Here is a 72089-nt window from a genome sequence, read left to right on the forward strand (position 1 = left end):
AGCAGGTTATTGGTGACAAAAGAGTGAATTTGCGTCCAGAATATTCTTATTTGGGGACACAGCCAAAGTCAGTGGAGTAAATCTGCGTTGGGCGAGGAGCATTTGGGACAAGAATGATCTGTGGTGTTGCCTATCATAAAGCCTCTATGTGGGGAGATGTAAACTCTGTGAGTTATTTTATATGCCTTTTCCCAATACATTGCTGATCGTAGGTATTTATTTGCCGTTTGTAATGCAACTAAAATATCGTCCACCGTAATGTCAGTTATTAGAGTGGTCCAACGGATCATTCCCGCTTTGCATTCAGAGTAATCCCATTTATGGGAAAGTAGTTGGTAGTATGTCGTTATTAGTTTAGGGGAATGCTGTCTGGCTGGTGTCAGTGCCAAAAAGGGATCATCCCAATCGCTATCCATCATGTGATGTAGCATCTTAGTGATGTAGCAGTGGGCTTGTAAATAGTAAAACGGGTGCGGACCCACTACATCATGTTTCAATCTTAATTTGTTAAAGATATATACAGTGAAGGAAATAAGTATTTGATCCCTTGATGGTTTTGTAAGTTTGCCCACTGTCAAAGACATGAACAGTCTAGAATTTTTAGGCTAGGTTAATTTTACCAGTGAGAGATAGATTATATATATAAAAAAAAAAATAATAATCACATTGTCAAAATTATATATATTTATTTGCATTGTGCACAGAGAAATAAGTATTTGATCCCTTTGGCAAACAAGACTTAATACTTGGTGGCAAAACCCTTGTTGGCAAGCACAGCAGTCAGACATTTTTAGTAGTTGATGATGAGGTTTGCACACATGTTAGATGGAATTTTGGCCCACTCCTCTTTGCAGATCATCTGTAAATCATTAAGATTTCGAGGCTGTCGCTTGGCAACTCGGATCTTCAGCTCCCTCCATAAGTTTTCGATGGGATTAAGGTCTGGAGACTGGCTAGGCCACTCCATGACCTTAATGTGCTTCTTTTTGAGCCACTCCTTTGTTGCCTTGGCTGTATGTTTCGGGTAATTGTCGTGCTGGAAGACCCAGCCACGAGCCATTTTTAATGTCCTGGTGGAGGGAAGGAGGTTGTCTCTCAGGATTTGACGGTACATGTCTCCATCCATTCTTTCATTGATGCGGTGAAGTAGTCCTGTGCCCTTAGCAGAGAAACACCCCCAAAACATAATGTTTCCACCTCCATGCTTGACAGTGGGGACGGTGTTCTTTGGATCATAGGCAGCATTTCTCTTCCTCCAAAAACGGCGAGTTGAGTTAATGCCAAAGAGCTCAATTTTAGTCTCATCTGACCACAGCACCTTCTCCCAATCACTCTCAGAATCATCCAGATGTTCATTTGCAAACTTCAGACGGGCCTGTACATGTGCCTTCTTGAGCAGGGGGACCTTGCGGGCACTGCAGGATTTGAATCCATTACGGCGTAATGTGTTACCAATGGTTTTCTTGGTGACTGTGGTCCCAGCTGCCTTGAGATCATTAACAAGTTCCCCCCGTGTAGTTTTCGGCTGAGCTCTCACCTTCCTCAGGATCAAGGATACCCCACAAGGTGAGATTTTGCATGGAGCCCCAGATCGATGTCAATTGACAGTCATTTTGTATGTCTTCCATTTTCTTACTATTGCACCAACAGTTGTCTCCTTCTCACCCAGCATCTTACTTATGGTTTTGTAGCCCATTCCAGCCTTGTGCAGGTCTATGATCTTGTCCCTGACATCCTTAGAAAGCTCTTTGGTCTTGCCCATGTTGTAGAGGTTAGAATCAGACTGATTAATTGAGTCTGGGGACAGGAGTCTTTTATACAGATGACCATGTAAGACAGCTGTCTTTAATGCAGGCTCCAAGTTGATTTGGAGCGTGTAACTGGTCTGGAGGAGGCTGAACTCTTAATGGTTGGTAGGGGATCAAATACTTATTTCTCTGTGCACAATGCAAATAAATATATATAATTTTGACAATGTGATTTTCAGTTTTTTTTTAAAATATAATCTATCTCTCACTGGTAAAATTAACCTAGCCTAAAAATTGTAGACTGTTCATGACTTTGACAGTGGGTAAACTTACAAAATCAGCAAGGGATCAAATACTTATTTCCTCCACTGTATCTGTTTCCTGGACTTATCCACTAGTTTCCCAATGCTACTCAGGCCTCCAGAGTGCCAGAGTTTGAAAATTGGGGGAGGTTGACCATGGTGAAAAGTAGGATTTTTCAGGTATTGCAGGGATAGGGAGTATCTCCGATTAAGTAACAGTAACTGTCTACTCTTGGTCAAAGATTTCCATGTTGTGAACAATAAAGGGTTTTTAGTAATGTTCTCAGGAAGTTATGAGTATGGGGTATGTAGGAGGTTAGTCAAGCATATATGAGGGAAAAATTGACCCTCTAATATAATTTCTGTGTATACTGAGGTTTGCTGTAACCAGTCTCCCACAATGCGTAGTTGGGCGGCTATGTTATAACTGTCACGATGCGTGGTGTGGACCCACTGGGCCATACCACGTAGCTTGATGGCAGCAGGCCAAACAGGTAAGTACATAGTTCAATTATTTCAGTGATAGTACCTGAGGCAATCGTAGGCAGTAGCGAGGCAGGCAAGTCCAGGAACAGGCAGCAGGAAGTCGTCAGGTGAGGCGTAGCAAGTCAAGCATAGACTCTAGCAAAACACGGCAATAGCACAGCACGGCACTCGAACTAGGTAGTACGGAAACAGGATACGGGATACAGGAGCAAGGTACACTGGGAAACTGGAAGACACTGGGGGACCATAAGCACGACAAAACATGGATAACAAACAATGCTCTGGCAAAGAGCAAGAGGACAGAGCCCTTTTTATAGCCCGGGGCATCCTGGGCTAGATTGCAGAGATCCTGCAAAAATGCGCGCACTGACCCTTTAAGGCCGTGCACGCGCGGGCGCCCGCCAGAGACACTAGTAGTCCGTAGGTGAGTGCCGGAGCTTCACAGGAGGACGACGCTGCAATGAGGTAAGATGTCCACGGCCACGGACGTCGAGGTTAACGACCGAACGACGGACCGTGGCGATAAACATTACAGTATCCCCTCCTCTTACGCCCCCTCTTCTTGGGACCAGAGCGGGAGAGAAACTTCCTCACGAGGACAGGAGCATTGATGTTCTCCTCTGGCTCCAAAGACCTCTCCTCTGGGCCGTACCCCCTCCAATCCACTAAATAAAATGTCCTTCCTCCCACCTTCTTGGTAGCCAGAATCTCCTTTACTTCGAAAGGCCCCCCCTGAGCCGCCAGGGGCCACTGTGGAGCTAGGAGTCCTGGAGTAGCGGTTCAGGACCACGGGTTTCAGCAGGGAGACGTGAAAGGAGTTAGGAATCCTGAGGGTAGGGGGGAGCCGCAGCTTGTTGATCTGTAGCAGGATTTCGAAGGGGCCGAGGAACCTAGGGGCAAATTTGCATGACGGCACCTTCAGCCAGATATTCCTAGAAGACAGCCAGACTTTAGTCCCTGGAAGGAACTGCGGGGGCACCCACCTTCTTGTATCTGCCTTTCTCTTCATGCAGTCCACCGTCAACAGGACAGAAGATCGGGTCTGTTTCCATATCTGTAGAAAGTCCCTGAAGGTTGAATCGGCTGCAGGCACCTGGGACATAGTAGAAACAGGAAGAAGTATCCGAGGATGTTGGCCGTAGACGATGAAGAATGGACTGGAAGTGGTCGACTCACTGGTGTGGTTGTTATAAGAGAACTCTGCCCACAGGAGCAACTGCACCCAATCATCATGGCGCCTGGAAACAAAGTGATGTAGATAGTTCTCCATAATCTGGTTAACTCTCTCAACTTGCCCATTGGACTGGGGATGATAGGCCGAAGAGAAGTCCAATTTTACAACGAGGAAGCCGCAGAGTGCTCTCCAAAACTTCAAGGTGAACTGGACCCCTCGGTCCGAAACAATATGCAGGGGCAAGCCATGCAGACGGAAGATGTGTTGTATGAAGAGGTCAGCCAATCGCGTAGCAGACGGCAGGGCGGTCAAGGGAATCTGTAACAACTCGCAGAAGAAGGGAGATCTGTGACAAAGTCCATAGCGACATGTTGCCACGGGTCAACGGGCACAGGCAGTGGTTGGAGCAGGCCAGCAGGTCTGGAGTGAGCAGACCACCAGAACTGACGGGTGATTAGATCTCGGGTCTTACGAGCACCTGCGTGACCTGCCAGCTTAGAACTGTGACCCCAGCGAAGAATTCTTCCTCGGTCAGCCATAGGTACAAAAGCCCTACCCGGAGGAATGTCTCTAACTTGCAGGGGATTCACAGAGAAGATGCAGGATGGGTCAATAATATTCTGTGGAGATTCAATGGCGTCTTCAGTTTCTAAAGATCTAGACAAGGCATCGGCCCTCACATACTTGTCGGCGGGTCGGTAGTGGAGTTCGAACCGGAACCGACCAACTTGGCATAAAGGCGATTCTCTCTTAGACGGAGCAACAGATTGCAGAGATCCTACAAAAATGAGCGCACCGGAGACACTCGCACACCGGAAGTGAGTGCCGGCGCTTCACAGGAGGACGAGGCTGCAATGAGTTAAGATGTCCATGGTCACGGTCCTCGAGGTTAACGACCGAACGACGGACCGTGGCCATAGACGTTACAATAACGTTGTATGTCCGGGAAGTTTATACCCCCATTTTTTTTGTGTTGTTGCAGAATGTGTAATCCAATTTGTGGTCGTTTGTTGTTCCAAATGAAATGGCGAAACAACCCATTGATGACCTTAATGTCCTGTGGTTTTAGAAAATCTGGGAGAGATTAGAAAATATATAATAGCTTGGGAAATATTACCATTTTTAGATTGCCCTTCCTAGAAAGGAGTGTGTGAAGCCTCGCCATGTGGTAAATTGGGACCCCAGATATGAGATGAAGGCTCCTATATTCTGCTTGTATAGGAGACTGGAGGATCTAGTAACTTGGATACCTAAGTATGTAATAGAAGTGGTGTTCCAGTGGAAGTCATATCCAGGGGCCCAAGATGGATTTGCAGGGCCTTTTAGAAGTAGTGCTTCTGACTTAGTTGGGTTAATTTTAAAACCCGATATGGAGCCTAATTTGATAATATCAAATAGTAATGTGTCAAGGGAGGTTCTTGGATTGGTGATATATAACAGTATATCATCTGCAAAAGCTGAGAGCTCAGTTCAGTGGGACCAACGTGTATCCCTTCAAAGGGGGTCAGTGAGAGTAAATGTCTAAGAAAGGGGTCTATGGAGAGGTTGAATAAAGGCGGTGATAATGGGCAACCCTGTCGTGTGCCTCTGTGAATCTAAGTGAATAATTATTAATTAATAAAAATACATACAAGAAAATAACAAATACATAAAAGTACCGTATTTTTCGGACTATAAGACGCAGTTTTTAGCAAGAATAAATCTTGCTAAAAAGTCCCTGCGTCTTATAGTCCGCAGTCAAGGGACCCGGCATTGCCGGGCGCCATGACCGCTTCATTATTTTACCCCTTCCCGACCCATGACGTGCCGGCACATCATAGAGCGGGGAGGGGGTGATGTATGGAGCGGGCTCACGCACTGAGCCCGCTCCATACACTGCAGGTGTCAGCTTCTGACACGCTGTTATAACGGCCAGGAACAGCAATTTCGCTGTTCCTGGCAGTTTAAAGGGGTTGTGCCATAAAACACATGTATCCCCTAACCACAGGATAGGGGGATACATGTGTGATCAATAAGGAGAACGGGGACCGAAAGTTACCAGGAGCGCTGTATGAGAAGCTGTGACTTCCGCGTTCTGTGTCCGGCAGCTTCAGAGAGATCAATGGGATTCTTCTGCGCATGCGCGAGCGGCTTGCCATTGATCTCTATGGAGCTGCGGAACAGATGAGCCGGACACAGAACCCGGAAGTCCAGGCTTCTCATGTATCACTTTGGATGACTTTCGGTCCCTTGTTCTCCTTATTGCTGGGGTTCCCAGCGGTCGGACCCCCAACTATCTCACATGTAGCCCCTATACATGTGTTTTATGGCAAACCCCTTTAACTAGTTAAATGCCGTGGTCAATAGCGACTGCGGCATTTATTGGGGTATTTCTATGAAGGACATTTATGACATATCAACAGGATATGTCATAAATATTAGATAGATGTAGGTCCCACCTCTGGGACCCGCACCTATCTCTAGAACAGGGCCCCCTAAACCCCGTTCTAGCTTTCTGTGCTCTCCCGGCCACTTGATTACATGTGGAGTTACTGAAACAGCGTAACTCGCTGAGCTACGCTGTTTCCGTAACTCCCATAGAACTGAACATTAGTTACGGAAACAGCATAGCTCGCATGCTACGCTGCTTCCGTAACTGCCATTCACTACTATGGGAGTTAGGGAAACGGCGTAGTTACGCTGTTTCAGTTTCTCCACATGTAACCAAGTGGCCGCTGGTTCAAGTCTCCTAGGGGAACTAATAAAATGTGTAAACAAAATAAAATAATTTCGTCCCGCAACAAAAAAAGCCCTCACACCGCTCAATCAATAACAAAAATATAAAAAAAGTTTTGGCTCTCAGAATGTGGTGAAGCAGAATAAATTATTTTTTAACAATTAATTTTTTTCCTATTTTCTGTGGTCTAAAACCTGGGTGCATCTTATGGTCTGGTGCATCTTATAGTCCCAAAAGTACATAATTGTCATATTATTTTTTAATGTGCAGCTGTGCTGAAGTTTGGGGCTCCAGGACCACTCACCAAACAAAAATCAGAAGTCATCATTGGTATTACAAAGCAGTAGCTGTTGTATAATAGCGCACTTCATCGGCTCAGAACTCGAGCGCGCATGCTTGATACGGTAATATTGGAAGTTTCCTGTTGCTACGCAACAAAGGGAAAGTTGCAAGCGCCATGTAATTTTTTAGAACCTACAGCGCGCATGCGTCAAGTTGCAATACCGGAAGTATCTTTATTGTCAAGCAACAAGTAACAGTTGGAAGCGTCACGCTATTACATTGGTATGGTCTCCAGTTCGCATGTCAAAGCTGGTTCCGAAGGCATCTTATGTTGCCCAGTAACCGGCTACCATCACAAACAGATACAATAAAACCAATTAATGATGTGATGTCCTGGATCTATTAGGGCACATTCAGACGTGGCGGAATTGCTGTTGAATTCCGCTGTGGACAGTTCGCAGTGGAATTCTGCGCAGCCGTTTTTTACATTTGTTTCTATACATTTTTAGGAAACTTAGTTCAGACGTTGCGTAAATAATTGTGCGGAATTTAGGCTGCGGTGCAGAATTCTCCCTCCGCAGCATGCTCATTACGTTGCGGAGAAGAAGCGGAATTTCACTGCGGATTTCAGCGTTTGCATTGCAAAGGCTGAAATCTGCAGCAAGTCCGCTGTGATATCTGCAATGTCTGAATTACCTGTCAAATAGGCAAATGTTGCTGCAAATTCGCAAAGAATCTGCAGCACAATTTTCAACGGAAAAATTCCGCCACATCTGAACAAGGTCTTACTCTGGGAACAGCAGGAGTAAAAACACCACATCTAAATTACAGCATAAAGGTGAACAAGGGAGACACATAAACACATTAATTCATTCAATGCATTATTACTTTCTATTTTTAGTTATCCATATTTTCAAAGGTCAGATATACAAATAGTCCACACGTGGACCGAAGACCTCTGGCCACATATATATGTGGTGATAAATATATATAAATATATATATATATATATATATATATATATATATATATATATATATATATAATTATTTTTAAGGGGGCGCACAAAAACAACAGTTTGGACCGGCTGGTAGTCCCCCCCCTGTTGGTTCCCCTTTAATCCAGGAGAATATGGCAAGTATGCTAGTGCGTCAACTCACTCAAGTTTTAGAAAGAAAAATTATAATCCAGCAGTCAAGGAAATCTGTTTACAAATTATTTTTATGTCTATACATTAAATATGAAAACATGAAAAAAAAAATAATGGGTTTAGAGAAAGGTTCTTACTCATTAGCTAAAAAAAATATGTGCCTGTACTCTGCCTAAGTTACACATAATGATATCAGTGAAAGCACCTGTGAGAACAAGTGTATGGTAATGTCATTTTATATAACATAGTTACGTAGTTTATTATTATAGCGTATAGTTAAAATCAAAACGTCACAAAGCTCCGAGATCCTCAGGTAGAGAACCTTTGTGGAGTTTTTTTTCCTTCAAAGCTCAGCCGTTGTGCTGCAGACCTCTTATTCTTCCTCATAATTTATTGTCAGGAATTTGTTATAATTGTCTGCTACGTCACAGATACAGTGGAGACACAGTCCAGTCCCCAGTCACTGTTTCTACAAGCCTGGTAGCTAACATTACACCTGCTCCTCCCCTGTTACTACAACACTCTGCTGGAATCAGTGCTGATGCTGCTGTGATCACAGGACTTTATTAACTAGGAGTTCATTTCTCTACTGAAACACAGACAGTGTCATTCCCTGTCTGGGTAAGATATTAAAGTTTTATTTTTTAGCTATATTTTAATCTATCTATCTATCTATCTATCTATCTATCTATCTATCTATCTATCTATCTATCTATCTATCTATCTATCTATCTATCTATCTATCTATCTATCATCTATCTGTCTCTTTGCTCATCCAGCTAACATCAGCAGGGTGAAGGTAAAGGGCTGCAGTAATTAAAATCTCTTTCTACACTATCCCATATTGAAATAAATGGAGAATGCAGCCTGCAAGTAAACAAAGCTACGTAACAGCATAAAGCTCTTGAATTGACTCACTGAAGAGCAGATCCTAAGAGGTTTTTAAGTGGATCACCGGAGGTGTACTTTAATACAGGTGTAGCCAACAAAGCATAATACCTACAATGCATAATTAAAAGTGAAAACATTTATAAAAAGAGCAAATCTAATATATTGGTAAATATTAAAGGGATATTTTAACAGTAGACCAAAATCAGTAAGTTGTGTCTTAAATCTCTGATGGGATCCCACCTCTAGGAGAAAGTAGGTCCTAATGATGTCCATTAGTCAACCAAATAAATTAAGCGAAGGAGGAGAAAAGGAGAGAGTACAGTAGGTCAAGCATTTTCCCTGCTCTCTTAATTTTAGTCTCTGAAAGTAGTATAATCAATACATAAAATACATTCCATAACAGACGTCTCACAGACACACCATGTCCTAGGTGCGAGATATGGCACAGATTTCAAAAGGTTTGGGGGAATTTGTAGTCCCCGGTGCAGGAGTAAGGTCCAGTTTAGCTCCAGGCGGCGCCTTGAATGTGAAATGTTGCAAAAGTGATGTGAAAAACAGAAAAAGCTCCATTTTAGCCAATATCTCACCAGCACAACTTCTTCTACCTAAAAATAATAAAATATAAGAGAAACAACATATATATATATATATATATATATATATATATATATATATATATATATATATATATATATATATATATATATATATATATATATATATATATAATAATAATAAATTCCACATGCTAGTAGAGCTTTTGTATGATATATATGGGGTGTAAATGAACCCATACTGTGGTATAGGCCTTCATTTGCACCTGACATCCCAAGCAGTTATATAATTTGAAGTTCCTGGGCCCGGATGCAAAAAATCTATAAAAGAACACTCCAACTATTACACATCTATAATATTACCGGTCTCTTCAGGCTCCCGGGCACGGGTCGCTCTTCCCCTCAAGCTGCCTGGCTGCGTGGGCGCACAGCTTGGAAACTACCCCAACTCAGGAAAAGTCTGGTCCCGTGCAGACTCCCTGAGCTCGCCCCTTTTTTTAGATCGGGCAGAGCGTTGATGAATCGCTTTGCCTAATCATAGAGAAAACTGTGTGGCTGCATAGTTACAGCGGCTCTGTCCTCTCTAACCCCTGCAGCACCCCCACAGGTGAAATGTGTCATTACACAATTCTCATTGAAATTAATAGACTGGTCTATGCAACGTATGGATGCGAGAGACATTCCTTGTAGCCGCTCTCCATTCTGGCTGATAGATTATGGTCCTGTATGGTGGACTAACCCCTCTTATCTCAGAAATGCATTGTCCTAGACTTTCATAACCTGATCCCTCTTGCCATTGAGTTATTCAGTATGAATGTTACCTATTGAGAATGGTATAAAGGCCTCAGTCTTTTTGAAATTTCCTTCTGAGTCGAGAAAGTGCTCTGGATAAAACTCGTCTGGTTTCTGAAAGTATTCTTTGTCTTTGTGAACAGAATAAAGCACCGGGAGGATAGCAGTTCCCTGGGGTGGTAGAAACAGTCACAAAATATATAGTATTGAAAAATAATATATGTTATACAGGTAGCAAATAGTAAGTTTTGGGTCTGTAGCCAAGTGGATTTCTAATTTCTTTATGTGATCTTGGATGGATTATTCCAGATTTCGCATACAATGGAAATTGTTTATAAGTGGAAATTAATCCATATTTGCAAATCTTTTTGTAAAAATATTTGGTTTTGTTTTTAAAAAGAAATAATTGAATTGAGGTTTTCCAAGACGGGGGAAGGAGGTGCAGGCAGAATGCAAGCTGACAAAAATGTCATGCTAAATGTATTCTCTAGACAGGCTAGATTTTCCTGCCGGTCTCTTAATATATTTATCGTCATATTTTTACTCATAAAGGGATCAATTCCAATAAAGGAAGTCTGATATGATTCCACAGGTGTAGCAGGGCTACGTTTATCAATGCAATTTAGCATAATCTCCTGCGATATTAATATGTGTTGTCACATGCAGTATCACGTAACCTACTGAAACAAGTTCTATTAGATAATTAGATTAGAAAAAAAGGTCTGCTGTTTTCCAAAAACAGTGCCAGTCCTTGTCCATAGGCTGAGTCTGGTATTGCAGCTTGTCTCCTTTAACTTAAATGGGAGCTTAACTGCAAATTGCGACACAAGCCAAAGAGAAGAGTGCCGCTGTTTCTGAATAAAAAAACAAGATACCTTTTTTTAAATGCTTTTAAAGGAGCCGCCATCTATATTTGATTGGTGGGGGTCTGACTCCTGACACCTCTGCTGATCAGCTAAATAAAGGGGCCATGCAAATAAGTTCCATCCGTACACATGGTTGTTGCATTGCTTGGTATTATACTTGAATGGGACTGAGCTGTAGTGAGCTGCAGTGCCAGAAGCAGCCACAACCAGGTGTATGGCGCTGTGCCAAGATAAGTAATTAAGGGGATATGGAGCTTACCTTTGGAATAAAATATCCTCTGAATGTGACATCTTGAGAAGCTACATGTGGTACAGTAGTCGGTGCAATATCCCCAAAGCGTTGAATTTCATGAATGACGGCATCTGTATATGGCATTTGTTTCCTGTGCTGCATTTGAGGTTGAGCTGATCCAATCACTTTATCAATTTCATTTTGCACTTTTTCTGTAGATATTAATTACATTTTATTTAATAAGCAAATATTTATAGCCTAGGCCCCTATACAAACAATAAATTGGTATTTGAGATTAGAAAAAACTAAAACAGCGCCACTCTTGTCCATAGGCCATGTCTGGTATTGCAGCTCAGTTGCATTTAATCAAATAGGGGTGCTACAGTATTTCTGGGGAGAAAAAAAGCAGACCTTTTTTTTCAAACTTCATATGGCTTCTCAAACCAACCAGTGAATACCTACACTATACATGCTTATACCGTTGTGTAATGTAGACAAGTCAATGTAGGGTGTAAATTTTCTCTAAAGAGGTGGTTTTTTAGGTTGCTGTTAAAAGGGACCCTTCACCTGCCCGTACATGTGCAGCATGTAATGGGGAGGACTGCACAAACCCTGGGGCACTTTAAATTTTTTTCTACCCTCCTCCGTTATTTAGATATCGGTGCCTTTATATTCGGCGCCCGATATTTAAATAACCCCCTGAACTGTCAATAATACGTGTTATGGCAAGGGGACATGTTACTATGGCTGTGACACGGTCCAATCAGATACGGACAGTGTTAGGCTGGGTTCACACGAGCATATTAACGTCCGTAATGGACGGACGTATTTCGGGCCGAAGTCCTGGACCGAACTCAGTGCAGGGAGCCGGGCTCCTAGCATCATAGTTATGTACGATGCTAGGAGTCCCTGCCTCTCCGTGGAACTACTGTCCCGTACTGAAAACATGATTACAGTACGGGACAGTTGTCCTGCAGAGAGGCAGGGACTCCTAGCATCGTACATAACTATGATGCTAGGAGCCCGGCTCCCTGCACTGAGTTCGGTCCGGGACTTCCGGCCGAAATACGTCCGTCCATTACGGACGTTAATGTGCTCGTGTGAACCCAGCCTTACAGCAACAGCAATGATAGAGGAGAGTGTGCGTGCTACGAACACGATCACTCTTCAACTTTTAAGACCAGTCTTCTGCCAAACTGGCAAGGGGGCGTGTCACTGCTACGGACAGTGAAGGTGCTGAAGAGGTGAGCGTGCATACGCGCTCCCCTCACTCCAGCTCTTAGACTGTCCGTAGCAGTGACACGCCCCCTTGCCAGTTCGACAGAAGACTGATCTTGGAAGCTGAAGAGTGGTCGGGTGCGCGTGCTCACACTCTCCTCTATCTTCGCTGTTGCTGTAACACTGTCAGTACCTGATTGGACAGTGTCACAGCCATAGTAACACGCCCCCTTGCCATTACACACCCCATTGACAGTTCAGGGGGTTATTTAAATATTGGGCGCCAAATATTACAGCACAGATATCTAATTAACAGAGGAGGGTAGAAAAAAGTGTAAAGTGCCCCAGGGTTTGTGCAGCCCTCCCTATTACTGCTGCACTCAGCTGCACATGTATGGGGAGGTGAAAGGTTCTCTTTAAAGTTTAAATGGTGGGGAGAATCTGATATGTTGGAGTGAGTTCTAGAGAATGAAGGAAGCTGCGTCTGTCCATACATTCCCACTGCAGCGACAAAGTGTAGCACTACATGCCGACCTATCAGATTATTGGCCGACCATGTAACGCCTGGATGGTGCAGGTTTTTTCCCAGCAGGACTTGAAGCTCCTCTTCAGGGATTGTCGTCCTGATACCCCCTTTAACTGACTATTTTGGGATATGTCTTACTTTGAATTTCTGGGTGTTTTATCATTAGCAGAAGACCCCATCTCAATGTGCTTGATGTGGTTTCCATTCCAGCACCAAACAAATCTCCGACCAGTACAGTCAGGTTCTCATTGTGGTAGTACTGAGTGGAGTCTGGCTTTCCCTGTGCAAAATAAAAGTTAGATATAAATATATATAGATATGCCATGTAATATCCATAGACAACATTGCTAGTAGTATGTGTCATACCGAAGTGCTAAGTGACTTTAAACCTATCACTGTCATAGGATGCCACCTATACCACAAGTCAGTTCATGACATTTCTGATCTTCAACATTTTCCCCCATCACCCTATGCTACTTTTATCTGATAGATCTACACCAGTCAGCATGTAAGTGTTATGATAGATCTGCTCCAGTCATCTGAAGTGCTATTATTATCTGCTAGATCTGCCCTGGTCACCTGTAAGTGCTATTATTATCAGCTAGATCTGCCCCAGTCACCTGTAAGTGCTATTATTATCTGCTAGATCTGTACCAGTCATATGTAAGTATTATTATTATCTGCTAGATCTGTCCCAGTCAGCTGTAAATGTTATTATTATCTCCTAGATCTACCCCGGTCACCTGTAAGTGCTATTATTATCTGCTAGATCTGCCACGGTCACCTGTAAGTGCTATTAGTGCAAATTAGAAGTGTCTGGGAGTAATAGCAGCTCATCCTCAAAGCAGTAGACCATGCAAATTCACAAAGTGGGGCCGCCGAGTGCTGAAACGTGTGGCACGTAAAAATCCACTATCCCCAATTGTATTACACACTACAGAGATCCACACTGCCTGTTGAAATGACATCAGCACAAGAAGCTTCAGGAAATGGGTTGCAGCTGCACACAAGCCTAGAATCCCCATGCACAATGCTAAACTTTGGCAGTGGTGTAAAGCACTCCACCAGTGGACTCTGGAGCAGCATGTTCTCTGCAGTGATGAATCAAGTCTCACTGACAGATGGATGAATTTGAGTTTGGCGGGTGCCAGGAGAACACTACCTATTGGTATGTATAGTGTCTGCTCTAAAATTTGTTGGTGGAGAGATTCTGGTCTAGGGCTATTTTTTAGGTTTTATCCCCTAATTTTCAGCAAAGAGTAATGTTAATGCTACAGCATACAAAGACATTTGAGACAATTGTATGCTTCCAACTTTGTGGAAACAGTTTGTGGTTTGGCCCTTTTCTTGTTCCAGCATGTCTGTGTCCCTATGCAAAAAGCAAGGATCATAAAGACATGGGGTGAGGAGTTTTGTGTAGAGGAACTCAAGTGACTGCGCTGAGCCCTGATCTCAACCCCATCCAGCACCTTTGGGATGAATTGGAATGTGGATTGTGAGCCAGACCTTCTGATCTATCAGTGCCTAACCTCACAAATGCTGTTTTGGCTGAATGGGCACAAGTTCCTAAAAACAAACTCTTGTGGAAAGCCTTCCACAAAAGTGTAAGGGAGGAAAAGAAAAAAATGCACGGCGCCACAATAGTGCAGATAAAAATGGTAAAAACCAAAAATAAAACACAAGGTGAGGTATAAGCTCACCTATAGGAGTTGCGCTAGGTCAGGCACAACTCTGATGTGTACATGGGTTAATAGAAGAATAGCTGCTGCCAAGGTCCGATCCGGGAAACAAGGGTTGTTACCGCCAGAGTAACGTGAGAAAAAGACCAAATAAAGACTTATAACGGCGCTGCTATAATGAAGTTTTAAAATCAAGGTATATAAATAAATAAATAAATAAATAAATGTTTTATTGGTAGGTAGGCTACGCGTTTGTTTATTTATTTATTTATATACCTTGATTTTAAAACTTCATTATAGCAGCGCCGTTATAAGTCCTTATTTGGTCTTTTTCTCACATTCCACAAAAGTGGAGACTGCAAAATGGGGCCCAACTCCATATTAAAGCCCATGTTTTTTTTTAAATGTGATGTACATCATGCTCAGATAAGTGTGATGGTCAGGTGTCCACATACTTTTGGCTATATAGGGTAGTTACTCAGGTTGGTCAATGACCCAATCTGACCTCATTTTTATGTAAGACATGAAATAATAAATCAGAGGAAGACAATTAACCTGCTATTATGTTTTTTGTTTTTTTTTACTAAGGAAGTTTATATATTTGTGGTATAATATATCAATGTGGACCAAACTTTAGATATTTTGACATTATTGTATTTCACCACTGATCTGAAAGGCTTCCAGCTCAAAGTAGTAGATACCTTTTTTTTTGGGCATTTATACCCTTATGGTTGATTCACATAAATTCAAGTCTCTAGGTGGCCTAAATCTTATAAGAGAAATTGAAGGTATAAATTGTTCCTCTACCATAAATGAAGTTGTGAATTTTTGTCAAACGATCATGGTAAGTATGAAAAAACAATATTACAAGTGGATGTAGACATAGATGGCCTTCCTCACCATCTTGGCACCTCACAGGATGGTTCAATGGTTTTTTACCTTCCTTGGCTTCCATGAGATATCAGCCATAAACATAGCATCCCAAGTTCGCAAGGGATTAGTGGTAAATGATCCATGTAACACTAGGATTAAAAGCCAAATGTTCCACTCACCATTAGAGACATACAGTCTGTAAAGTCCAAGGCCGAGGACCGTCGTTCCGACTTACCCCTCGACGTCCGCGGCCATGGAGTTGGAAGTGCTGGCCAACTTCTCCTTCCTAGGAGACGCCAGCACTCACTTCCGCTCCGCTCTGCAGCATCCTCTAGGGCGCACAGGAAAAATATCACCAATCAGCCCTAATCACTCTGAACTATAAAAAGGGCTCTGCCCATTCACTCCTTGCCTGAGCATTGTTGTGTATGTCCATGTTAGTCTTAGCAAATGGTAACTTAGTGTTATCCTGTTCACGTTTTTCCAGTGCCCTGCTACCTGTATCCTGTATCCCGTGCTGCATTTGTTCCTGTACCTTAGGGCTTATTCAGACGAACGTTAAATAAGTCCGTGAAACGCGCGTGATATTCACGCGCCTCGCACTGACCTATATTAGTCTATGGGGCCGTGCAGACAGTCTGTGATTTTTACGCAGCGTGAGTCCGCTGCGTAAAGCTCACGTCATGTCCGTTCTTTGTGCGTATTTCGCGCATCACCTACCCATTGAAGTCAATGGGTGCGTGAAAATCACGCGCACCACACGAAAGCACTTCCGTGTGACGCGCGTGATTCGCGCAACAGCAGTGAAAAGTATGAATGAAAACAGAAAAGCACCATGTGCTTTTCTGTTTACAGACATACAAAGGGAGTGTCATAATGATGGCGGCTGCGCGAAAATCACACAGCCGCGCACCATATGATCAGGACACACGGAGCTGTTAAGTGCCTTTTGCGTGTGCAAAACGCCACGTTTTTTGCGCGCGCAAAACGCACACGCTCGAGTGAATCAGGCCTTAGAGTGTCGGAGTCGTGTTGTACCACCTGTCACGCCTGCTGTCTTACACCACATCTGGTGTCATCTGCCATGCCTGATATCATCCGCCACGTGTGGCATCATCTGCCTTCAAGTTCATCTGTGCTTAACCCTCTGCTATTGTCCGGACTATCAAAGGTACTCTTGTACTAGGACTTTGTTAAGACTTTTGTTTGGCCAGCTGCTACTCCGCTACGGTAGTGCGTTCTAGTGGGTCCACATACCCACGGGACACAGTCAGAAGAAGACACTCCATGTTACCTTGGCAAACCTACATTGCACGCTGAATATTGTGGAAGGGTGTTGGTTGTACTATACATGACACTATTAATGGTGTCCTCATGCTAAGTAGAACACTGATATGATTACTTTATATGTTGTATACAGCTCCTTTGAGTCATTTGACAGCATTTGGGAGCACAGCTTTTGTCCTTTTTGGGTGGGGTCTACATGTTGGACCAGGGCCTAGTCACGTCTCTTATGTTTTTTCCAAACCATATGTAGGCATGTACAGTATGTAATTAATATTATGTATTTAAATGCATTCATTGGTGTTATTTTCTGATAATTTCATGGAAGACATTACCAATGTACATGTATTTTAAATGTCTAGCTCATAATGAGTGGTGAAATATATTTTATACCTCTTGTTGCTTGGCTAAGAAGGCATCAATAAGGTTCCTCTGGTTATTTACATCCAGCTCCTTCTTATATTTTGTGAATGTTGCTCTTATAAAGCTATGAAACTCTCTGATGTTTTTAAAAATTGTTCTATGACCCCCGGGCAGCCGATCCATCAGCGATGGAAAACTGTTGTACAGCTACAAGAAATAAAAAAAAAATCAAAAGTATTTTTTAAACATTGAATCCAAATTTTACGTAAATGAAGTAAATAAAATGTATTTATTGCAATTAAAAATATTTTGACATGTACAAACAACAATTCATTTAAATAATTAATTATGTTTAACCCGTTAGTGACTGGCCCATAGTGTTTCTACGTCGGTCACTAACGGGCCTTATTCCGATGCCATAGACTTTTTACGTCGCGGCATTGGAATAAGTAAATAGAGCAGGGAGCTGTCAAATCTCCCTTCTCTCGGCTGCCAGAAGCAGCTGAGGGCTGGAGGCGTCCCTGCTCGAACGGGTGAGATCGATATAAGTATTGATCTCACCCGTTTAACCTCTCAGATGCAGTGCTGAATAGCGTGCACCGCATCTTAGTGGTTTTGGAGAGAGGGAGGGAGCTCCCTTTCATCCAACTGACACCCGGCGATAAGATCGCCGAGTGTCTGTTTCTCCGATGTCAGCTGGGGGCCTAATAAAGGCCCTCAGGTCTGCCTGTGGTGAATGCCTGCTAGGTCATGCCAGAGGCATGACCTAGCAGATGCCTGTCCGTTTTACACCGACAGGCATAATACACTGCAATACAGAAGTATTGCAGTGTATTATAAATGCAATCGGAGGATCGCATAGTGAAGCCCCCTAGTGGGACTAGTAAAAAAGTTTAAAAAAAAGTTTAATAAAAAGTGAAAAAAACAAAATAAAAAATGAAAAACCCACTTTTCAAAATAAAGTAAAAAAAGTTACACACATTTGGTATCGCGACGTCCATAACGACCCCGACTATAAACTTATTACATCATTTAACCCGCACGGTGAACGTCGTAAAAAATAAAATACAAAAACATGCAAAAATTGCTGTTTTCTTTGCATCCAGCCTTAAATAAAATGTGATAAAAAGTGATCAAAAAGTCGCATCTACTCCAAAATGGTACCGATAAAAACTACTAGTCGTCCCGCAAAAAAAGGCCTCCAAGAATTGCATCGACAAAAAAATAAAAACGTTTCGGCTCTTCAAATATGGAGACACAAAAACAAATAATTTTGAAAAAAAAAAGTGTTTTCACTGTGTAAAAGTAGTAAAACATACAAAAACTATACAAATTTGGTATCGTTGCAATTGCAACAACCCACTGAATAAAGTTATTGTATTATTTATACCACACGGTAAACGGCGTAAATTTTGGATGCAAAAAAGTGTGGCGAACTTGCTGTTTTTTTTCGATTCCCCCCCAAATTTTTTTTTATAAAAGTTAATCAATAAATTCTATGTACCCCAAAATGGTGCTATTAAAAATTACAACTTGTCCCACAAAAAACAAGACCTTATACAGCTATGTAGACGAGAAAATAAAAAGTGTATAGCTCTTTGAATGAGACGATGGAAAAACGTAAAAAATAGCTTGGTCATTAACGTCTAAAATAGGCTGGTCATTAACCCCTTAAGGACGCAGCCTAGTTTTGGCCTTAAGGCTCAGAGCCCATTTTTCAAATCTGACATATTTCACTTTATGTGGTAATAACGTCGGAATGCTTAAACCTATCCAAGCGATTCTGAGATTGTTTTCTTGTGACACATTGGGCTTCATGTTCGTGGTAAAATTTGGTCGATATATTCAGTGTTTATTGGTGAAATTGCAAAATGTAGAGAAAATGTTGAAAAAATTGCATTTTTCAGAATTTAAATGCATCTGCTTGTAAAACAGACAGTTATACCACCCAAAATAGTTACTAGTTCACATTTCCCATATGTCTACTTTAGATTGGCATCGTTTTTTGAACATTGTTTTATTTTTCTTGGACGTTACAAGGCTTAGAACATAAACAGCAATTTCTCATATTTTTAAGAAAATTTCAAAAGCCTTTTTTTTAAGGTACCTCTTGAGTTCTGAAGTGGCTTTGTGGGGCCTATATATTAGAAACCCTGATAAAACACCCCATTTTAAAAACTAGACCCCTCAAAGTATTCAAAACAGCAGTTAGAAAGTTTTTTAACCCTTCAGGCATTTCACAGGAATTAAAGCAAAGTGGAGGTGAAATTTGCAAATTTCATTTTTCTTGCTGAATTTCAATTTTATTCATTTTTTTTTCTGTAACACAGAAGGTTTTACCAGAGAAACACTACTAAATATGTATTGTCCAGATTCTTCAGTTTTTAGAAATGTCCCACATGTGGCCCTACTGCGCTCGTGGACTAAAACACAAGCCCTAGAAGCAAAGAAGCACCTAGTGCATTTTGAGGCCTCTTTTTTATTAGAATATATTTTAGGCAGCATGCCAGGTTTGAAGAGGTGTTGTGGTGTCAAAACAGTAGGAATCCCCCAATAGTGACCCCATTTTGGAAACGACACCCCTCAAGGAATTCATTTAGGGTTGTTGTTACCATTTTGACCGCACAGTTTTTTCACAGCACGTATTTGAATTGGGCTCTGAAATGAAAAAAATGTCATTTTTTCCAATAAAATGTCATTTGTGATCAAAATGTTTTATTTTCACAGGGAACAAAATACCCCATTTTGTTGCCCAATTTGTCCTTAGTGTGGCAATACCCCATTTGTGGTGATAAACTGCCGTTTGGGCCCATGGGAGGGCTCAGAAGGAAAGGAGCGCTATATGTTTGTTGGAGTCCAGATTTTGTAGGATTGGTTTTCGGGTGCCATGTCGCATTTGCAGAGCCTCAGAGGTATCAAAGCAATGGAAACCCACCAAAAGTGACCCCATTTTGTAAACTACACCACTCAAGGAATTCATTTATGGTTGTTAGCATTTTGACCACACAGTTTTTTCACAGCACCTATTTCAATTGGGCTGTGACATTAAAAAAATGACATTTTTTCCAATAAGATGTAATTTTTTACCAAAATTTCTTATTTTCACAGGGAACAAAATACTCAATTTTGTTGCCCAATTTCTCCTGAGTGCATCAATACCCCATTTGTGGCAATAAACTGCCGTTTGGGCCCATGGGAGGCCTCAGAAGGGAAGGAGCGCTGTGTGTTCTTTGGAGTACAGATTTTGCTGGTTTGGTTTTCGGGTGCCATGTCGCATTTGCAGAGCCCCAGAGGTATCAAAGCAATGGAAACCCACCAGAAGTGACCCCATTTTGGAAACTACACCCCTCAAGGAATTCATTTATGGGTAATGTGACCATTTAGACTCCATAGTTTCTTCACAGAACTTATTTGAATTGGGCTGGGAATTTAAAAAATATATATTTTTTCCAATAATATGTCATTTTAGCTCAAAAATTCTTATTTTCACAAGAAATAAAATACTCCATTTTGTTGCCCAATTTGTCCTGAGTGCGGCAATGCCCCATTTGTGGTGATAAACTGCCGTTTGGGCCCATGGGAGGCCTCAGAAGGGAAGGAGCGCTGTGTGTTCTTAGGAGTACAGATTTTGCTGGATTGGTTTTCGGGTGCCATGTCGCATTTGCAGAGCCCCAGAGGTATCAAAGCAATAGAAACCCACCACAAATGACCCCATTTTGGAAACTACACCCCTCAAGGAATTCATTTATGGGTCTTGTGACCATTTTGACCCCATAGTTTTTTCACAAAACTTATTTGAATTGGGCTGGGAATGAAAACAAAATTATTTTTTTCAAATAATATGTAGTTTTGGCTGAAAATGTCTTATTTTCACAAGAAACAAAATACCCCATTCTGTTGCGCAATTTGTTCTGAGTGCCGCAATACCCCATTTGTTGTGATAAACTGCCGTTTGGGCCCATGGGAGGGCTCAGAAGGAAAGGACCACCATTTGGCCTACTGGCGATTTTCCAGTGCGAAGTCATGTATGCAGTAGCCCCTGAGGTGCCAGTACAGTTGAAACCCGCAAGAAGTGACCCCGTTTTAAAAACGACACCCTTAAGGCATTCATCTAGAGGTGTAGTGAGCATTTTGACCGGAGACCTACACCCCATAAACTGTAATGTGGGTTCTCCCGGGTATGGCAATACCCTACATGTGGCTGTTATCAGCTGTCTGGACACACAGCAGGGCCCAGAGGGGAAAGACGAGGGGGGATAAGCTGTGTGGAGTGCATCAGGGTAAGTAAAATTGGGGTAAATTATAAACCAAGGACTGTATGATACATCTTAAAACACTCTTTCATACAGAGCTCTGGTTATTCGGGACACGTGTCACATTGATATATTGTGTCATCCATTATCGCCCTCTTATAGCAGACTTTGCACCTCTTTTGACTTTTTCCCTTCTTGCCAGTTTGGGGAACTTCTCCTGGAAAGTGTTGCCCTGGTACGATGCGTGTGGGCTCGCTTCCAGAAGTACTGGGTGCCCCCCCTTCTTGGTCCCTAAAGATTAGGTTCTTGATAATCACCTCTTGAAGAAAGTTCCCGTCTGGCCTGCACATCGACGTAGCATGTACGCATTGTACAATGCCATCTGTATGATGTGCCCGGCCAGCTTCTTATACCACACCGCATGGCGCTGTAGGGCTTCAGGGCTTGATCTTACAAGTCCATCCCTCCCATGTACCTATTGTAGTCCAGGATGCAGTCTGGTTTGGGGGTGGCCTTTCCTTCATATATCCTAAATCTGTAGGTATACCCTGATGCACTCTCTCACAGCTTATACATCTTCACGCCATACCTTGCCCTCTTACCCGGCAGGTACTCGCGGAATTGAACCCTCCCTTTAAAATGTACCAGGGACTCATCAATAGAAATACACTTCTCGGGGGTGTATGCTTGGGAAAACCGGGCACTGGAAGGGTCTAATAGGGGTCTCCGTTTATACAAACGGTCAAAACTGGGGTCATCTCGGGGTGGGCACGGCTCATTATCAGTATAATGTAAGAAGCGAAGTATTGCCTCATTTATTTATTTTTTTAGGTTCCAGTTCAGTTCTGAAGTTGCTTTGAGGGGCCCATATATTAGAAACCCCTATGAAATACCCCATTTTAGAAACTAGACCCCTCAAAGTATTCACAACAGCATTTAGAAAGTTTATGAACCCTTTAGGTGTTTCACAAAAATTTAGAGCAAAGTAGAGGTGAAATGTACATTTTTTTTGTCAGAAAATCCTCTTTATACCATTTTTTTTATAACACAAAAGGATTTATCAGTGAAACGCAACTTAATACGTATTGCCCAGATTCTGCAGTTTTGAGAAATATCCCACATGTGGCCCTCGGGCGGTAATGGGCTGAAGCACCGGCCTCAGAAGCAAAGGAGCACCTAGTGGATTTTGAAGCCTCTTTTTTATTAGGCACCATGTCCGGTTTGAAGAGGTCTTGTGGTGCCAAAACATTGGGAACCCCCCAAAAGTGACCCCATTTTGGAAACTAGACCCCTTGAGGAATGCATTGTAGTTTTCTTGGGGTGCATGCAGATTTTTGATCAGTTTTTATTCTATTTTTAGGTGGCGTGGTGACTAAAAAACAGCAATTGTACTATTGTTTTTTTTTTCGTTTTTTTTTACAGCGTTCACCGTGCGCTATAAATGACATATTCACTTTATTCTGCGGGGCGATACGATTACGGCGATACCAGATGTTTATAGTTTTTTTTTATGTCTTATGGCGTTTGCACAATAAAATACGTTTTGTAAACAATCATTCACTTTTTGTGTTCCCTTATTCTAAGAGCCAGAACTTTTTTATTTTTCCATCAATAAAGCTGTGCGAGGACTTATTTTTTGCGTAACGAACTGTAGTTTCCATCAGTACCATTTTTAGGTACATGTGACTTTTTGATCTCTTTTTATTCCATTTTTTGGGAGGTGAAGTGACCAAAGAATTGTGATTGTGGTTCGGTTTATTATTATTTTATTTTACGGCGTTCACCGTGCGGGATAAATAATAAAATAATTTTGTAGTTCAGGCCGTTACGGACGCGGCGATACCAATTATGTATAGTTTATTTGTTTGTTTATATATTTTTATTAATAATAAAGACTGATAAGGGAAAAAGGGGGATTTTTACTTTTAAATCTTTTATTTTCTTATTTTTACACATCTTTTTTTAACTTTTTTTTAACTTTATTACTTTGTCCCACTAGGGGACATGAGGGCAGGAGGCCCTGATCGCTATTCTAATACACTGCACTACATGCGTAGTGCAGTGTATTAGAACTGTCAGCTACTCACTGACAGCAAGCATAGTGGGTCCTGACGCTTGTGAGGTTTGCGCTAGGTCCAAAGCCCCTAGGTCCCGACCTGCGGGCCTACTACGTTCCTTGCCCATTCCCCAGAGACCTTGGACCCATATCTCCATGGATTTTATCACCGATTTGCCTCCATCTCAGGGCAAGTCGGTGGTGTGGGTGTTAGTCGACCGCTTCAGCAAGATGTGCCACTTTGTGCCCCTTAAGAAGCTACCTAACGCCAAGACGTTAGCTTCTTTGTTCGTGAAACACATCCTGCGTCTCCATGGGGCCCCAGTCAATATCGTTTCTGACAGAGGGGTACAATTTGTTTCCTTATTTTGGAGAGCTTTTTGTAAAAAGTTGGAGATTGATCTGTCCTTCTCCTCCGCCTTCCATCCCGAAACTAATGGCCAAACGGAAAGGACCAACCAATCCCTGGAACAATATTTAAGGTGTTTCATCTCGGACTGCCAATTCGATTGGGTCTCATTCCTTCCCCTTGCTGAATTTTCCCTGAATAACCGGGTCAGTAACTCGTCAGGGGTCTCCCCGTTTTTCTGTAATTTCGGGTTTAACCCAAGGTTCTCCTCCGTCTCCCCTGGTTGTTCCAATAATCCTGAGGTAGAGGAGGTTCATCGGGAACTGTGCACATCTTTAGGCAACCCAGGCCACCAATAGTTTCTGGTAATGAGGTGTTTGGTGCCCAAGATGCCAGGATGACCAGATAGAGCGGAGTCATGGTTTTCCCTGAGTACCCTCAGCCGGTATTGCAGGGGAACAAACAGTTTGTCCCCAGGGACGTTCCCGGGAGCTGCACCCTGATCAGCCGCGATATCAGAAGCTAAATCAGAATCCGTGGCAGAGACGATTATACCAGGGGGTAAAATACAAGCGGGATCCTTCTCGGAAGGAGGATTGGCCATGAAACTACGTGACAGAGCGTCAGCCTTAATATTCTTGGACCCAGCCCTATAGGTAACCAAGAAATTAAATCTGGTAAAGAATAGTGCCCACCGAGCTTGTCTAGGATTAAGCCTCCGGGCCGATTCTAGGAAAACCAGATTCTTGTGATCCGTAAGGACCGTTACCTGGTGTCTGGCCCCCTCCAGGAAGTGCCGCCACTCCTCAAACGCCCATTTAATGGCTAGAAGTTCGCGGTTGCCAATATCATAGTTACTCTCCGTGGGCGAAAACTTCCTAGAGAAGTAAGCACAGGGGCGGAGATGGGTGAGGGAGCTGGTACCCTGGGACAAGACGGCCCCCACTCCCACCTCGGAAGCGTCAACCTCCACAATAAATGGCTCCTCTTGGTTGGGCTGAATCAGCACGGGGGCCGAGATAAAGCACTTCTTGAGAGTCTCAAAGGCCTGGACGGCCTCAGGGGGCCAATGGAGGACATCGGCACCCTTGCGGGTGAGGTCCGTAAGAGGCTTAGCGACGACCGAGAAGTTGGCAATAAATCTCCTGTAATAGTTGGCGAACCCTAAAAAACACTGTAACGCCTTAAGGGAGGCAGGTTGGACCCATTCCGCCACAGCTTGAACCTTGGCAGGGTCCATGCGGAATTCATGAGGAGTGAGGATTTGCCCTAAAAATGGTATCTCCTGTACCCCAAAGACACATTTTTCAGTCTTAGCAAACAGATTATTCTCCCGAAGGACCTGGAGCACCTTCCTGACATGCTCCACGTGGGAGGACCAGTCCTTGGAAAACACCAGTATGTCATCAAGGTACACAACAAGAAATATCCCCAGGTAATCTCTCAGGATTTCATTAATAAAATTCTGGAAGACAGCAGGGGCATTACACAACCCAAAGGGCATGACCAGGTATTCGAAATGACCCTCGGGTGTGTTGAACGCAGTTTTCCACTCATCCCCCTCTTTGATGCGGATAAGGTTATATGCCCCCCGTAGATCGAACTTAGAAAACCACTGGGCTCCCTGAACCTGATTAAAAAGATCCGGAATCAAAGGAAGTGGGTACTGGTTCCTTACGGTGACCTTATTCAGGTTACGATAATCAATGCACGGCCTAAGACCACCATCCTTCTTCCCCACGAAGAAGAAGCCAGCACCTACAGGAGAAGTCGAGGGGCGAATGAAACCCTTGGCCAGGCATTCTTGGATATATACCCTCATCGCTTCACGTTCAGGACATGAAAGATTAAATATCCTACCCTTAGGAAGCTTGGCACCAGGCACCAAATCGATGGCGCAATCGTAATCTCTATGGGGGGGCAACACCTCAGAGGCCTCCTTGGAAAACACATCGGCGAAGTCCTGAACAAACTCAGGAAGCGTGTTTACCTCCTCCCGGGGAGAAATAGAGTTAACAGAAAGACATGACATCAGACATTCATTACCCCATTTGGTGAGATCCCCAGTATTCCAATCAAACGTGGGATTATGCAACTGCAACCAGGGAAGACCTAATACCAGATCACACGATAATCCCTGCATCACCAGTACAGAGCACTGCTCCAAATGCATGGAGCCAACCAGGAGTTCAAAAACAGGGGTATGTTGAGTAAAATAACCATTAGCAAGGGGGGTTGAGTCGATTCCTACTACAGGGATAGGATAAGGTAAATCAATACAAGGCATCTTTAGAGACATAGCAAATTCCACAGACATGATATTAGCAGATGAGCCAGAATCCACGAAAGCACTGCCCGTGGCAGACCGGCCAGCAAACGAGACCTGAAAGGGAAGCAAAATTTTATTGCGTTTCACATTAACGGGAAATACCTGTGCGCCCAAGTGACCTCCCCGATGATCACTTAGGCGCGGAAGTTTTCCGGCTTCTTATTCTTGCGCCTGGGACAGGTGTTCAGTAGATGCTTGTCGTCCCCACAGTAGAAGCAGAGACCATTCATTCTGCGAAACTCCCTACGTTGTCGAGGGGACATGGAGGCCCCGAGTTGCATAGGTACCTCCGAGTCCTCCGTGGAGGGGCGAGGAGACGGGACCTCGGGGGGAATCGCAGAAAAGTCAGAGGGGAGCACACTGAAGCGTTCTAGCTGACGTTCCCTGAGACGTCGGTCAAGTCGTACTGCTAGGGCCATAACCTGGTCAAGGGAGTCAGGCGAGGGGTAGCTAACCAGCAGATCCTTCAGGGCGTCAGATAATCCTAACCTAAACTGGCACCTTAGGGCCGGATCGTTCCACTGAGAAGCTACGCACCACTTCCTAAAATCAGAACAGTATTCCTCAACCGGTCTCCTACCCTGACGTAAGGTCACCAGCTGACTCTCGGCTAAAGCAGTCCTGTCAGTCTCGTCGTAAATGAGTCCGAGGGCAGAGAAAAAACGATCAACAGAGGAAAGTTCAGGGGCGTCAGGAGCCAAGGAGAAGGCCCACTCTTGGGGCCCTTCCTGGAGTCGGGATATGATGATACCCACCCGCTGGTTCTCGGAACCTGAGGAGTGGGGCTTTAGGCGGAAATACAGTCTGCAACTCTCCCGGAAGGAGAGAAACGTCTTACGGTCCCCTGAGAACCGGTCAGGTAACTTGAGGTCTGGTTCTAGAGGTGAGGTGAGGGGTACTACTAAAGCAGCGTCACCCTGATTGACCCTTTGGGCCAGGGCCTGGACCTGTAGGGAGAGGCCCTGCATCTGCTGGGTCAGGGTCTCAAGGGGGTCCATGATAGCGTCAGCATAGGAGAAAGGGTAGACTAGGTAAGGGCTTGTAATTATGTAATGGCAGGAAGGAGGTGAAGGGAAAGTGAGCCCTAATCTACCCACCGCCCTGTCCCTGCCTACTTGCAACGACCCGCCCTAGGCGACGAGGTACAACTGGGCGGCGGTCCCTACGCTGGCTAAGTGCACTGGAAGACAAACGGGGAACACGCAAGGGAAGGGGCAGTAGCCACGGAACACCACGAGGAAACGGGGCGGTGAACGAACAGTCAGGACCAGGACGAAGTGAGTACACCCGAGCGGGCACAGAGACAGAAGCAAGCCAGGGCAAGCAAAGCAGGTCAAGCAGAACTGCAGCAAGGCAGAAGCACGGCAGAAGCAGGCTGGAGCAAGCAGCAGTGGGGCCAGGAATCCAAAAGAATTACAAGCACTGAGGGAGAGCACAGGGCAGGTAATAAAGGGCAGGGGGCGGAGCTAACTCCGAGAGACCAGGCCGCGATAGGCTCTCCCACTCCTGAGCCTGCCACCCTGGTTGGTGGGAGATGGTGTCAGTCGAACAGGTCTGGCCTCAGGTGTGGATTGATTAATCCCAGGAGTATAGCTAGATGAAGTACCTGGCAGATCCCTAACAATCTTAAAAAAAATAAATAATTAAATTTTAAGTTTTGCTTGTGTGGAGTTTAAAAAAATGTGGATATTGTAATTCCTCACCTGCACAATTCTGCATAATTTATTAAATAATGAAATTAAAAGTAACTAACAAATTATCTCACCCTCTATAAATGTTATGTATCAAAATCCAAAGTTATTTCTAAATTCTAAAATATTTTTAATGTTTTTCATCAAAAATGTATTCAAATAATAGTATTAATTATTACTTGTATAAACAATAAAATATGACTTACCCTGACCCATGGGTTTCCTAGAAGTTTTATATTCTCAGTAAGTAAACCCATAAGTCTCAGTATTGTCGGATCCTCATAATCAAATCTTTTATTGAGCAGTATGGCCACAATGATATTGGTTACAGCAGCATTTAAACTGTTAAAATTATCAAAGGGCTTTCCTGAAAAAGAATAAATTGAAATTGAAATAAAAGTACATTTTATTATCTATTTATAATGGAAAATAATATTCTGTAATATATTGCTATGTACTGCTTTAGAAAAAAAAATTCTTTACAATATTATTATAAAGCGGAGGTTCATCTTCCCACAAAACTATGTATGCACATACTGTGATTACCTGCCAGGATACAGAAAGATTGGGCCCATATACACTACCGTTCAAAAGTTTGGGGTCACCCAGACAATTTTGTGTTTTGCATGAAAACTCACACTTCTATTTATCAAATGAGTTTCAAAATGACTAGAAAATATAGTCAAGACATTGACAAGGTTAGAAATAATGATTTTTATTTCAAATAATAATTTTATCCTTCAAACTTTGCTTTCGTCAAAGAATGCTCCATTTGCAGCAATTACAGCATTGCAGACCTTTGGCCTTCTAGCTGTTAATTTGCTGAGGTAATCGGGAGAAATTTCCCCCCATGCTTCCAGAAGCCCCTCCCACAAGATGGATTGGCTTGATGGGCACTTTTTGCGTACCGTACGGTCAAGCTGCTCCCACAACAGCTCTATGGGGTTGAGATCTGGTGACTGCGCTGGCCACTCCATTACAGATAGAATACCAGCTGCCTGCTTCTTCCCTAAATAGTTCTTGCATAATTTGGAGGTGTGCTTTGTGTCATTGTCCTGTTGTAGGATGAAATTGGCTCCAATCAAGCGCTGTCCACAGGGTATGGCATGGCGTTGCAAAATGGAGTGATAGCCTTCCTTATTCAAAATCCCTTTTACCAATGTACAAATCTCCCACTTTACCAGCACCAAAGCAACCCAAGACCATCACATTACCTCCACCATGCTTGACAGATGTCGTCAGGCACTCTTCCAGCATCTTTTCAGTTCTTCTGCGTCTCACACATGTTCTTCTGTGTGATCCAAACACCTCAAACTTCGATTCGTCTGTCCATAACACTTTTTTCCAATAATCCTCTGTCCAATGTCTGTGTGCTTTTGCCCATATTAATCTTTTCCTTTTATTAGCCAGTCTCAGATATGGCTTTTAATTTGTCACTCTGCCATGAAGGCCAGCATCCCGGAGTCGCCTCTTCACTGTAGACGTTGACACTGGCTTTTTGCGGGTACTATTTAATGAAGCTGCCAGTTGAGGACCTGTGAGGCGTCTATTTCTCAAACTAGAGACTCTAATGTACTTGTCTTGTTGCTCAGTTGTGCAGCGGGGCCTCCCACTTCTCTTTCTACTCTGGTTAGAGCCTGTTTGTGCTGTCCTCTAAATGGAGTAGTACACACCGTTGTAGGAAATCTTCAGTTTCTTGGAAATTTCTCGCATGGAATAGCCTTCATTTCTAAGAACAAGAATAGACTGTCGAGTTTCACATGAAAGCTCTCTTTTTCTAGCCATTTGGAGAGTTTAATCGAACCCACAAATGTAATGCTCCAGATTCTCAACTAGCTCAAAGGAAGGTCAGTTTTATAGCTCCTCTAAAGAGCAAAACTGTTTACAGCGGTGCTAACATAATTGCACAAGGGTTTTCAAGTGTTTTCTAATCATCCATTAGCCTTCTAACACAGTTAGCAAACACAATGTACCATTAGAACACTGGAGTGATGGTTGCTGGAAATGGGCCTCTATACACCTATGTAGCTATTGCATTAAAAACCAGACGTTTGCAGCTAGAATAGTCATTTAGCACATTAACAATGTATAGTGTGTATTTATGATTAATTTAATGCTATCTTCATTGAAAAAAAACTGTGCTTTTCTTGCAAAAATAAGGACATTTCTAAGTGACCCTAAACTTTTGAACGGTAGTATATATATATATATATATATATATATATATATATATATATCCACATACATATATATATATATATATATATATATACATGTCTATATATATATATATATATATATATATATATATATATATATATATATATAGACATGTATATATATAGATATAGATATATATATATATATATATAGATATATAAATAATAATTCAAAAGTGAAGAGACAACACTCCAGGGAAAACGGTGAAAAAGGTGATGTGTTTATTCACCCCATAGGCTTGACAAATATTCCATTGAGACGGATCGAAATGTTGCCTGCCTATGGGGTAAATAAACACATCACCTTTTTCACCGTTTTCCCTGGAGTGTTGTCTCTTCACTTTTGAATTATTATACTGACAAGGGTTCCTAGCCTCAACCCAGGAGGCCTGCACCCACTGCTGTTGCTGTGCTGCTTTACTCTTTTTTTCATTATACATATAGATATGTCTATCTATCTATCTATCATCTATCTATCTATCTATCTATCTATCTATCTATCTATCTATCTATCTATCTATCTATCTATCTATCTATCTATCTATCTATCTATCTATCTATCTATCTATGTATCGTGAAAAAAATTGATTAACCTTAAAAGTTGAATAGTGGGACTAAAACATACATATTGAAAAAATTACATAAAGTTATCATTAATCAAATCATAAAGGTGCAAAATAAAAATAAAAATGCAATACCCCCATAATAGTAATAATCTGTATTCTGTCTTTTATGGTGAGCTGCATAAAACTATTGTTTTTTTATGCATTCTGTCATTAATAAATAGTTGTGCTCTAAATAAAATGAAACACTAATATATTTACCACAAAATGCTACTGAAAATCTACAACTCAACGTACAAAAACCAGCCGTCATACAGTATAGTCATAGGCAAGAACTAAAACTGTTCAGAATGCAGAAAGGCAAAAACAATAAAAAAATCTTACACTCCTTGAGGCCACGATTGGCTTTGTCTTTGGGGAGTTTAACATTCATACAACACATATTAAATTGTATTGCTATATACTTTTTTTATGTTTTTTCACAAATCTCCAGTACAATAAAAACATGGATAATATATTTTATTAGGGGAAGGGGCATCTTTTTCCCATTTTAGTAGTCTATTGACCTCTTTCTCCTACCTACAGGTAGTCTGTAAATGTCCAGAAACCCCCTCAGTTACCACAAAATGGTAACCGAGGATGGCGTATGTTGAAATCAGTGGGTTTGGCTGACTTTTATCTAATGTGTATGGTCACCCTAACAAGACGAGAATATAAACAAAACAAGACAAAACTTGTCATTCTCAAAATATACAATGCAGGAGACATCCCACCACTCACCTCCGTATGATTTCAACTTCTCTACTAAACACTCAACCTCTTCAACAATCCTGTTTTCTAGAGATTTCTTCCCCATTCCATAATCTCGTAATGTTGAGAGTGTAAATCTTCTCATTACTTTCCAGTTCTCTCCATTGGCAAAAATAATACCTAAGTAGTAGAAGTAAAATATGTTATGGTGGAGTGCTAATATACATCACACTGGACTTCTCATAATGAAACATATGTGATGTGTCTACAAGAAAGATATGAACACTTGGGAAGGATCATGATTAGGCATCCAACTCCATATTTCAGTACCATTTTCTAAGGTCAAAAAGATATTGTGTAATGAGACAATTTATAAGAAAATAGAAAGAAAAGTTACCATGCTCTTTTATTGATTTGGAGAACAAAGGATTGTGCGGTCTGTCAGAGAATACGTCAGCATTGTTGATTAGAGCGTCTTTAATTGTGTCGTAACCACATAGGATAACTATTTTTGTCATACCCATCTGGACACTGAAGATTGTGCCGTACTCTTTAGACAGCTGTAAACACAAAAATTATAGCAGATTTGAATAATTTTAACGTTATTTAAAATATAGTCAGAATTATGGCCACCTTTTCCAACAATTTTGGTGAGGGTCTTGGTACTCTGACTAAATGACTTAAAGGGGTTGTCCACTTTAGACAATCTCTTCTTGTTAGAAGGGTCCCTTGACACTAAGATGATCACAAAGTTTTCCCTGGCTGGGCCCCTTAGCGATCATCTGTTATCAGTAGGAAACCTAGCAGTAAGTGTTAATTTTTCCTGCAGCGCCACCATAGGGGAAATTAAGCATTACACAGTGTCCATTCATATCAATGTGTTTTCTGTGTAATGCAGGACATGAGAGGTTCTCCAGAGCGAGAGACGCTCTTTGTAACCGTTCTCGCCAAGAGCTGAGGATCCTGAACAGAGGACCCCCCTATATTATCTCAGAATTGCCTAATAGGGTGTATAAAAATGAGTTTTCCAAACTAGACAAGCCCTTTAAGCATGATTGTATATACATTATTTCTTTAAATAAGTTAGGAGGAACCAGGGTAGCTAGACATAGAAGATCAGGTTGTTGCTAGTAGAATCGAAGATCTTGTAATCAACTAGCTGAGTCAAGATCAAACATATGTGTATAGCGCAAAATGTTATAGGAATTATGTAGTCAGAAAGCTAGCCAGAATCAAAATGGACAGATACAGAAGCCAACATTAAGTACAGGGGGCCCCAACCATAAACAAGGTCCAAACTAGCCAAGGTTAGTAAATTAAAGGGGTTGTCCACTACCGGACAACTGATGACATATCCACTGGATGTCATTTCATATTATGCAATGTACGGAGCTGGAAGCAGTTGCCTTCATACATTGCATAGCGGCCGTGCTGCCAAACTGCAGCTCTGCTCCAATTCACGTGAATACTGCAGTACTGCAGCTCGGCCGCTATTCCGTGACCGGAGCCAACTGCTTCGGCATGGACGCCCGGTGCCCGGAGTCAGCCGGAGGAGCTAAACGGTGCGGGTACCAGGTGTCGGACCCGAACCGATGATATACTGATGACGTATCCGGTAGATAGGTCATCAGTTGTCCGGTAGTGGATAACCCCTTTAATAAGTAATTTTCATATTATACGTGTCCTTATATGTTATAATATATTTTTACAAAATATTTTCTTTACCTGACAAAATGTTTTATAGGGTTTTGACATGTCCAACATGAGTATATTTCCAAGAATTGGTAACGGTTTTGGACCAGGGGGGAAATTTTTGTATTTCCCTTGTTTTGTATTTCTAAAAACATTGATCAAGAAGAAGATGACAATGGTGGACAGGAGAATTGTGACGAGCTCCATGGACGATCTGACTTCTGTTTAATTTAGAGAAAGAGGAAAAGATATAAGTGACTTTGTTATGTACATAAATAGATAAATAAGTGGTGTGAGCATGTTTTCAACCATTTCTTTAATGATCCAATAAAGAAACTTTACAAATAATCTTAATTTAAACATTTCCTACAGTTTTGTGTATACAGCTCTTTGGAGAAATATGATGTGTAGAAAAAACACACCTTTTTGGAGCAATATGGAAATGCAGACGTTTCAGAGGAGCAGAGGGATTTGGGAGAAAAGAAGGGACTCTCTGTCCAAATAAGAACCAATTAAAGAAATACCCCAAAATTGTGAAAACCTTATCTGCACGGGAACCACTGCTGTACCCCATAAGCCAAGTTTTTGTAGGGCTTTATTATTCTGTCCGCACCTGCTCCCCTGGTGTACAAGTACCCATTCCTGTAACCAGCAGTGGGATCCGACCGATTCGCTCCGATTCGCCCGAACCGGTTGTTAAAATGATAGCCGGCTCGGAGAACCGGGTGAAGCGGGAAGCCGTAACCGATCCTCTGCAGTCAATTGTATCCAAGTCCTTAGGACATGGATACAATTGAGTTGACTAGCGCTTCCCTGGCGAGGCACATGATGCCTCGCTATTCGGCGCTTTAGTGATGACGTCATCGCGCCGCTGCATCGTTCCGATGGAGGAGGACTGACATCGCTGGAGGATGGCGCGGCAACGGGACAGGTAAGAAAATGTGTTTTTTTTCCTTCTACATGGGGCACTATAGGGCACTACATAGGGGACTATACAGGGAATGAGAACTACAGAAGACTATATAGGGCCCCCTTTGGCGTTTCCTGTAGATAGAGCCCCTTGCGGCATTCCCTGTTGATTGAGACCCCAGTGGCATTCCTTGTAGATAGAGCCCGCTGTGCCCCTGTGGAGGTCCCTGTAGATAGGGCCCCATGTGGCGTTCCCTGTAGATAGGGCTCCTTGTGGCGTTCCCTGTAGATAGGGCCCCTTGTGGCGTTCCCTAGAGATAGAGCTCCTTGTGGTGTTCCCTGCAGACAGAGACCCCTGTGGCATTCCCTGTAGATTGAGCCCCCTGTGCCCCTGTGGCGTTCCCTGTAGATAAGGCCACATGTGGCGTTCCCTGTAGATAGGGTGCCATCTACAGGGAATACCACATGGGGCCCTATCTACAGGAAACACCACAAGGGGCTCTATCTACAGGGAAAGCCACAAGGGGCTCTATCTACAGGGAACACCACAAGGGGCTCTATCTTCAAGGAACGCCACAAGCGGCTATATCTGCAGGGAACGCCACAAGGGGCTCTATCTGCAGGAAACGCTACTACCTACAGAGGGCTCTATGGGGAGAACTATCTACAGAGGGCACTGTGTGTGGTGCATTACTTTACAGTGCTTGACACAATTTTTTTCAGGGGCACAGTGTATGTTACTATTATATTTAGGGGCACAGTGTGTAGCGCTATTATATTCGGGGACACAGTGTATGATACTATTATATTTGGGGGCATAGAGTGTGGTACCATAAGAATTTGCTCTTCGTTTATAGGTCCAAAAATGTTGAAAAAGTGAGCTTCCGAAGACATTTGAGCAGCAAATGTACCCATTTCCTCAGAAATGGGTCATGGCCAGGAGGCATCAGAGAGTTCTGGACCAGATGGAAAAGTAAAGAGAACGATTAAAATCTGAGATGTCATCACCGGTGAGTCATTAAATGTAAATGTTTATTGTTCCTGTGACTCCTCAGTACTGTAGTCACCGCATGATCTGCAGTGAGGTAATGTGTGTATTGGCTTTTTTGTGAAACAGCAACTCCCAGCATATCCTTACCATCGTTCTGGCTATACTGAGAGCTGTAGTTTTATGCCGTACAAACTTATATGGCAGGTGTTAAACTAAATTTGCAGATTATCTGTGTACTGAGCGGTATTTGTACTGGTGCTGTTTATATGTACCGAGCTTGGTTCTGGTGCTGTATATATATATATATATATATATATATATATATATGTACTGAGCTTGGTTCTGAAGTTATATTCATCATAACAACCAAGCTCAATACATATATACAGTAGCAAAGGGAAGCTTGGTTCTGGTGCTGTATATATGTACTGAGCTTTGTTCTGGTGTTGTATATATGTACTGAGCTTTGTTCTGGTGTTGTATATATGTACTGAGCTTTGTTCTGGGGCTGTATATATGTACTGAGCTTGGTTCTGGGGCTGTGTATATGTACTGAGCTTGGTTCTGGTGTTGTATATATATGTACTGAGCTTTGTTCTGGTGCTGTATATATGTACTGAGCTTTGTTCTGTTGCTGTATTTATGTACTGAACTTGTTCTGGTGTTGTATATATGGACTTAGCTTGGTTCTGAATCTGTATATATGTACTGTGATTTGTTCTGGTGCTGTATATATGTACTGAGCTTTGTTCTGGTGCTGTTTATATGTACTGAGCTTGGTTCTGGTGCTGTATATATGTACCGAGCTTTGTTCTGGTGATCTATTATTGTATTGAGCTTGCTCCTGGCACCGTATCTGTACATTAGCCTGGAGAGTTGTCGCGGCTTACTGCACACGCCACACTGTCCTCCACCCTTCTCATGTTCACAGGCTTACTAAATCGGCTGAACAAGCTTAGGATATTGAATGTGCGCATATAGACCTATACGTAATGGGTGAGTTTTATATAATGTGTAGATAGGTCTGTACGCTTATGTAATTATATAAATAGTGTGGCAATCCACAATAAAACATTCTGGACAGGGAATTTCTTTATTTAGAGCCCAATGTAATGTAGGGGGTATTTGGAATATCACAATTGTTTTATTTTATTATTTGAATAATTTTCAATGGCCCGATACACCGTAAAACAATGCCCCCCCCCCACACAAGTCTTCGTCCGAAAAACAGGGAACCTGTTGTTAAAAATTTGAATCCCACCCCTGCCTGTAACCAAAGTGACAAGTATAGTAGTGATCACCCACCAAATACATGTAATATGTTTCAATAAATTTGTTTTGTTAGGAGGTAGATCAAAAGGTTAATTAATATATATTGCCTGCATCTAGACTAAATGACCAAACCAAGAATGAAAAAAGATGCAATGCGCACTTGTAAGATATCATTTATAAAATTTAATCTTTATTAATGAATCTAAAACATAATATGTAAAAAGGTCCACAGACACACTAAAAGAAGGACGGCTGCATCACAAGCTCGTACACATGAAGTAATGAAAAAAGCATATACATGGACCAGAGAATAAAGTATATCATGACAATGCAGACAGAAGTGTACAAATAATTGTATATAAGAACATATTCAGTAACAATCTGTACTAACCAGATAACAATGATCTAAATTATAGCCATGCTGACCCATAAAGAGCTGGAGCAAAAGAGAGGCATCCACCCTGATGCTCGTTTCAGCGCACTTGCCTTCATCTTCGACCACAACTATGGTGCAACTGTCAATGCTGACCACATATTGTTTCACATCTATTCACTTAAACAGGTCATGGTACAATAATATCAAGTCTCATAAAAAGATTAAGAACTTTGTTCTTACTTGAGGTTCTTTAGCTTGGAGAGCGCAGGGGATACAACACACTGATCCAGTCTTCTCTCCTCGCAGAGGGAATCCTTTTGCAATGTCACACAAGCTGATATTTAACCTACAGGGCAGTCTGCTCCACCCAACAATTAACATTTACATACACTGCAGAACATATCAACACCTCACAGTTATATTTCAGAATGTGATATAAATAGATAGATAGATAGATAGATAGATAGATAGATAGATAGATAGATAGATAGATAGATAGATAGATAGATAGATAGATAGATAGATAAATAGATAGAGATATATAATCATCATGGGCTTAAAGTGCAGACACTCAGCTTTAATTTGAGGGTAATTTGAGAGTTGATTCCAGGTGTAACATTTGCATTTGGAAGCTGTTGCTGTGAACCCACAACATGAGTTCAAAGCAGCTCTCAATGCAAGTGAGGCTGAAAAAATGAAGAAATCCATAAGAGAGAGAGAGCAAAAATGTTAGGAGTGGCCAAATCAACAGTTTTGTACATTCTTGAAAAAAAGAGCGCACTGGTGTTCTCATGAACTTCAAAAGGCCTAGACGTCCACGGAAGACAACAGTGATGGATAATCGCAGAATCCTTACCATGGTGAAGAAAAACCCCTTCACAACATCTACCCAAGTGAAGAACACTCTCCTGGAAGTAAGTGCATCAGTATCTAAGTATACCATAAAGAGAAGACTTCATGAGAGCAAATACAGAGGGTTCACCACAAGGTGCAAACCATTAATCAGCCTCAAAAATAGAAAGGCCAGATTAGACTTGGCAGAATAACATGTAAAGAAGCCGCCCCCTTTTCTGGGACAGCATGAAAATAAGATCAACCTATACCAGAATGATGGGAGTAGAACAAGGAGCAAAACAGCCAAGTAATAAAATACCAAATCTTTAATTAACACATCAATATACAACACATGTTAAAAGTTACAAAAGGACAAAAGGACTCTGTAGTTCCAGTAAGCACTACCAAAAAATGACTCCAAATACTGGTCCAGGGTAGAAGTAGCAAACACTCCAGATACGAAGTGTGGGGTGTGGGCAAAATATCAGATGATATGAATGTGAGGTAAAGCCCTAATATTGTGTAACCGATAAATACGGAAAACAAGATTAGGGATAGAGATAATGAGTCATGAGTAATATTAAGTCCACAGAAACGATAAATCAGCCCCCACCTCTCTGTTCAGAGATAGTCTTACCCATGATAAGTGCCTTGAGGAAGCATACCGCGAAACGCGCGTTGGGGTTTATCTGCACGCCTGATTGACTCTCCTGGTGCACTTATCATGGGTAAGACAATCTCTGAACAGAGAGGTGGGGGCTGATTTATCGTTTCTCTGGACTTAATATTACTCATGACTCATTATCTCTATCCCTAATCTTGTTTTCCGTATTTATCGGTTACACAATATTAGGGCTTTACCTCACATTCATATCATCTGATATTTTGCCCACACCCCACACTTCGTATCTGGAGTGTTTGCTACTTCTACCCTGGACCAGTATTTGGAGTCATTTTTTGGTAGTGCTTACTGAAACTACAGAGTCCTTTTGTAACTTTTAACATGTGTTGTATATTGATGTGTTAATTAAAGATTTGGTATTTTATTACTTGGCTGTTTTGCTCCTTGTTCTCCTTCTGTTCATATATGAATTTATGGGAGTTGCCTTTATTTTGTATTTAGGGAGGTTGCCTTACCTATACAGCACCTAGCCCTTTACTATTATTGCTATATGAGCTTTCTTTGTGTGTACAGAATGATGGGAGGAAGAAAGTATGGATAAGGCTTGGAACGGCTCATGATCCAAAGCACACCACATCCTCTGTAAAACATGATGGAGGCAGTGTGATGGCATGGTGGAGGCAGTGTGATGGCATGGGCATGCATGGCTGCCAAAGACACTGGGTCACTAGTGTTTATTGATGAAGTGACTGAAGACAGAAGCAGCCGGATGAATTCTGAATTGTTCAAGAATTTACTTTCTGCTCAAATTCATCCAAATGCAGCAAGGTTGATTGGACGTCGCTTCACAGTACAGATAGACAATGGCTCCAAATATCCTGTGAAAGCAACCCAGGAGTTTTTTTTAAGGCAAGTGGAATATTCTGCAATAGTCAAGTAAATCACCAGATCTGAACCCAATCGAGCTGCATTTCACTTAGGACAAATCTTAAGTGTCACGATGCGGGGTGTGTACCCACTAGGCCGTAATGCGTAGTGGGATGGCAGCTGGCCAAACAGATATTGTACAGAGTCTATAGTCCATAGAGAGTACCTGAGGCAATGTAGATAGCAGCAAGGCAGGCTTGGCTGGGATCCGACGGCAGGCAGACGTCAGGCGTGGCGTAGCAGAACCGGCGTGGAATGCAGCACAACATGGCAACAGCTCAGCACGGCATTAGATCTGGATAGCACGGGAACAGGATACAGGAACAGCGAACACTAGGAAACTGGAAGACACTAGGGGACCATAGCAAGACAAACTTTGGGTAACAAACAATGCTCAGGCAAAGAACTAGAGGGCAGGGCCCCTTTTATAGCTCAGTAGCATTCTGGGATAGATTGCAGACTTCCTGCAATTATGCGCGCACTGGCCCTTTAAGACCGTGCACGCGCCCTCCGGAGACAGTCTCGATACCCGGAAGTGAGTGCCGGCGCCTCACAGGAGGACGACGCTGCAAGCAACTCGGATGTCGATGGCCACGGCCGTCGAGGGGTAAGTTAGAATGACGGGCCGTGGCCATAAACGTTACAGTATCCCCCCTCTTCTTGGGAACAGAGAGGGAGAGAAACTTTCTCATGAGGACAGGGGCATCGATGTTCTCCTCTGGCTCACAAGACCTCTCTTATGGGTAGGAGGCAACCACAGCTTGTAAGACACCAGGTTGATCTGTAGCAGGATTTTGAAGGATCCAAGGAACCTAGGGGCAAATTTGCAGGATGGCACCCTCAGCCGGATATTCCTTGAAGACATCCAGACCTTTGTACCTGGAAGAAACTGAGGAGGAGCCCGTCTTCTTGTATCTGCCTTTCTCTTCATGTGTTCCACCGCCAGCAGGATAGAAGATCGGGTCTGTTGCCGTATTTGCAGAAAGTCCGTGAAGGTAGCGTCAGCTGCAGGCACCTGGGATATAGTAGAGACAGGAAGAGGTATACGAGGCTGTTGGCCGTAGACGATGAAGTACGGACTGGAAGTGGTGGACTCACTAGTGTGATTATTATAGAAGAACTCTGCCCACGGGAACAGCTGCACCCAGTCATCATGCCGCCTGGAAACAAAGTGACGCAGATAGTTCTCCATAATCTGGTTAACCCTCTCGACTTGCCCATTGGATTGGGAATAATAGGAGGAAGAGAAGTCCAACTTTACACCGAGGAGACCGCAGAGTGCTCTCCTAAACTTCGAGGTGAACTGGACCCCTCGGTCCGAGACAATATGCAGGGGTAAGCCGTGCAGACGGAAGATGTGTTAAATGAAGAGGTCGACCAATTGGGTAGCAGAAGGCGGACTGGTCAAGGGAACAAAATGAGCCATCTTAGAAAATCAATCCACCACCACAGATCCGTGGCAAAGTTCATTACGACATGCTGCCAGGGAGCAATGGGCACAGGCAGTGGTTGGAGCAGGCCAGCAGGTCTGGAGGGAGCAACTTTATGTGCTGCGCTTACCGTGCATGAGGAGACAAAGTCCATGACGTCTTTGGGCAGCATGGGTCACCAGAGCTGTCGGGCAATTAGATCTCAGGTCTTATGAGCACCCGCATGACCTGCCAGATTGGAACTGTGACCACAGCGAAGGATTCTTCCTCTGTCTGCCAGACGCACAAAAGTTCTTCCCGGAGGAATGTCTCTTACTAGCAGGGGTTTCACAGAGATGATGCAGGAAGGGTCAATAATATTCTGTGGGGACTCCACAGAGTCCTAAGTTTCAAATGACCTAGACAAGGCATTGGCCCTCACAATCTTGTCGGCAGGTCAGTAGTGGAGTTCGAACCGGAACAGAGCAAAGAACAACGACCACCTGGCTTGACGAGGATTCAACCGTCTGGAGGTAGGTCAAGTTCGTGTGATCCGTGAAGACCAGGAAAGGATGGACTGCACCTTCCAGTGGGTGTCCCCACTCCTGCAGAGCCAGCTTGATGGCCATTAGCTCCCGATCCCCAATCGAGAAGTTGCGCTCTGCGGAAAAAAACAGCTTGGAATAGTAGCCACATACTACAGTCTTGTCCTTCGAACCTTTCTGGAACCACAGTGCACCAGCACCAACAGAGGAAGCGTCCAAGTCTAAAGACAACTGTAGGGATACATCAGGGTGGTGAAGAATAGAGGCTGACATGAAGGCTTTTTTTAAGGATGCAGCTTCTGCCTCCAGAGTCCACACTTTGGCACTCTTACCCTTTTTAGTGAGGATAGAGATGGGAGCGGTCAAAGATGAGAAGTAGGGAATGTACAGCCGGTAGAAGTTTGGCTAATCCCAGGAAGCGTGGTATGGCCCTTAAGCCTTGGGGGCGTGGCCACTCCAGGGCAGCCTTTATCTTCTCAGGTTCCATCTTGAGACCCTGATCGGAGATGATATAGCTCAGGAAGAGAAGAGACTTTTTTTCAAACACACACTTCTCCAGCTTGGCATAAAGATGATTCTCTCTTAAACGAAGCAACACCTGGTGGACATGACTCTGAGGAGTTACTGGATCTTGGGAAAAAATCTAAATGTCATCGAGATATAACACAAACATAAAGGAGATCATGAAAAATGTCATTGAAAAATTCCTGAAAACCCTGCAGGGGCGTTACACAGGCTGAAGGGCATAACTAGGTATTGATAGTGCCCATCACGAGTATTAAAAGCAGTCTTCCACTCGTCACCTTGACGAATCCAGATCAGATTGTAGGCCCCCCGCAGGTACAGTTTAGAAAAAAAATTTGCCCCCCGTATGCGATCAAACAGTTCTGAAATCAAAGGCAGTGGGTACCAGTTCTTCACCGGGATCTGGTTGATGCTTCGGTAGTTATTGCAAGGTCGTAGGGATCCATCTTTTTTTTTGACAAAGAAAAACCCAGCTCCGGCCGGGGATGAGAAATTACGGATGAAGCCCCTCTTCAAATTCTCTTTAATGTAGGCCGACATAGACTGGTTCTCTGGCAAGGAGAGAGGGTACACTCTACCGCGAGGAGGAGACGACTCAGGTACTAAGTCGATCGGACAATCATATGTTCAAGGCTGCTTCCCCTGTGGAGATTGCATGGCGTGTCCTAATGTATCACGAACATCCTTCTTTGATTCCATTAAAAATGGTCGGCGGTTTAAAATCTTACACTACATTTCATGTAGCACAACTCATGTCATTTAATATGGGACATGCGGATGTCCAAAGGTCTACGTAGGCCTAACCACTAGACAACTGAGAATGCGTGTTCGGGAACATGTACGGGCAGGGACGTAACTAGGAAAGACTGGGCCCCATAGCAAACTCTTGACCGGGGCCCACCCCACGGGTGCCACAAGCAGCCCCCCTTATAAATAGTGCACCCTGTAGAATGTGCCATACAGCCCCCCTGTAGATATCGCCATAAAGCCCCCACTCTATATAGCGCTGTTCAGCTCCTACTGTATATAGTGCCACACACCCCCACTCCCTTGTAAACAGTGCTCACAGCCCCCCCTTAGTATAAAGTGCAGCACACAGAATCCTGTAGATTGCGCCACACTCAGCCCCCTCTAGATAGAGTCACAGCCCTCCTCCTTGTAAATAGTGCCATACAGTTCCCCCATGTGTATAGTACCACACAGCTCCCCATTGTGTATAATGCCACACAGCCCGCCTTTGTGTATAGTGCCACACAGCCCCCCCCCTTGTGTATAGTTCCACAAGGCCATGGCACATCTGAGAAAGTTGTATCAGCCAGGGAGATGTCACTCAAACATGGAAAGGTGGGTTTGGAGGCAGGACTATGTGACTCTTCAGGATAGCAGCACCGCCACATGACCCTCTGATGAGTAATTAGCATATAGTGTGCGTCGTTTTAAAAGTGGATTTTAAGGATTTTGCTGCATCTGAAAAAAATAGGAATGTTTGAAAATATTGTCAGGTCATGTATTACCGCATGGTGGCGGTTCAAGGGGTTAAAACGACCTGACAAATTCCTATTAAATTTACAATGAATTGAGAACTATTCCATCTGTCCTGCAATTTTGTTATTAGAAATATATCCTATATAACTACAGATCCAGAACCATGCTCTGACATATATCAAGTACCACAACCAAGCTCAGTACATAAATACAGCACCAGAACAAAGCTCAGTACATAAATAAAGCGCTAGAACCAAGCTCTGTCATATATATAGCACCAGAACCAACCTCAGTACATAAATACAGCACTACAACCAAGCTCAGTACATATATACAGCACCAGAACCAAACTCCTTACATATATGCACAGCACCAAAACCAATCTTATACGTATATACAGCACCAGAACCAAGCTCAGTACTTACATACAGCATCAGAACCAAGATCAGTACGTATATACAACACCAGAACAAATACAGCTCAATTTAGTGCAAACACTGCAGTATAGGTTTGTACGGCGTAAAACTACAGCTCCCAGCATGGCCCGAACATTGGTAAGGATATGCTGGGAGATACTGTTTCACAAAAAAATATCATATCATAATCATCTCGCTGCAGATCACACAGTGACTACAATACTGATTAGAGGCAGAATAAACATTTACATTAAGTGACTCACCGGTGACGTCTCAGATTCTAGTTCTTTTCTTCTCCCTCCGGTCCAGACCTCTATGATGGATTTCTACCGGCCATGACCCATTTCTGCAGTTTTCCGCTCAGATGTCTTCAGCTTCTCACTTTTAAAACATTTCTGAACCTATAAACAAAGTTAAAATTCCCAACACCTCTAAATATAATAAAGCACCATACACTGCACCTCTAACTATAATAGCGCCATACACTGTGGCCCTGATTATAATAGTACCATACACTATGTCACACACACACACACACACACACACACACACACACACACACACACACACACACACACACACACACACACACACTGTGCCCCCTGTAGATAGTGCTCCCATAGCCCCCTGTAGATAGTGAACCCCATAGAGCCTCTGTAGATAGTGACCTACATAGAAGCCCCTGTAGATAGTGCCTACATATGGACTCCAGAGGACTCTGTGTTTTTGTATTTGTCCCCTTGTTTTTATCTGTTTTGTCTGTGCATCGGGAACATTCAGTTCCAGTTAGGGACTCGCAAGTCTGGGGATTCTTGTCATGGATTGCGAGCTTGCGTCCTTTTGGCCAAAATGATCACTAATACCCCAGGTATTTTTCATTATTACGTATATTGGCTTCTCTTGGACACAGCCGGGTCTTTGATGCTGGGAGAGCATGGTGTGTTGTTGTTTGGCATAGCAAGCAGGGTAGCCCGCTCTATGAACTATCAAGGCGTCACAAATAGGCTTCTACCTGGATATACACGTTGTGCGTCATGACATACACACTATCCCTCCATGTTTCACACACTTGCACCCCATTATCCATTTATTTTTATTGAGGCACTTCTCATTACTGCCCCCTATACTTCACTTACAGTATTACACTTGCACACACACTATTCATTTATTATATCTTACTACACATCCCATGCACCACACACACCACTCCTCTCAAGACTAGTGGGAGTGGCTATTATTATTTAAAGCACCTGCTCACTCTCCTTCATCAGCGTTTCTGAGCTGGCTGTGTCCATTTGTAAGTATGGCCTTTTTCTGTGTTTTTGTATATGTCCCCTTGTTTTTATCTGTTTTGTAGCTGCAGGGCAATAGTGCTAACCACTGAGCCACCGTGCTGCTCTACATATAGCATTCCCCTATAGATAGTGCTCCACGTATAGCCCACCTCTGTAGATAGTGTCTCACATATAGCTCCCCATGTATATAGTGTCCCAGATATAGCCCACCCCTGCAGACTGTGCACTATATATAGCCACCCTGTTGCTAGTGCCCCACAGGTAACCCACCCCTATATATAGTGTCCCACATATAGCCCATCCCTATAGAAAGTACCCTACAAAAATAGTGCCCCTATAGATAGTGCTCTACTTATATCCTATCCCTGTATAATGTCTCACATATAGTGCCCCACATATAGACCCCCCTGTAGATAGTGCCCCACATATAGACCCCTCTGTAGATAGTGGCCCACATATAGAGCCCTCCTGTATATTGTGTCCCACATATAGAACACCCTGTATATAGTGGCCCACATATAGAGCCCCCTGTATATAGTGGCCCACATCCCCACATATAGACCCCCCTGTAGATTGTGGCCCACATCCCCACATACAGACCTCCCCTGTAGCTAGTGCCCCACATATAGATCTGCCTCTATATAATGGCCCACATAAAGATGACCCCCCCTGTGGATAGACCCCCCACTATAGATAATGCCTCTCACATTTTTATGAGAAAAAAATATATAAACTTGACATACTCACATGATCCCGTTCCTATGTTCACTGGCGATGCAGACATGCTCTCTTCTGACCATGTCTGCTGGAGCTGAACGAGCGTCGTCCAATGCCACTGGATGGACGGAACATGCCCGGCCATTCAGTGATAATGCATGTATTTGACTGCCGCTAGCACCGGGGCCCCCTCCGGTGCTAGCGACACCTACAGGCATGAGAGGGCCTGTGTCGCCCAGCCCATACTTGGAGGCTCGGCGGCGCGGACACCATAGTAGCGGCGCTACCTCTGTAACAGCCATAACGGCTGCTAGCTGCGCCACCGGGCATATGGGGAGGCGTGTCGGCTGGCGGCATGGACCACCTCAAGCCCCGGGCACCATAGCAGCCACTACGGCTGCTACCGCGGTAGTTACGCCACTGTGTACGGGACATAATCGCCGCAAAGGAGGTAGATGATCTAACATAATTGAAGACGATCCCTAAACACTTCAAATGATATCATGGGTGTGACCCCAAAACATCTTTGGCATGGGGTGTATATAGGATACATTGTGGTGTCAGAGGTGGAGATGCGACGATGATGCTTGCACGAAAGGAATGTAGGTGGATTGTTACCCTGGGAACCATGACTCCACATGGTCTCAATGAGAAATTAAGTTTTGCTGCCTTTTTCTAGGGCTGCTTTTGTCCTTTACCGAAATATAAGGGTATGTTCACACGGCCTATTTACGGACGTAAATCGGGCGTTTTTGCCCCGAATTACGCCCGAAAATAGCGCTTCAATAGCGCTGACAAACATCTGCCCATTGAAAGCAATGGGCAGACGTTTGTCTGTTCACACGAGGCGTATATTTACGCGCCGCTGTCAAATGACGGCGCGTAAATAGACGCCCGCGTAGAAGAAGTGACCTGTCACTTCTTTGGCCGTAAATAGAGCCGTTATTCATTGACTCCAATGAATAGCAGCGCTAAATACGGCCGTAATTGACGCGGCGTTCAAGCGCCTGCACATGCCGGTACGGCTGAAATTACGGGGATGTTTTCAGGCTGAAACATCCCCGTAATTTCAGCCGTTACGGACCCCCGCCGTGTGAACATACCCTAAGTGGTTATAAGCTCCTCTGTCTTCTATTTTTAGTATGTGTTATTAATTGTTTGTTTTATACTTATGTCCAGATTTCGTTAGAGGATTTATATAGTGTCCGATTCTGGGGTGCTCTGGAAGACGCATAAAGTATGAGGAATCAACAGATATGCTCTTTGACCTTCTAGCAACATTTTCACGACAAGAGATTTTTCTCCTCGTTGTTTATTATGTCTTTTAAATATAACCATCATGTCCGATCTTGTGTAATTCGATAACTGTTTTTCCCTGGTTGTCATATTCCCTACGGTTAATACACATTTTTGTACTTTTGTGGGCTTTATATGTTTTTTTATAGTTCGAGTCTTCTCTACATGGTTTCCATTACCTAACTCAAGTTTTTTTCTGCTCCTTATTATATCTTATTATTATTTTTTGCAGTTTTTGTTTGGTCTGTATTTATTGTACTACTCACTTTTTAGCGATCTAAGTATATTTAATAATTTAAAAAAAAGATATAATTTTTTTGTAGATATCATTACACTTTATCATCGATATAAAAGTTTTTTGCAGCTTGATATATGTTTTTTATGCAATTGCTAACTATGTACAATGTTCTTTTGTCATCACGCTTTTATTGTGCTATTTTTGACACAATTATGGGATTTATCTTGGCATGTGCTTGATTTATAATTCACCACAGTACTAAATTAAATAGACATGTATACACTGACAGAAGTATTCTTCTCCCCGGGGTTGCGCATGTTGTAGTGAGACTGAGGGCCCGCCCCATTCTCCTCTCGTCTCTACACGGGCACTGCGCCTGCGCTATCTCCCTAGAGACGCGTCCTCGGACACGCGCAGGTGCAGTGGTGGTGTGAAGACAGGCGACGGAGATCTCGCGGCTTCAGGTACAATCACGCGCATGCGCCAGAGACCGGACGATGGGATACACCGGAAAAAAACTCCCTGATCACTAGGGGACACATATATAAACTGGACACCTACATATAGTATTCAATGAAGAAGCTGTACCAGTTAGCACCCTTGGCTATACTTCGTGGACCACTTTATTTTTCTCACCTCCATGGGAAAGACTGTTTTTTACTAAGTTTTTTGTGATTCCAGGCAGGCTCTGACTTACGTTATAGAACATGCCAAGGATATTTTCTCTTTTTGACCTATGCATAACTAATTATGTAGCAATGTTCGGTGTGACATTTCCCCCTAGTGTCTCTTTTGTCCCACACTGTTGATATTAGGGCTTTACTTATAATTGTATTTCACTTCTGTGGACTATATATTCTTATAGCACAGGTGAGACACTGCGGTGACATATCACTGACCTATGGTTTTCGCTACTGTGTGGCGCACACATGTTTTAATTGTGTGCTTTATACAGCATACCCGTGGTAATATTAATATCTTCAAGTGGCCCACACATATACTGTATTTTAGATCCTCGCTATTGTTTTGAATCGTTTTTTTCGTGTATGATATTATATTAAATAAAATTTTGTACTTGTTTCTATTATCTGTGGCGTTGTGACTCCTTGTCCTCAATTGTTTTTCGCATATGCTTCCTTTTTATCGAAGACATCGGAGAACATAGAGAAACAAGAAGGCAACAATGCCAATGAGTGAAGAGGAGGAGGCTGTAGTGGCTGTATATGACCCAGAGAGCGGTCAAGACACTTCGGGCCCCACTGGAGAACCTCTCCAGAGTTCCAATCCAGGACTGGGGCGTGGAAACGGAGCCAAGGCAAACCCAGGAGCATGGGGTTGACGGCCTTGGACAGGACGAACAAGGAGATGAGCTCAGCATGAAGAGCTCCCACTTGAAGTCTTAATGGCTTGGTCACAGACACAACTGGATCAGGCAATGGCAGCCCTCTACCGAGGCAATGATCAACAGCCTTTCCTGCAGGACAGTGGGCAACTGAAAAAGATCCACAAGGTCTTAGCAGATAAAATTGGCTGCAGACCTGGAGTCCTGGTAGGCAGAGATCGGATGGGGCCTCTCTCCAGCAATGATGGTTACTGGAATGAACAGTTTGGAGGAGAGTTCTCGATTAAATGCAGTGGCGCCCAGGGTTGTCTCTCCAACCAAACTTAGGCGCTGCGGTTTTTTGGCTTCTGAGGACACAGACGCACGACATGGCCAGCAAGGCCACAATATAAACAGAGTCCAGTGGTGCGCCTGTGCTGTTTCTCCTGGACAGACAATTTTAGCCGATCCACTTGCATCGGAAACCTCTGGCAAAGCAGTAGAAGGAGGCAAGAGGGGTTGCTGGAAGTTGGGCGCCAGTCTAGGAAGCCGTCTCTCCTGACGAATATGATGAGATCTCTCCCTTTAGCCTTTTGTCTTGATCTCGGACGATAGACCATGCCAAAAGGATGCCACCAAGGCCTCATTGTTCCAGGATAGTTCTCCTGCCAGGGTTCGGAACTGGATTGTGTATTCGCCCATGGAGATGTCCTCCTGGCGAAGGTTAAAGATAGCAGTGGCTGCCGATGAGACTCGTCCTGGCTCCTCGAAAACAGTCCAGAATAACCCCACGAACCCCTGAAAGTCTTGGGTCTCGGGTTCCTGACGTTCCCAGATGGGGTTTGCCTGTGCCAGAGCCTTGCCGACAAGTAGAGACACGATGAATGCGATCTGGGTTCCGGGCGTGCAGGATAAAATGGATATAGCATTGGTTCAGAAACCCCCGACATGTACTGGAATCTCCATAGAACCGAGAAGGTAATGGCAGCAATAACCGGAGCCGGAACTGCCAGGAGGTGTAGCAGGAAGGTCGATCTGAGGAGCTTGCATAGAGGCTGTTGAATGGAGTCCACTGTCACAAGAAGTTGATCCTGTCTAGCACGCAGATCCTGCAGGTCCGCCTGCATGGCTTGGGAGGGTGATATGCCATTGAATTGACCAGCGGAGTCCATGGCCTGAGCGTACTGTCACGATGCGGGGTGTGGACCCAAAGGGCCGTACCGCGTAGTTGGGTGGCATCTGGCCAAATAGGTATAGTACAGAGTCTATAGTCCAGAGAGGGTACCTGAGGCAATGTAGGCAGCAGCAATGCAGGCTTGGCTGGTACCAGGCAGCAGGCAGACATCAGGCGTGGCGTAGCGGAACAGGCGTGGAATGCAGCACAACACGGCGACAGCTCAGCACTGCACTATATCTTGATAGCACGGGAACAGGATACAGGAACAGGGAACACTAGGAAACTGGAAGACACTTTGGGACCATATCAAGATAAACTTTGGGTAACGAACAACGCTCAGGCAAAGAACAAGAGGGCAGGGCCCCTTTTATAGCCCAGTAGCATTCTGGGCTTGATTGCAGACTTCCTGCAATTATGCGCGCACTGGGCCTTCAAGACTGTGCACGTGCGGGCGCCTTTCGTAGAGAGTCTCGATACCAGGAAGTGAGTGCCGGCACCTCACAGGAGGACGACGCTGCAAGCAACTCGGATGTCCATTGCCACGGCTGTTGAGGGGTAAGTTAGAACGACGGGCCGTGGCCATATACGTTACATTAAGGCAGAAACAAGCAACAACTGAAGACAGCTGCAGTAAAGGCCGGGCAAACATCACAAAGGAGCAAACCCAGCATATGGTGATGTCTATGGGTTCCAGACTTCAGGCAGTCATTGCCTGCAAAGGATTCTCTACAAAGTATTAAAAAATAAACATTTTATTTATCGGAATGTTAACTTGTCCAATTACTTTTGAGCCCCTAAAATGAGAAGTCTGTGCAGAAAAATGGTTGCAATTCCAAAACGTTTCACAAGATATTTTTGTTCAACCCCTTGAATGAAACCTGAAAGTCTACACCCAAATCATGAAGATTGTGTCACTGTCCAAATAATTCTGGACCTAACTGTATATACTATAGATAAAATTCTGCACACAGTTACAGTTTAGACTGACTTACATAAAACATTCTTCTAAGAAACTCAGTTTACCTTGTAACAAAGTAATGTTAAAAAAATATAGTAAGGATGCACTCCTAATAGTTGGTGCTATTAATAGGTTCGGGTTGTACCCCAATTGTAAAAATAAAGAAACCTATAAGCACTCCAAATGATTGTGTAGATTTCCAAAGGCAATTGGAATTTTTTTTTTTTTTTATTTTTTATTTTTTGTTCATACCAAAAGGTATAGTGTGCACAGAAGAACAGAAATTAAATGCAAGCGATAGAAATTATAGGACGTTTCGGCCCTACCAGGGCCTTTCTCACATTCGCTGCAACTAGAAATAAAAGTATAAGAAAAACATGACAATTTATATTGGACTGAATAGATAAAAAATAGTATGCATATAAATTCAGGCATGAATTCCTATATCTTTATGGTTCACAAGTCATTTTTCACACCGGTATTTTATGGTATGGTCTAGAGAGATATTTGCATAATACCTCTCCTACTTTATACTTCCATTTCGCTTATACTACGTATTATAACATATAGACCCTTTCTTGTAGGTCTCATCTCCCTTGTGTATACCTATATATCTTTATACTTTATTTTAGGAAATGACTTCTAAATATACTTAATCATCATTGAAATGGCCAGATTTAAATGGTATATTATACTGCTTATACAGAATACCATATGTATCATTGAATTGTTCTAATGTATGACTTTTGACATTGTTTTGTATCTAAATATATTTTCATGCTTGAATTTATATGCATACTATTTTTTATCTTTTCAGTCCAATATAAATTGTCATGTTTTTCTTATACTTTTATTTCTAGTTGCAGCGAATGTGAGAAAGGCCCTGGTAGGGCCGAAACGTCCTATAATTTCTATCGCTTGCATTTAATTTCTGTTCTTCTGTGCACACACTATACCTTTAGGTATGAACAAAAAATAAAAAATAAAAAAATTCCAATTGCCTTTGGAAATCTACACAATCATTTGGAGTGCTTATAGGTTTCTTTACCTTGTAACAAAGACTGAACTGATTTTACTTTCAACAAAGAAAACTCAGCTCACCTCTCCTTATCAAGATGACACTATCCTCCCTCCGCCCTGAGAACTGCTGTCACCTGTCACTGCCCTTTACCCTTTGTCTCTTTCATTAGTCCTTCTCTTCCAAATAACAATTTATATATTTTTAAATATTATTAAACCACTTGCCGCACCAAGTCCTAATAGTACGGCATCACAAGTAGCGGGTTTGCGCACCATGTTGTACTATTACGGCATGGCTTTAAACCGTGATTATGACAAATGACCGTCACCGTGTCAGCGACAGCAGCCAATCACTAATAACGTCCGGGGGACCAATCATGGTCGTTCCCAGCCGGCCATCAATGTTATTGGTCAGTCAATGCGACTGAACAATCACATAATTATGACACCTGGGGGTGTTTTTTTTTCTTTCTTACCGGGGCCCATGCTCTAACCGCCTCATTTTCTATAGTGAGACGGTTAGAGAGAGAGCACTGTTGCAGAAAATTAAGAGTTAGGCCCTAAAACGCTGGTTACCCCCTTGATGACCGCCAAAAAGGATCATTAACCCCTGCATCACCACATCTTTGCCCCTAATTCTCCTCAGTGATGGTCCTTTTAAACTACTAATTGGCCACATGATTGCTGCGCTGCGCCATACGTTTTTTTCTTAATTGGTGAACACAAAGTTATCTCCCCTAATTGCTGTGATATAAGTTTTACAACTAATTGGTGCACACTATGTTAAACCCTCTGATTGCTGCACCATTAATTTTACGTCTAATCTTCCCTATGAAGTAAAAATGTCCCCCCGACACCAAGTAGCAATCCAACTACTAAGAATTTATCTGAGCCTTTTTTGCAGCATCTCCTGTCCTTGCTGTGACGGCTCCTGCGGTGACTATTCCATAGATTCACAGTTCTCACAGTAAAGAAGCCTTGTCGCCTCTGCAGGTTGAACCTTTTTTTCTCCAGACGGAGGGAGTGCCCCCTTGTTTTTTGAGGGGATTTTACATGGAACAGGATTTCACTATATTTTTTGTATGGGCCATGTATATATTTACAGTATATGTTAATCATGTCCCCCCCCCCCTTAGTCTCTTTTGAAGGCTAAATAGGTTTAATTTTTTTTATCTTTCCCCATAACTTAGATTCTCCATGTCCCTTATTAGTTTAGTGTTTCCATATCAGCTTGTAATTTACGAACATCTTCCATCAGGGCCGGACTGGGACTTAAAATCAGCCCTGGCATTTTTAAGCATACAGGCCCACCGCAGGCCATACGCAGCTGCCAGTGTTGGGCTGGGACCACCTTTCATATATACAAGACATGGGGAGATTTATTAAAACAGGTGTAAATGAAAAGAGGAATAGTTCTTGATAGCCCCAACTCCAACAAATCCACTGCTTTTCCATGAGAATAATGTACATGCTTGTTCTTCTAGAGAATTTTTTTTTTATATATAGTGCCCCTCAAATAGCCCCCTCCCTGTAGATGGTGTCCCACATATTGCCACCCTTTATATGATGTCCCACATATGGCCCCTACTGTAGATAGTGCATCACATATAGCCTCTCCTGTAGATTGTGGCCCACATATAGCTCCCCTGTATATAGTGGCCCACATATAGTTCTCCCCCCATGTAGATAATGCCGCTCAGACTTTTAAGTGGAAAAAAAAGACCAAAAAAACAACAACTTTACATACTCACCTCGATCCCGTTCCCACGTCATCCTGTGTCAATGCAGGCCTGCTCTTTTCTGACAAAGGAGCTGATTGGCAGGGCAGAATGACTTGTACCGCCAATCAGCACCTTTCAACAACAGAAGCGGTGCAATGACGTCATCTCGCCGCTAGCATCATTGAAAGGCGCTGATTGGCGGAGCAAGTCTTTCTGCCCGGCCAATCAGTGTCATTGTAAGGCAGGTACAATTAGTGCATGAGGGGGTGGCGGCAACTGTTTTCAGTCGCCGCCGCCCAGGGCCAATTTTAGCTTTTCTGCTGCCTGAGGCGAAAATTGAAATGGCGCCCCACAGATCTTGATTGGCACCCCCTGACTGTTCTACATTACTACCAGCCCTCTCCTTTGCCTTGTACTCCCCTGGCATGCGCGGTGCAGTGAGGAAGCCGGGCAGAGTACAACTCGCAGTACGTCGAGTGTTCATAGAGTACAAGGCAATGGTGCATCCAAGAAAGTTGGAGAAGATTGGTAGTGCTGTATAACAGCCAGGGAAATGTTAATCAGGCATGGAAAGGTGGGTTTGCAGTTAGGACTGTGTGACTCTACAGGATAGCGGCACCGACCCATTACTCTTTAATGAATAATTAGCATATAGCGTGCAATATTTTAAAAGTTTATTCTAAAGATTTTGCTGCATCTGAAACAAACATACAGGGGAATGTTTGTAAATATTGTCAGGTCATGTATTACTGCATGGTGACGGTTCAAGGGGTTAAAACTACCAAACAGGTTCTGATTAAACATACAATGAATTGCAACAATGCCATCTGCTCTACACCAGAACCAAGCTTACAACATATATACACAACAGCAGAACCAAGCTCAGTACATATATACACCAGAACTAAGCTCAGTACATATATACAACACCAGAACCAAGCTCAGTACATATATACAGCAGCAGAACAAAGCTCATAACATAGATACAACACCAGAACAAAGCTCATTACATATATACAGCACCAGAACAAAGCTCATACATATATGCAGCACCAGAACAAAGCTCATACATATATGCAGCACCAGAACAAAGCTCATACATATATACAGCACCAGAACCGGGCTCAGTACATATATACAGCACTAGAACCAAGCTCAGTACATATATATACAGCACCAGAACTAAGCTCATTACATATATACAACACCATAACCAAGCTCATACATATATATACAGCACCAGAACCAAGTTCAGTACAAATACATATAGGGAGTTGCTTATACCCCAAAAAATAATACCCTTTGTCATCTGTATAGATCATACAGTAATAGGTAGGCTACATTCACACCTGCGTCTGGGCTCCGTTCATGGGTTCTGTCCGACCTATCCCTCAGGGGAACTCACAAACGGAAACCAAACAGAAACCATAGCTTTCCATTACCATTACAATTTATTTCAATGGTAACGCTTCCGTTGCTTATGGTTTCCGTTTGTCTCCGTTTCGCAAGGTTTCCATTTTTTTGGCGGAATCAATAGAGTTTTCTACTGTATCCACCTGTAATCTATCACATTTAAGTAACTTACATATGATCTATTATAGGTGGAACATGTGTGTCAGAGTCACACAGGACACGCTGACACTGAACCCATCAGTCCCACTCACCTGACGGGTTCAGGATTCAGTGTAAGATACAGCTGCTCTGTATACAGGATACAGAGCAGCCGTATCTCAAAAGTAAAAAGATTTTTTAATAAAAAGGAATTATAAAGTTGCACAAAACACACCGACTGACATTTTATTACAAAAAATAGATTGTTATGGTTTGCAAAAAAACTGCATGGACATTAACAATCATTTGAAAACCGCACTGACTAGTGCAGGAATTTACAGGCTGCAGTACGAAAAATACAGTTTGCAGCTGTATCGTTGTAAGACAGCAGCTACTATATGTATACAATGTACGGGTATGTTCACACAGGACGGATATGTTGTGTAAAAGCACACAGCATATCCGCCCTGTGCGCCGCAGGGAATTCAAGCTGAAAAACCGTACCAAATTGTGGTGCAGTTTTTAGGCCACGAATGGCAGCTGCGGAAAACTGAGCAGAAAAAATGGATACTTACCATGGCGACGCTTCCCTCCTACATCCTGCAGCCCTGGGATGATGTTTCATCCCATGTGACCGCTGCAGCCTGCGATTGGCTGCAGCAGTCACATGGATGAAACGTCATCCCAGGAGGCTGGCCAGGAAAAAAACTTCAATTCTGGGTAAGTATAAGATTTACATTTTTTCTGAGTTGCGATTTTTTGCTTCGGAATTGCTGCATTTCTGCCACAAAAAAACACAACATCTGCTATTTGTTGCAAATTTTACCTCCCCATTGAATTAAATGGGGAAAACCCAAAACAATTAAGCAGCGTTTATGCAAATACGATTGACATGCTTAAAAAAACGGACCACAGGTACATTTCTGAGTTTTTTTTCCCGCTCATCGTGTGGGTGAGATTTGTTCAAATCTCATACACTCTGCCGCTACTGCATTAGGGCTAGTCCACACGTAATGGAATTGCTGCGTATTTTCCATCCGGAATTGCGGATGGAAAATACGCGGAATACAGTAGCATCAAAGTGGGTGAGGTTTATCAAATCCTATCCACACGCTGTGTCAAATTTCTGACAAGAAGTTTACACGCGGTGCGTATTTTTCGTACTGCAGCCTGTAAATTCCTGCTGCGGAAAGTGGACTGAATCGCTGCGTTTTTCAGAGGAGATGTCACCATCCCCCAACATTGAGAAAAACGCAGCAAAATACGCACCATTTTGTGCAGCAATTACAATCCGTGTGTAGAAGCCCTTGTGCTGCGGATCTAGGGCTTGTCCACACACAACGGAATAGCTGCAGAAAATTTCTGCAGCAATTCCATTGAAAGTCAAAGGCTTTCCGCTGTGGCAAAAATGCACAATTTCTCTGTGTTTGCGACAGAAAATGGTGCGTAAATTGCTGCGTTTTTCCCAATGTTGGGAGATGGAGACGTCACCTATGAAAAACGCAGCAATTCTGCACACTTTCCGTAGCGGGAATTGACATGCTGTGGTCTGTAAATTATGCACCGCAGGTAAATTTTGTCTCGGAAATTTTACGCAGCGTGTGGATGAGATTTATTAAATGTCCCCCACTATGCTGCTGCTGTATTCTATAGAAAAAGTGGTCAAATATTAACCCAGACATAATAGGTACTAGAAATTCATTTTATTAACAGACAGATAGAAATACAATAAAAAATTGAGTCATGCAATGTTTAAAAGACGTCAACCTATGCAGGATATATTTGTAGTACTAACAAGGTATGAACAAATGTACTAAAGACATATGAGATAGAAACAAATCAAATGTGTGCTCGCTACGCCTGACATGCAATGATTAGACAGTGCAGTATAAAGTGCTTTCCTATGTATTGAACACCATTTATTATGTGTATAAATGTAGCATACATGCATGCATGACACGAGCAGCAAGTAAACCGAGCTTTGAAACAAGAAATGTAATCAGCCCTAGAATGATTAGACCAAATGTCTAGATAAAGGAAACTGCTCGTCTGAACAGGTGTATAAAGGAGAAACTAATAAAATTTGTAATCGTTTAAAAAATCGAGGTTACCCTCAATGGACTCTGGATAGGGCTATTAATTTGGGTGAGAACAGAAAACTTTGTGATTTACTACAAAGAAAGCATACACATAAAAAGAACAAAAATTCATCTCTTGCGTTTGTTACATCATACAGTAAAGAATATCATACAATACGATCTATAGTGTTGTAAAGGATCTGCCAGACACAGCTTCTGTGTCGACGCCCGTGGGTAATCAGTCTGCACCTGCTCCTAAGTCTGAAAGAGTGACACGATCTTCTACCAGTCAGGCTGGGAGGCTGAGGAGTGGGAGAGCCTATCACAGCCTGGCCAGACGGAGCTAGCTCCCGCCCTCTGTCTATTTATACCTGCATTTCCTGCTCCTCCTTTGCCTGTGATTCTTTTCTGTTTCCTGGATCTGCTGCTCCTGCTATGATTATTGACCTTGCTTCATTTTTGACCCCTGGCTTTACTGACTACGCTCCTGCTCTGCGAATTGTACCTTGTGCACTCCTGGTTTGACTCGGCTCGTTCACTACTCTTGTTGCTCACTGTGTTGCCGTGGGCAACTGCCCCATTTCCCTTAGCTTCTGTGTACCCTTGTCTGTTTGTCTGTCGTGTACTTATTGAGTGTAGGGACCGTCGCCCAGTTGTACGCCGTCGCCTAGGACGGGCCGTTGCAAGTAGGCAGGTACTGAGTGGCGGGTAGATTAGGGCTCACCTGTCTGTCTCCCTACCCCGCCATTACAAGTGTCCAAATATTTACCAGTCCTCTTTCAAGTTGAGGGCTTACGCTAGATATAAGAGCCAGGTTGTAAATTTTCCTCTCGGAGAGCACCTACTTTGGGTTCTATGCTTTCACCTAGTTTAACGCAATTTTCATCCAAACAGAATTCGTGGCTGTCGTCAAAGGGTTTTTATCCTTGTGGAGCAAATATATGTATGTGTTGCAATTATGCACACCAAATTAAAGAAGTTATCTCAGCCATTGATGGATCTATACATAAAATTAAACAATTCATTATTTGCAATACACGGCATGTAGTTTACCAAATAAATTGTACTCTTTGTAATTTATCTTATGTTGGGTGCACTAGTCGCTCCCTTAAGGTTAGAATTAGAGAACATCTCAATGGAGCTACTAATCCTGGAGTTAGAAATCCTTCCAATGCATCCAAACATTTTAGTCCTATGCACCAAGGCAATACCAGTAGTTTTGAGTTTTCAGGAATTGAAAGAGTTGATAGACCAGTGCGAGGATGTGATCATAGGAGAGCACTTTTAAATTGTGAGGGTTACTGGATTCTCATGTTGAACACTATAGTCCCCAATGGTCTAAATGTGAGAAATGATCTTGTTCTGAACTACTAATATTTTATATATTTTGCACATTTTGTATTTTTGTGTTTGGCTTGAGAGTTTATAGTTACACCTGATCAAAGTGGGTGTTTTTTTGTCTCAGCTGCTATTTTAGCCAGACATTCTCATTCCTTCCCCTATTTATGAGTAATGGCTCTTGAGAGCTAGAAACGCGTCAGAGGGTATGTATGTTTTATGTTTCTTGTCCACTGTTTGCTGTTCAGTCTTCCGCTGGCTATCTATTTTAACCAATAAAGAAGATTTTTTCATCTTCCACAAGAAGTGCTGAACCTTTTCCTTCTGGATTGTTGTTTCTACAGCGTGGAGATCGCTGTCTTCTTCGTGCACCTAGGAGGGTGAGTTGACATTTCCATATATTTCATATGGCAAACTGTGCACTGAAGAATACCTCTAATCTTGCTATCCAATATACCAGTTACAAAAAACAGTGCACAATTAAATAAAAGGACGAGTCCTGGCCAGGAGAAGTGGTCATGGCGGTCTGGCCCGGATGAAGAAGACAAGGGAAAGTGAATGAATCCAATCTGAGAAGACGTCACCTGTGAGTCACTGGATATAACTGTATTGCAATAACTTCTATGGTCTGCAGGCCACTTGCGTAGAACTAGTATCTACCTCTATATGGTTACTGTATGGTGGTAATATTGGTCTATGTATAGTTTATTTATTCAGTTACAGTATGGTGGCATTATTCAGTCACTATGCGATGTAGTGGCAATATGTAGTCATGGTGTGGCTGTAATATTTGGCCCTTGTGTAGTGGTATTATTGGTAATGTTGGTCTTACATTCTATATAAGTTAGTGTGGTGTGGGCTCTGGGAAAGTGTGAGTGTGGCAGCAAGTGATCAGGCTAAAAGGCAGTCCACAGAGTGCCACATGATGTATGTTGACATGTAGGTGAGACTTACGTGTGGGTTGGGGGCCCATAGCTTGTGTACAACTCCGGGCCCAAGATCATATTACTCCACTACTGACTGAACATGGTTGTGGTGCAATGTTATTTTTGCAGTGTTTGGTATAGCTATTTGCGTACTGTAATTTGCAACTACACCTCTTTTAGTTTCCATTTCTGTTCTGAAAGCCGACTTATTTCTAATGTTGCGAACTATGCATTGGACTATTATATAGATAACGGCTAGTGACCTATACTGAACATTAGTGGCATAGCATTCTGTTTGCCAGGTACTTTTCATAACATATATATATAAAAAGAAAATCTTGCAGCACTCCAGTAGAAAGTATGCAATGTTTCAGTCCTGCAATAGGACCTATCTCAAGCGTAGTGACACACAGGATTACAGCAAATTGTATTGCATACATCAATTAGCATATTCAATCTCATTATAATAATCATTACAAGTGAAACATTAAAAAAACACAGGATAAAATCATGATTAAGGTATCAAAAAAATGCAATTGATACAGAAAGTGCAAGTGAATAATTATTAATTAATAAAAATGCATACAAGAAAATAACAAATACATAAAAATACATAATTATCATATTATTTCTTAATGTGCAGCTGTGCTCAGGGTTGGGGCTTCAGGACCACTCACCAAACAAAAATCAGAAGTCATCATTGGTATTACAAAGCAGTAGCTGTTGTATAATAACACACTTCATCACCTTGGCGTTCTCAGAACTCGAATACGTGATACGCTAATACTGGAAGTTTCATGCTGCTACGCAACAAGGGGAAAGTTGCAGGCGCCATATAAGTATCTTTATTGTCAAGCAACAAGTAACAGTTGGAAGCGTCATGCTATTACGTTGGTCTGGTCTCCAGTGCACATGCCAAAGCTGGTTCCGAAGGCATCTTATGTTGCCCAGTAACCGGCTACCATCAAAAACAGATACAATAAAACCAATTAATTCTGTGATGTCCTGGATCTATTAGGGCATATTCAGAAGTGGCGGAATTGCTGTTGAATTCTGCTGTGGATAGTCCGCCGTGGAATTCTGCAGCAGCCATTTCTTACATTTGTTTCTATACATTTTTAGGAAACTTAGTGCAGACGTTGCGGAAAATAACTGTGCGGAATTTAGGCTGCGGTGCAGAATTTTTCCTCCGTAGCATGCACATTATGTTGCGGAGAAGAAGCCGAATTTCACTTTGGATTTCAGCGTTTGCAATGCAAAGGCTGAAATCTGCATCAAGTCCGCTGTGATATCTGCAACATCTGAATTACCTGTCAAGTATGCAAACAATCTGCAGCAACATTTTCAGCGGAAAAATTCTGCCACATCTGAACAAGGTCTTACTCTGGGAACAGCAGGAGTAAAAACACCACATCTAAATTACAGCATAAAGGTGAACAAGGGAGACACATAAACACATTAACTCATTCAATGCATTATTACTTTCTATTTTTAGTTATCCATATTTTCAAAGGTCAGATATACAAATAGTCCACACGTGGACCGAAGACCCCTGGCCACATATATATATAATTTTTTTTAAGTGGGCGAACAAAAACAACAGTTTGGACCGGCTGGTCCCCCCCCCCCTGCTGGTTCCCCTTTAATCCAGGAGAATATGGCAAGTATGCTAGTGCATCAACTCACTCAAGTTTTAGAAAGAAAAATTATAATCCAGCAGTCAAGGAAATCTGTTTAAAAATTATTTTTATTTCTATACATTAAATATGAAAACATGAAAAAAAAATTAATGTGTTTCGAGAAAGGTTCTTACTCATTACTCTACTTAAGTTACACATAATGATATCAGTGAAAGCCCCTGTGAGAACAAGTGTATGGTAATGTCATTTTATATAACATAGTTACGTAGTTTATTATTATAGCCTATAGTTAAAATAAAAAGGTCACAAAGCTCTGAGATCCTCAGGTACAGAATCTTTGAGGAGTTTATTCCTTCAAAGCTCAGCCGTTGGGCTGCAGACCTCTCATTCTTCCCCCTAATTTATTGTCAGGAATTTGTTATAATTGTCTGCTACGTCACAGATCCAGTGGAGACACAGTCCAGTCCCCAGTCACTGTTTCTACAAGCCTGGTAGCTAACATTACACCTGCTCCTCCCCTGTTACTACAACACTCTGCTGGAATCAGTGCTGATGCTGCTGTGATCACAGGACTTTATTATCTAGGAGTTCATTTCTCTACAGAAACACAGACAGCATGTCATTCCCTGTCTGGGTAAAATATTAAAGTTTTATTTTTTAGCTATATCTATCTATCTATCTATCTATCTATCTATCTATCTATCTATCTATCTATCTATCTATCTATCTATCTATCTATCTATCTATCTATCTATCTATCTATCTATCTATCTATCTCTCTGCTCATCCAGCTAACATCAGCAGGGAGAAGGTAAAGGGCTGCAGTAATTAAAGTCTCTTTCTACACTATCCCATATTAAAATAAATGGATAAATGGAGAATGCAGCCTGCAAGTAAACAAAGCTACCAAACATCATAAAGCTCTTGAATTTACTCACTGAAGAGCAGATCCTAAGAGGTTTTTAAGTGGATCGCTGGAGGTGTGCTTTAATACAGGTGTAGCCAACAAAGCATAATACCTACAATGCATAATTAAAAGTGAAAACATTTCTAAAAAGAGCAAATCTAATATATTTGTAAATATTAAAGGGATTTTCCAACAGTAGACAAAAATCGGTAAATTGTGTCTTAAATCTCTGATAGGCTGGGATCCCACCTCTAGGAGAAACTATGTCCTATGATGTCCGTTAGTCAAGCAAATGGGTCAATAGAAGGAGGAGAAAAGGAGAGAGTACAGTAGGTCAAGCATTTACCCTGCTCTCTTAATATTAGTCTCTGAAAGTAGTCTAATCAATACATAAAATATATTCCATAACATAAGTCACAGACACACCATTTCCTAGGTGCGAGATATGGCACAGATTTCAAAAGGTTTGGGGGAATTTGAAGTCTCCGGGGTAGGAGTAAGGTCCAGTTTAGCTCCAGGCGGCTCATTGAATGTGAAATGTTGCAAAAGTGATGTGAAAAACAGAAAAAGCTCCATCTTAGCCAATATCTCACCAACACAACTTCTTCTACCTAAAAATAAGAAAATATAAGAGAAACAACATTTTATATTTATATATATATATATATATATATATATATATATATATATATATATATATATATATATACTGTATATATAAAACAGATATAGTAAGAATATAAAAATTCCACTTGCTAGTAGAGCTTTTGTATAATACGTTTAATATTTAATACATTTGAGCAATATTTGGGATATATATGGGGTGTAAATGAACCCATACTGTGGTATAGACCTTCATTTGCACCTGACATCCCAAGTAGTTATATAATTTGAAGTACCTGGGCCCGGATGCAAAAAAATCTATAAAAGAACACTCCAACTATTACACATCTATAATATTACTGGTCTCTTCAGGCTCCTGGGCACAGGTCACATTGCCCCTCAAGCTGCCTGGCTGCATTCGCGCACAGCTTGAAAACTACTCCAAATAAGGAAAAGTCTGGTCCCACACAGACTCCCTGTCCCTTTTTTGAGATCGGGCAGAGCGTTGATGAATCGCTTTGCCCAATCATAGAGAGAACTGTGTGGCTGCAGAGTTACAGCGGCTCCATCCTCTCTAACCCCTGCAGCACCCCCACAGGTGAAATGAGGCATTACACAATTCTCATTGAAATGAATAGACTGGTCTGTGCAACGTATGGATGCGCTGGGTCCTCCAAAGCGAGAGACATTGTTTGTAGCCGCTCTCCATTCTGGCTGATAGATTATGGTCCTGTATGGTGGACTACCCCCTAAAATCTCAGAAATGCATTGTCCTAGACTTTCATAACCTGATCCCTCTTGCCATTGAGTTATTCAGTATGAATGTTACCTATTGAGAAAGGTATGAAGGCCTCAGTCTTTTTGAAATTTCCTTCTGAGTCGAGAAAGTGCTCTGGATAAAATTCATCTGGTTTCTCAAAGTATTCTTTGTCTTTGTGAATGGAATGCAGCACCGGGAGGATAGCAGTTCCCTGGGGTGGTAGAAACAAAAATGCATAGTATTGAAAAATAATATATGTTATACAGGTAGCAAATAGTAAGTTTTGGGTCTGTAGCCAAGTGGATTTCAAATTTTTTTTATGTGATCTTGGATGGATTATTCCAGATTTTATCCGCATACAATGGAAATTGTTTATAAGTGGAAATTAATCCATGTTTGCAAATCTTGTTGTAAAAATATTTGGTTTTGTTTTTAAAAATAAATAATTGAATTGAGGTTTTCGAAGACGGGGGAAGGAGGTGCAGGCAGAATGCAAGCTGACAAAAATGTCATGCTAAATGTATTCTCTAGACAGGCTAGATTTTCCTGCCAGTCTCTTAATATATTATCATCATATTTTTACTCATAAAGGGATCAATTCCAATAATGGAAGTCTGATATGATTCCACAGGTGTAGCAGGGCTACGTTTATCAATGCAATTTGGCATAATCTCCTGCGATATTAATATGTGTTGTCACATGCAGTATCACGTAACCTACTGAAACAGGTTCTATTAGATAATTAGATTAGAAAAAAAAGATCTGCTGTTTTCCAAAAACAGCGCCACTCCTTGTCCATAGGCTGAGTCTGGTAATACAGCTTGTCTCTATTAACTTAAATTGGAGCTTAACTGCAAATAGCGACACAAGTCATAGAGAAGAGTACCGCTGTTTTTGAATAAAAAAACAAGATACCTTTTTTAAATCCTTTTAAAACGAGCCACCTTCTATATTTGATTGGTGGGGGTCTGACTCCTGGCACCTCTGCTGATCAGCTAAATAAAGGGGCCATGCAAATAAGTTCCATCCGTACACATTGTTGTTGCATTGCTTGGTATTATACTTGAATGGGACTGAGCTGTAGTGAACTGCAGTGCCAGAAGCAGCCACAACCAGGTGTATGGCGCTGTGCCAAGATAAATAATTAAGGGGATATGGCGCTTACCTTTGGAATAAAATACCCTCTGAATATGACATCTTGAGAAGCTGCATGTGGTACAGTAGTCGGTGCAATATCCCCAAAGCGTTGAATTTCATGAATGACGGCATCTGTATATGGCATTTGTTTCCTGTGCTCCATTTGGGGTTGAGCTGATCCAATCACTTTATCAATTTCATTTTGCACTTTTTCTGTAGATATTAATTACATTTTATTTAATAAGCAAATATTTATAGCCTAGGCCCCTATATAAACAATAAATGGGTATTTGAGATTAGAAAAAACTAAAACAGCACCACTCTTGTCCATAGGCCATGTCTGGTATTGCAGCTCAGTTGCATTTAATCAAATAGGGGTGCTACAGTATTTCTGGGGAGAATTTTTTTTAAAACTTCAGATGACTCCTCAAACCAACCAGTGGATACCTACACTACAGCCAAGTCTAAGGACGTCGCTATCGTCCGAAACGCGTAGGCTTTACAGGATCATTCCTCCCATTACCCACACACCAGGACCATACTCCAATGGACTTTTTAATAGAATCTCATTAAACTTGGAAATTCCTTCCGTTTTACTTCTACCAAGGCGCTGGATCCAACTTCCTTTCTACCTCTGCTTCTGCTACGTGTGCCGACACGAAAAGGATCCAGGCGCAGACAGCGACACTCATATTGTGTCAGGTGAGCTGGAGGATTCCTCCCTTTGTTTTCTACTACACTATACATGCTTATACCGTTGTGTAGTGTAGACAGGTCAATGTAGGGTGTAAATTTTCTCTAAAGAGGTGGATTTTTAAAGAGGACCAGCAATTAAATGGGAGGGCTGCACAAACCCCGGGGCACGTTACATTTTTATCTTCCCTCCTCCGTTATTTAGATATCGGTGCCGTTATATTTTGCGCCCGATATTTACATAACCCCCTGAACTGTCAATGGGGCGTGTTATGGCAAGGGGACATGTTACTATGGCTGTGACACTGTCTGATCAGATACGGACAGTGTTACAGCAACAGCAAGGATAGAGGAGAGTGTGCGTGCTACGCACGCAATCACTCTTCAACTTTCAAGACCAATCTTCTGCCGAACTGGCAAGGGGGCGTGTCACTGCTACGGACAGTGAAGGCGCTGAAGAGGAGAGCATGCATGCACGCTCTCCTCACTCCAGCTCTTACACTGTGCGTAGCAGTGACACACACCCTTGCCAGTTTGGCAGACAAACTACAAGACTGATCTCTCGCAAGAGCTGAAGAGAGGAGAGCACACATATGCACTCTCCTCTCCCCAGCTCTTACACTGTCCGTAGCAGTGACACGCCCCCTTGCCAGTTCGACAGAAGACTGATCTTGAAAGCTAAAGAGTGATCGCGTGCGCGTGCTCACACTCTCCTCTATCTTCGCTTTTGCTGTAACACTGTCCGTACCTGATTGGACAGTGTCACAGCCATAGTAACATGCCCCCTTGCCATTAGACGTCCCATTGACAGTTCAGGGGGATATTTAAAAAAGTAGAAAAAAAATGTAAAGTGCCCCAGGGTTTGTGCAGCTCTCCCCATTACATGCTGCACTCAGCTGCACATGTATGTGGAGGTGAAAGGTTCTCTTTAAAGTTCTCTTTTAAGTCTGATATGTTGGAGTGAGTTCTAGAGCATGAAGAAAGCTACGTCTGTCCATACATTCCAGATGCAGCGACCAAGTGTAGCACTATATGCCAACCTATCAGATTATTGGCCGACCATGTAATGCCTGGATGGTGCAGGTTCACCACAGCAGGACTTGTAGCTCCTCTTCAGGGATTGTCGTCCTGAGACCCCCTTTAAATTACTATTTAGGGACATGTCTTACTTTGAATTTCTGGGTGTTTTATCATTAGCAGAAGACTCCATCTTAAAGTGGTTGACGTGGTTTCCATTCCAGCACCAAACAAATCTCCCACCAGTGCAGTCAGGTTCTCATTGTGGTAGTACTGAGTGGAGTCTGGCTTTCCCTGTGCAAAATAAAAGTTAGATATAAATATATATAGATATGCCATGTAATATCCATAGACAACATTGCTAGTAGTATGTGTCGTACCAAAGAGCTAGATGACTTTAAACATATCACTGTCATAGGATGCCACCTATACCCCAAGTCAGTTCATGACATTTCTGATCTTCAACATCTGCTCCCATCACCTGTGCTACTTTAATCTGATAGATCTACCCCAGTCATCTGTAAGTGTTATTATTTTTTGCTAGATCTGCCCCAGTCATCTGTAAGTGCTATTATTATCTGCTAGATCTGCCCTGGTCATCTGTAAGTGCTGTCATTATTATCTACTAAATCTTTCCCAGTCACCTGTAAGTGTTATTATTATCTGCTACATCTGAACCAGTCATCTGTAAGTGTTACTAATATCTGCTAGATCTGCCCCAGTCAGCTGTAAGTGATATTATTATCTGCTAGATCTACCCTGGTCATCTGTAAGTGCTATTATTATCTGCTAGATGTACCCCGGTCACCTGTAAGTGCTATTATTATCTGCTAGATCTGCCCCGGTCACCTGTAACTGCTATTAGTGCAAATTAGAAGTGTCTGGGAGTAACAGCAGCTCATCCTCAAAGCAGTAGACCACGCAAATTCACAAAGTGGGGGCCGGAGTACTGAAGCGTGTGGCACGTAAAAATCCACTATCCCCCATTGTATCACACACTACAGAGATCCACACTGCCTGTGGAAGTGTCATCAGCACAAGAAGCTTCAGGAAATGGGATGCAGCTGCACACAAGCCTAGGATCACCATGCACAATAATAAAGGTTGGCTGCAGTGGTGTCAAATACTCCACCAGTGGACGCTGGAGCAGCATGTTCTCTGGAGTGATGAATCAAGTCTCACTATCTGGAGGACTGATGGATGAATTTGAGTTTGGCGGGTGCCAGGAGAACACTACCTATTGGTATGCATAGTGCCTACTCTAAAATTTGTTGGAGGAGAGATTCTGGTCTAGGGTTGTTTTTTAAGGTTTATGTAATGAATCGGGGTAGGGAGACAGACAGGAGAGCCCTAATCTACCCGCAACTCAGTCCCTGCCTACTTGCATGGCCCGTCCTAAGTGATGGCGTATAACTGGGCGACGGTCCCTACGCTCAATAAGTGCAAGACAGACAACACAAGACAAGGGCACACAGAAGCAAAGGGGGAAGTAGGGGCAGTTGCCCACGGATACACTATGAGCAACAGGCAGTGGTGAACGAGCCGAGTCAAACCAGGAGAGTACGTAGTAGCAAAATCAGAGCAGGAGAATAGTCAGTCCAGACAGGGTCAATAATTAACAGCGGTCAATCAGGTAAATAGCAGAAATCGCAAAGCCAGGAAACCAGACAATCACAGGCAAGGAACATGCTGTAAGTGAGGGTATAAATAGACCAAGGGCTAGAACCGTCAGGGCAGGCTGTGATAGGTTCTCCCTCTCCTCAACCTGCCAGCCTGAGTGGTAACAGATCGTGTCACTCTAGCAGACCTTGGAGCTGATGAAGGCTGATTAACCCCGGGCGTCGACACAGAACCTGTGTCTGGCAAACCCTTTACAGTTTAAACCCTAATTTTAAGCAAAGAGTAATGTTAATGCTACAGCATACAAAGACATTTCAGACAATTGTATGCTTCCCACTTTATGGAAACAGTTTGTGGTTTGGCCCTTTTCTTGTTTCAGCATGTCTGTGTCCCTATGCAAAAAGCAAGGATCATAAAGACATGGGGTGAGGAGTTTTGTGTAGAGGAACTCAAGTGACTGCACAGAGCCCTGACCTCAACCTCATCCAGCACATTTGGGATGAATTGGAATGCGTATTGTGAGCCAGACCTTCTCGTCTATCAGTGCCTAACCTCACAAATGCTGTTTTGGCTGAATGGGCACAAGTTCCTAAAAACAAACTCTTGTGGAAAGCCTTCCACAAAAGTGGAGACTGCAAAATGGGGCCCAACTCCATATTAAAGCCCATGGTTTTTTAAATGTGATGTACATCAAGCTCATATAAGTGTGATGGTCAGGTGTTCAAATACTTTTGGCTATATAGTGTAGTTACTCAGGTTGGTCAATGACCCAATCTGACCTAATTTTTATGTAAGACATGAAATAATAAATCAGAGGAAGACAATTAACCTGCTATTATGTTTTTTGTTTTCTTTTTACTAAGGAAGTTTATATATTTGTGGTATAATATATCAATGTGGACCAGGGGTGGGCAAACTTTTTGACTCGCGGGCCACAATGGGTTCTAAAATTTGACAGAGGGGCCGGGCCAGGAGCATTTGGAGGGAGTGTTTGGGCCGGATATACTAAAGCATTAAATGTAGTGTGTGCAAACCTCATAGCACAGTAAGAACACTACAACCCAATTTATTAACTGTCTTTCAAATGTGAAAAATAGCCCTTATCAGTTAATAAATTTGTCTCAAGGAATATGCAAGATATGGCATTTACATACTATTTCGCAGATACTGGGAGGAGGAAATGTAAATAGATTAAAATAACATACGCACTGTGATTTATCAAGAAAAAAGTTCTGTTGACTCTGTAAATTAGCTGCCAACCTCTGAGCAGTGGCCGCCCGTTCTTGTGTTGACTGCTTGCTAGCATAGTTTGCATGCTTCGTGGCAAAGTGACGGCTGATATTGTACTCTTTGAAAACCGAAGGGCTTAATGGTGACGTGAAACGAAGTGAAAATTAAAGTGAAATAAAGAGAAATACGCGCCACATTAACCCCTTAATGACCGGGCCATTTTGCACGTTAATGACCAAGGATTATTTTTTGGTTTTTCACGGTCGCATTCCAAGAGTCGGAACTTTTTTTTTATTACGTCGACATAGCCGTATAAGGGCTTGTTTTTTGCGGGACGAGTTGTATTTTGTAATTGCACCATTTTTAGATGCTTACAATATATTGATTAACTTTTATTAACTTTATTTTAGGAGAGAATTGAAAATAAGCAGCTATTCCAGCATTAATTTTCACGTTATAAATTTATGCCCTTTACTATGCAGCATAAATAACATGTTACCTTTATTCTACGGGTCGGCACGATTACGAGGATACCAAATATGTAAAGGTTTTATATGTTTTCCTATGTTTGCACAATAAAAACCCTTTTAGAAAAAAATTACTTGTTTTTGCATCGCCGCGTTCCAAGAGCCGTCATTTTTTTATTTTTCCGTCGATGTGACCGTACGTGGGATTGATTTTTGCGGGCCAATGTGTAGTTTTCATTAGTACTATTTTGGGGTACATAGGACTTATAGATGAACTTTTATTTTATTTTTTATGGGGGGAATGGGAGAAAAGAGAGAATTTTGCCGTTGTTTTTTGCGGGTTTTTTGGACGCCGTACATCCGGCAGTTTCATTAATGTGTTCATTTTATTGGTCAAGTTGTTACGATCGCGGGGATACCATATATGTGTATGTGTGATTTGTTTTGACCGTTTTATTAAATAAAACCACTTTTTGGGGCAAAAAAGTAGTTTTATTTGACTTTGACTAATTTTTTTTATTTTTTTTTTCACAAACTTTATTTAACTGTTTTACTTTTTTTTTTTTAGTCCCACCAGGGGACTTCACTATGCGATATGCCGATCGCATATATAATGCTTTGGTATACTTCGTATACCAAAGCATTATTGCCTGTCAGTGTAAAACTGACAGGCAACCTGTTAGGTCATGCCTCTGGCATCGCCTAACAGGCAGATGCTGAAGACAGACCTGGGGGTCTTTGTTAGACCCCCGGCTGTCATGGAAACCCGACGGCGACCCGCGATTTGTTTGCGGGGGCGCCGATCGGGAGACAGAGGGAGTTCCCCCCTCTGTCAAACACATTAAATGCCGCTGTCACTGTTGACAGCGGCATTTAATGGGTTAAACTGCCGGAATCGGCGCGTGCTTCGATTCCGGCAGTTGCAGCAGGAGCCAGGCTGTGTATAACAGCCGTGCTCCTGCCGCTGATCGCGTGGGTAAACTGTCAGTACCCGCGCGATCACAGGACGGATATATCCGTCCTCCTGCGCGAACTAGCAGCTGCTGAGGACGGATATATCTTGGACAAGTTCGGCGGGCCGGATTAAAAAGCCTAACGGGCCGTATGTGGCCCGCGGGCCGTAGTTTGCCCATGTCTGATGTGGACCAAACTTTAGATATTTTGACATTATTGCATTTCACCACTGATCTGAAAGGCTTCCAGCTCAAAGTAGTAGATACCTTTTTTTGGGGGCATTTATACCCTTATGGTTGATTCACATAAATTCAACTCTCTAGGTGTCCTAAATCTTATAAGAGAAATTGAAGGTATAAATTGTTCCTCTACCATAAATGGAATTGTGAATTTTAGTCAAACGATCATGGTAAGCATGAAAAAACAATATTACAAGTGGATGTTCTAGACATAGATGGCCTTCCTCACCATCTTGGCACCTCACAGGATGGTTCAATGGCTTTTTACCTTCCTTGGCTTCCATGAGATATTAGCCATAAACATAGCATCCCAAGTTCGCAAGGGATTAGTGGTAAATGATCCATGTAACACTAGGATTAAAAGCCAAATGTTCCCCTCACCATTAGAGACCTACAGTCTGTAACGTCCACGGCCGAGGACCATCGTTCCGACTTACCCCTCGATGTCCGCGGCCATGGAGTTGGAAGTGCTGGCCAACTTCTCCTTCATAGGAGACGCCAGCACTCACTTCTGCTCCGCTCTGCAGCATCCTCTAGGGCGCACTGAAGAAATATCACCAATCAGCCCTGATCACCCAGAACTGCCCTTTCACTCCTTGCCTGAGCGTTGTTGTGTATGCCCAAGTTAATCTTAGCAAATGGTAACTTAGTGTTATCCTGTTCCCGCTGTTTCCGTGTAATGCTACCTGTATTCTGTATCCTGTGCTGTATTTGTTCCTGTGCCTTAGAGTGTTGGAGTCGTGTTGTGCCACCTGTCACGCCCGCTGTCTTACACCACATCTGGTGTCATCTGCCATGCCTGATATCATCCGCCACGTGTGGCATCATCTGCCTTCAAGTTTATCTGTGCCTAAGCCTCTTCCACTGTCTGGACTATCAAAGGTACTCTTGTACTAGGACTTTGTTAAGACTTTTGTTTGGCCAGCTGCTACTCCGCTACGGGCAGTGCGTTCTAGTGGGTCCATATACTCACGGATCGGGGCACAGTCAGAAGAAGACGCTCCATGTTACCTTGGCCAACCTACATTGCACTCTGAATATTGTGGAAGGGTGTTGGTTGTACTATACATGACACTATTAATGGTGTCCTCATGCTAAGTAGAACACTAATATGATTACTTTATATGTTGTATACAGCTCCTTTGAGTCGTTTGACAGCATTTGTGAGAACAGCTTTTGTCCTGTTCGGTGCGGTCTACATGTTGGACCAGGGCCTAGTCACATCTCTTATGCTTTTTCCAAACCATATGTAGGCATGTACAGTATGTAATGAATATTATGTATTTAAATGCATTCATTAGTGTTATTTTCTAATAATTTCATGGAAGACATTACCAATGTACATGTATTTTAAATGTCTAGCTCATAATGAGTGGTGAAATATATTTTATACCTCTTGTTGCTTGGCTAAGAAGGCATCAAAAAGGTTCCTCTGGTTATTTACATCCAGCTCCTTCTTATGTTTTGTGAATGTTGCTCTTATAAAGCTTTGAAACTCTCTGAGGTTTCCAAAAATTGTTCTATCAGCTCCGGGCAGCCGATCCATCAGCAATGGAAAACTGTTGTACAGCTAAAATAAATGTAAAAAAAAATCAAAATATTTTTTAAACATTGAATCCAAATTTTACGTAAATTAAGTAAATAAAATTAATTTCTTTCAATTAAATATATTTTGACATGTACAAACAACAATTCATTTAAATAAGTAATTATGTTTAAACAATAAAAACAATCAACTATAAATTAAATCAAATTCAAACAATTGTAATTACTAACAATAACAATATTTTTTTCAAATTGGATGGCAGTAGTTGTTCTGTTGTGGAAAAAAAAATCT

At 42.5% G+C, this 72089-nt stretch overlaps 2 protein-coding genes across 2 annotated transcripts in view; both read right to left on the reverse strand.

Moving 5' to 3' along the window:
• Window positions 1-9163: 9163 nt before the first annotated feature.
• On the reverse strand, window positions 9164-33256 carry LOC142759077 (cytochrome P450 2K4-like). Its single transcript, XM_075860924.1, has 9 exons — window positions 33072-33256; window positions 31744-31906; window positions 31377-31526; window positions 28021-28181; window positions 17167-17343; window positions 13076-13217; window positions 11221-11405; window positions 10125-10266; window positions 9164-9354 (listed from the first exon to the last, which is right to left on the reverse strand). Exons 1-9 carry the CDS (start codon window positions 33243-33245, stop codon window positions 9176-9178), a joined length of 1473 nt encoding a protein of 490 aa, XP_075717039.1. The 5' UTR covers window positions 33246-33256; the 3' UTR covers window positions 9164-9175.
• A 28708-nt stretch (window positions 33257-61964) lies between these two features.
• Window positions 61965-72089, reverse strand: part of LOC142759080 (cytochrome P450 2K4-like) — a 16717-nt gene continuing 6592 nt past the window's right edge. Inside the window, exons 5-9 of the mRNA XM_075860926.1 lie at window positions 71646-71822; window positions 65895-66036; window positions 64061-64245; window positions 62965-63106; window positions 61965-62143 (exon numbers count right to left, since the gene is read on the reverse strand). Coding sequence (XP_075717041.1) covers window positions 61965-62143; window positions 62965-63106; window positions 64061-64245; window positions 65895-66036; window positions 71646-71822 — 825 coding nt within the window. The remainder of the gene's footprint in view (window positions 62144-62964; window positions 63107-64060; window positions 64246-65894; window positions 66037-71645; window positions 71823-72089) is intronic.

The sequence above is a fragment of the Rhinoderma darwinii genome, chromosome 4, assembly GCF_050947455.1.
Source record: "Rhinoderma darwinii isolate aRhiDar2 chromosome 4, aRhiDar2.hap1, whole genome shotgun sequence".
In the NCBI taxonomy this organism is placed as follows: domain Eukaryota; kingdom Metazoa; phylum Chordata; class Amphibia; order Anura; family Rhinodermatidae; genus Rhinoderma; species Rhinoderma darwinii.

Coding starts and splice junctions, on each gene's coding strand:
- LOC142759077 (XM_075860924.1), bottom strand. CDS start 33,245: ATGGAGCTCGTCACAATTCTCCTGTCCACCATTGTCATCTTCTTCTTG. Junction 28,182..31,376: donor GAAGTTGAAATCATACGGAG/GTGAGTGGTGGG, acceptor ATTCTTTTTCAG/GAAAGCCCTTTGATAATTTT. Junction 9,355..10,124: donor CTTTATACCATTCTCAATAG/GTAACATTCATA, acceptor TATTATTTTTAG/GTAGAAGAAGTTGTGCTGGT.